The sequence below is a fragment of the Python bivittatus genome, unplaced genomic scaffold (genome assembly GCF_059951505.1).
Source record: "Python bivittatus isolate LINGU-HERP-01145 unplaced genomic scaffold, Pbiv_v1 ctg000220_np1212, whole genome shotgun sequence".
Lineage (NCBI taxonomy): Eukaryota > Metazoa > Chordata > Lepidosauria > Squamata > Pythonidae > Python > Python bivittatus.
This window is the reverse complement of record NW_028277048.1, coordinates 811,778-883,866: the sequence shown is the minus strand read 5'-3', so window position 1 is coordinate 883,866 and position 72,089 is coordinate 811,778. Positions and strand designations below refer to the sequence as shown.

Sequence of the window (72,089 nt, the reverse complement as noted above, 5' to 3'; positions counted from 1 at the left end):
TGGGTGAATCTTTGGGTGAAAGAAGCAAGTTTTAGAGGCCTCAGATGAATGGGATTGCCTTAATAAAACTGAAACATAAAGGAATGTGCTTGAAGCTGACATGAACTAGGCTGATTGTAAACCCTTTATCACAAACATCCCCATAGCAATGTAAGGGAGGATGCCTTCTTCCTGGCAGTTGGCACCTTGAACAATTTGTTTCTCCCCCTCCAACACTATTGCTTTCCTTATAGGTAGCAGTTGTAGAGAACGGCCAAGAACAGTGTGAGAAGGCAGGGAGAAGTGAGGGCCTCAAACGAACCATGTTTGCTAGGGGAGAGCGCTGTGCACCATGGGGCAGCCTTGGGGGGGTGGCAGGAGGGAGGATGGGCAGAAGGCACACTCACACCAGAGTGGAGAGGGACGGCAGGAGGGAGGATGGGCAGAAGGCACACTCGCACCAGAGTGAAGAGGGACGGCAGGAGGGAGGAAAGACTGCAGGCAAGAGGCACGTTCGCTCCAGAGTGAAGAGAAACGGCAGGGGGCGGCTGTCGGGTCAAGTGGGGATTGGAATGTGTATTGCGCTGATTGGATTCGGAAAGTGGAATGTCTGCGGTTTTGCGGTTAATTAGCGGCGCTCCGGGGCGGTAAAAAAGGTGAGATTGTGAGCCAAGCCCTCGTAGGAGGGGGAGGACAGATAGGGGGTATAAAAACCTGTCAGACCTTGCTTCGGGGTTCCTCCATTGCTGCGGGAGGGACCCACCTTTGCAAACGTGCCCAATAAAAATTTCTGTCTACTGGACAACCGAACCCGTGTCTGTCGTTTTCTGACAACAGGGACAGAAAGTAACTTGAGAAGTATTGCTCATTAAAATATGCCTGCATCATCATATGAATATGATGTGCTCTTTTCCCTCCCCCTTTCTTGTAGAACTGCACAAATGTCAGGGCATCCGTTTTGCCCACAGGGGAGCATCTCCCACTAACCTTTGGTGGGGTCCCCCTCCAGTACGTACTGCCTAATAAACACTGCAGTGAAGCCTTGATTATTTTGCCTTTGTGTCCTGCGTTTTGATTCCACACTCGCATTGTTATTATTGGTGGCCAGGAATTATACAAACTGTGAACACAGCCAATTTTTGGGATGTGATTGGATAATGAAATTAGCCTGCTGCACTGAATAAAGGGTCAGCCTCTACATAAGGGCAGCTTCACTGAGTTATATTAGTGACTATTGAGGAGTTTGCTGGTTGGCATGGCCCTCTGGTCTACACAATGAGAGCAAGCCACAGCCACTCCAAGGTCCTTCTCTCATTGAATGGTCAAACTGGTTCCTGTGTCTACAAGGAGGGAGGCCAACTAGTCGGGAGACGGTTAGAAGTGCTCCAGGTTATTCAGCTGAACGCAGCAATGAGTTCATTTCTTAATTTATGCTATGTGGTGATAATGGCATAGAAGCAGCATTTTCTTATCACTATTGTGTTTGTGCAACGTTATTCATTCAGCCTTTTTCAAATGGTTCAGTGTAGTGGATTTCCAGAGTAGCTATAGGCCTTATGGCACTGGGAGTCCTCGACAGACTCCTGTGATTTTGTTCATAAAGCATTTTTACTGAGGCAATTATTCCTGCAGGACCAGAAGCACTGTGGTAGGGTCAACTGCCCCAGGGCCTTTGGGCAGTCCTCATTATGACCCAGAGGAACTGTTGGGCCTCGGCACAGGCTGAGGTGCCAGTGGAGTCTCTACTGCCATCGTGAATGCTGCCATGGCAGCTGATGCTCCTTTCCTGCTCCTCCTCTTTCTCCTCAAAGAGATTGCCTTTATTTTAAGACATAATTTGAAAAAGACACTGTGGAATCCTGATTTGGATGATGTGGCTGATTTGAAGTTATGCTTGCAAAATCCACATCCCTCAAGCACTTTCCAGAGCCAAGGGCTGTAAGGAAATCATCAGTAAAAACAACCTGGACTGGGTGCCCTGTTGCATTTCCTTCAGATTGAAAGGGGTCAATTTCACCATCATATTTTTAAAATCTGTGAATAGTGGAACACGGTTGCTAGTTGAGAAAAAGAGACATTCCTCCTAGCCAGCCTCTGAGCTTTGAATTGCACAATGATAATAAGGGGCTCCATCTCAGAATATATTGGGAAGGTTCTATAGGAAGAATTCCTTGCAACGTTGACTGCTTCCAAACATGAAAGCTAATGCCAGCTCTCTCTTTCCACTTTTCCACAGTGATTGGCATATTTGGGAGGGATTGGGGAAATTCATATTGAATGGCATCAGACATAAGCAAGTTGAAATAGATACCAGTGAGGAAATAAAGTTGGGTGGATACTTCAGGAGACACCCTATGTTCCCAGGGATGTACAACAGGATGACAGAATTATTGGTGTGAAAGTGAAAAGGGAGACATATAAAATAAGGGTTTTGCAGATGATCTTGTCTTGATATTGAAAAACTCCCTGGAAGGAATAGATATATTAATGCAGAAATTAAAAGAATTCGGCAAGCTTGCTAGATTTAAAGTGAGTAAGGAAAAAACAAAAATGTTGTTACTAAGATTTGAAACAGACGATACACATATAAATATGGACATATGAGAGAAAATGTAGGGAACTGGTGTTAAAATCACATTGTGTTATAATTTAAGAGAGAACTTTTATAAAATGATGTACTGATGGTACATGACATCAGCTAAATTGTTTAAAATATTAAGGAATATCAAACCAGTGCTGGAAATGTGAAAAGGAAGAAAGGACTTTTTATCATGCATGGTGGACTTGTGAAAATGCAAAAAAAAAAAAAAAAAGGGTACAAATCTGTTGCATTATAACACCCCATCACATGCTAGGCATTTCTGTTAGTGCAGACTAGTAAAATCAGTTGTACGCTAACAAGGAAGCTAGCATGGAAAAGTACCAGCAACAACCTGGGGAAAAGCCTCAAATTTCAGGAGGCAAGCCCCCGCAGCTTGTCACGTGCTCAATCAAAGCACATGATCCCTTGTGTTTCATGTATTACCATATATGGTTATGGGCTTGTATTAGGTAGTGTGACGTATATATGCTTAACCCAGCCCTCTGATGTACTCAATAAAAGAGGTTTCCAGACTTCGGTCTGGGCGCTTTCACCCCCCTCGAAGGAGAATCAGTTTGGTGTCTTCTTTCCCCTCACTCGTGGGAGGCCCGCCATAACTGCGTGAATGTTACAACTGGTGACCCCGACGTGATCCCCAATAACTGGGTAATCGTCCGTCGCCCTCCACCTGAGACCTCCGATACTCACGCCCGGGAAAGGGCTCGATGCGTCCCAGCCGCCTGCCGGCTCTCTCGTACGTATCGGAGGCGGGTTGTCCAAGCCCCAGGTTGCATACCTCCACGAACTTGGAAACCTTCTGAAGGCCCCTTCTCCCTCCGCCTGAGACCTCCGGTGCTTACGCCCGAGAACGGGCTCAACGCATCCCGGCCGCCTGCCGGCCCCCTCGTAAGTATGGGAGGTGGGTTGTCCAAGTCCCAGATTGCGCACCTCCACGAACTTGGAAACCTTCTCAAGGCCTCTAACATTATTCTTTCTAATCGAGGCACCCCATTGCCTCCAATTAAGCAAAAAAGGCTAGCTGAACTGCTAAAATATGTCTGGCTCAAATGTCCGGTCTATTCTGAGACTGGGTCAACAAAAGTTACATTATGGAGAAAGATTTTGAAGTATTTAAATGAGCCACCAAAAGCTCCACAGCAAATTATTGTCTCCTGCCGTATTCTTTTAGAAGCTCTGGAAGTTTACGATGAGGAGCCGAGGATGGCTGCTGCTGAAATCACAGCGCCTTCTCTTTACGAGGGCCATTCACCATCGGCCCCCCCTCTCCCTCTAACATCAAAAGGAAAGGGATGAGGAATTTAGGGCCATTTGCCATCGGCCCCCCCTCTCCCTCTAACAACAAAGGGAAGGGATGAGGGACTACGCGCCATGATAGAGGCTCATGCTAGAGGGGAATTAGATTTGGAGGATATGCAAGCTTGTGCTGTCTTCCCTGTCTCATATATTCCCGATCCCAACAACCCCAATAACCCTCCTACCCAAGTGTTTGCTCCTTTGTCTTATAAAGTTGTAAAGGATATTAAAACTGCTGTAACTACTTATGGCTTACAATCTCGCTATTCTATGGGCTTGTTTTTAACACTTGCAAATTCTTCTGACATGATGATTTCTGATTGGCAAATGCTGTGTAATATGATTTTAACTCCTGCTCAGTATGTTGTGTGGTGGTCAGAATATCAAAAACAAATTGCCCTTATTGTGCAGGATGGTTTCCCTGCAAATGTAACCAATGATCACTTGCTGGGACAAGGAATTTTTACAACTGCTGCCGCTCAAATCAACTCTCCAAGGGCTTCATTTCCCTTGGTTTTACAAGCAGCTGTATCTGCATTGTGGAAAGTTGATGATTCCTCAGCCACCCCCACACAATCCTTTTCAAAAATCATGCAGGGATTTACTGAAAATTATTCCGAATTTCTTAACCGTCTCCAATTAGCCATTGAGCGTCAGATTGACAATGAGGACGCTCGTAATGAATTGTTATTAAAACTAGCCTATGAAAATGCAAATGCTGATTGTCTGGGTCTCTGTGTATTACAAAGAACCTCTCGTGCCTCAGTGCTCGGTTGGAAGTGATTTGTGTGTTTCCCCAATTATTTCCACGCTGTTGACCAGGGCTGTGTGTCTGTCTGCTCCAGCCGCACCTATCTGGAAATCCAGGTAGAAAGCAAAGGGGGCTGACAAGATCCGCGTGCCTCAACAGGCTGTGAGTGTGTGTGTGAGTGACCATAGGCTGAACCTGGGAGCAGCGTCTGTAACATACCCATTAGACTTGGCCACTTTGGAAACAGATCTGCGAGAAGCAAGGAAAGCTGTTGGAAATGTTGGAGAGGAAAGTAAAGTAAAGACTGTGGGGGAGGTGCGAATAATAAGAGATAGGTGGAAAAGAAGTGGGGGAGACAGCAGGAATAGGAATTTGTGGAGTAATCAGGGGCAGAGAGTAGGGAATGGAGAGGAGCGTGTGCAAGTGTGGCGAAAGCTGAAAGAAAACATGGAGAGATGGGATGGGGCTCCTACTAGAAGCTTGTAGGAGCGGGTGAAGCAGTTATAGAGAAGTCAGGGAGGAAAGCATGGATCAGAAGAGGAAGATGTAGGGAAAGTTAAGGAGAAAGAGCAGTTTTTTTGCTGCTCCAGGAGGAACTGAAGCTGGAAGGGGAGGATATGTGAATTGGAATCCCGAATGGCTTAAAAACCTAGCAGAACTAAGAACAGATATAGCTAAAGCCTTAGAACAAACTGATGCTGTTTCCAAAGAATCCAAAATTACATTAAACCAGGAGGAGCCCTGGGACCACGATGGAAGGGACCACATACAGTCCTTGATGTAATTTCACCCCATCTAGTGTACCTGGACACAAACAGATGGTGGCACGGTTCCCAAGTTAAGCCTGTGTAACTTGTGTAAATAGGCTAGGTTATTTTTCTTTTCTACTCCCTTTTTTGTTCCCCCCCCTTTCTTTGTTTTCCTTTGCTTTTTGTTTGTTTGTTTGTTTTTGTCCCCCCACCCTTTTGATTTTATCCACAGGATCCAAGCATGACGATCTACAGTACATCCAAATTCTCCTGTTGGGACAAAGCCTAGAAGCTCTGCAGCACAGTTCTAACAACAATTTTTTTTGTAGAACTGGCACAAACAGCTATGAACAGCTCAGCTTTTGCGTAGGGTGACTTTTGGCAGTGGGAGGAATCACATCTACCTGTTTCTTTGGAATACCTCCACCCTAGAGACATTAAGAGATGTTACTGCTTTAAAGAATTTCACTAATGACTTGTGGGAGGGAATGTTTTTTCACTTTGGATCTTCTCCAGAACCTGAACCATGGACAAACTAGAGGAGAATGACCCTGAATCTTTCAGGTGTAACCAATGAAGAAGTGACTGATATCAGTCCTCCAAAACCGTGTAGCTATTGACTATCTACTATTAAGAGCAGGACAGGGCTGCAAATCCTTTCAATGTTTTTGTTGTTTTAACCTTGTAGGGCATTATTTTGATACACAATTTTATATATTTTATATATGCTTCACATAATGTATAACCATACCTGTAACAGTGCACTCTATTTTATTTCTAAAGGGTTAACTTGCTTTTGCTTTGTAAAGAGCACTGGTTTCTTCCTCCCCCCCCCTTATCTCTTTGCTGAATGCCCGATTGTCTTCGAATAAGCAATTAGCCGAGTACAAGCTCAATGTTGTATCAAGCTTTTCGCAACAGTTGTGAGGCCCTGCATTCCAGAGAGAGATAAGAAAAATCTTGTATGCCATTCTCTTGGTAACCAGAAGAAAAAGTTACATTTAAGTTCACCTTCCTAAGAACCACCTTTCACTTGTTCAGACCGTCCCCAAAATCCCTTGTATGAGGGGATGTACTATCTGATGATAGATTTAAATGTCTATAAAGCCTCTGATGTTTGTGTTGTGAGGTGTGATTCCATCAACATTTTTTGTTAATGTGTTGATTGGGGTCACCCAGCTGTGTCTTGATCAAACTACATTTGCTATTCATCAGAAGTCCTACATTGAGACAAAACTAGCCAAGCTTAAAAATTCTAGCCTCTCACATTTCCCAAGATCCAGAGGGATGGAGCTGGTCATGGCTCACATCTTGGTTACCAGACTTTGGATCCTGGGGAAGGAAAATTGTTCAGACCTTGTTGTTTGTATTATTTGTTTTTATATTAATTTTCTCAATCTTTCAATGTGTTAAAATTGTTTTCTGGAAATATTGTATTTCCATGTCAACTGGACAGCAAACCTATTGGCAAGAATACCTAAAAAAACCTGTAATGCTCTGAGTGGGTGATGAGTGAACCCCATTTTGTGGCATCTCCTGTTTAACTCGATGCCAAGGGGAGGAATATGTGAAACTTGGTGGCTTCCGTCCCTCTAGCTAGTGCCTGGCAGCCTGGTTGGGAAGGACGTGGGTAAGTGTGTGTGTGTGGCCTTGAAGGAAGAGTGCTGCTTCTATGCTGACCATTCTGGAATTGTTCAAGAATCCATGACCAAACTGAGAGAGGGCCTGAATGCTCGCAGGCGAGAGTGCGAAGACCAACAAGGATGGTTTGAGGGATGGTTTAATCTCTCCCCGTGGCTCACAACCTTGGTTAGCACTCTCGCTGGACTGTGATTATAGCATGTACAGTTGGTCCTTGTGTCCTTAATAGGCTTATAAGGTTTTTTCAGGACAGACTGGGTACCATGGAAGCACAGGTCAACATGGTCTGCACTCATAAATACCTGCCTCTCCCAACCACGGAACCAGTGGCACCTGAACAGCTTTTTTGCAAACCTCAACTCACCTTTATCAGTGATGAGGAGGAAGCTGCTCTTTAAAATAATAAAAACAGAGGAGATGTTGCATTATAACACCCCATCACATGCTAGGCATTTCTGTTAGTGCAGACTAGTAAAATCAGTTGTATGCTAACAAGGTAGCATGGAAAAGTACCAGCAACAACCTGGGGAAAAGCCTCAAATTTCAGGAGGCAAGCCCCCGCAGCTTGTCACGTGCTCAATCAAAGCACATGATCCCTTGTGTTTCATGTATTACCATATATGGTTATGGGCTTGTATTAGGTAGTGTGACGTATATATGCTTAACCCAGCCCTCTGATGTACTCAATAAAAGAGGTTTCCAGACTTCGGTCTGGGCGCTTTCACCCCCCTCGAAGGAGAATCAGTTTGGTGTCTTCTTTCCCCTCACTCGTGGGAGGCCCGCCGTAATTGCATGAATGTTACACAAATCCACACAAAAAGATATTGCAAACTAACATTATGATTATTATTCCTACTGAGTTTTATGGACAAGAAATTAGAAAAGAAATATGGGAAGTTAATATTTTATATGATAACTACAGCAAGACTATTGCATACAAAAAGTTGGAAAAGCAACAAAATAGCTACAGAGGAAGATTTGATTAGAAGATTAACTGAATTAACTGAACTTGTGGAAATGATGAAGCTGACCACTTTGGTCAGAGAATAAATGACAAAGGCCTTCTTGAAAGATTGGAAACTACATGGACTTTTTGCTGAAAGAAGAAAAAATTGAATTTATGACTTTGGGATTTGGGGATTAAAAAGGGACAAAGAGGTTGGGGAAAGATTAAGCAGGAATTGACCGCCTGGTGATTCTCTTTCGGATATATTTCTTCTAGATAGATCATTAGCAGCATTTAAAAAAATGTTTTGTTTCAATTAGCAATTTCTTTAGGGCCTCTCAGGACAATGGTATGGCCAGAAAAGGTACACTGAAACTGGGCATGGCAACCACATTCTATGATGGTTAATCCAGGGTTGTATTTCAGCATATGTAAATCAGCAGCAGCCTTTACAGGAAATTGCTTCTAAACTAATCTGCCTCCCTGTAATTTAAATCCATTTCTTGGTGTCGGGCACTTTGGAATGTGAGAGAACAGGCCTTGACCTTCTATGGCATATCCTCCCTTGGGCTGTTTTCTGAAGGCTGAGTGTACCCAGTTCCTTCAGTCTCTCTTCATAGCACCTAGAATCAGGGGAGTCAGGTAGCACCTTTTCAAATTAACACATTTTATTAAAAGGCATAAGTTGTATCTCACAAAAGCTTATGCTTTTTAATAAAATTTGTTACTCTGAAAAGGTTCTACCAGACTCATTCAGATTTTTGTCTTCCATAACCTAGCATGGCTGACTAAAATATTTTCATATGACCCAGTTTCTAATCTCCTGCCCCTCTCTGAACACACTCCGTTTTCTCTGAATCTTTTTTTTTAAATTATGTCTTTATTATAAAATGCTATGTACAGGCTACATTAAGTACAATAAATAATATAGAAAATTAAGATCTACAAACATAAATCTGACAAGGACATATGTAAGAAAAAGAGAAAAAAGAAAGAAGGAAGAAGAAAAAAAAAAGAAAGGAAAAACAAAAAAGAAAAAAACCATTTGAAATATGGTTTCCGACTATCAAACATTGTAAATATACCAGTAATTATATTACTTTTAATCTCTTATCTTTGTTTTAGCTATTTTACTATTATTTCTATTTAAACAATTCTTTAATATACAAGACCAGTAATCAATACGTCATTTTTTTCCACTAACATCAGATAATCAAGAAATGGTTGCCATATCTTCTTAAAGTCTGCTATATTTTTATCTTTCATCAAATCCATTAATTTGGTCATTTGTGCTAAATCCGTTATTTTAACTGTCCATTCTTCTATCGTTGGTATCCTTTCCTCCTTCCAATATTTTGCATACAGTAATCTTGCCGCCGTGATCATATACAGTAATAACTGTCCGTGTCTCTTCTCTAACTCTTCATCTATCACTCCCAATAAGAATAATTCTGGCTTTTTTGTTATAGTCATTTTTAAGATATTTTGCAAAGTCTTATGTATCTGGTTCCAGAAAGTCTTGGCTTTTTTGCAGGTCCATCAAATATGGTAAACTGTTCCTACCTCTTGCAGAGATTTCCAGCATTTATTTGTTACATTTTAAAACATTTTTGACAGTTTATCCGGGGTTAGATACCATCAGTACATCATTTTGTAAAAGTTTTCTTTCAATTTATAACTCAATGTAAATTTTAGATCCTTTGACCACACCTTTTCCCATTGCTCTATCGTTATATTATATCCAATATTCTTTGCCCACATAGTCATGCAGTCTTTAATTTGTTCGTCTTCCTGTTTTATTTGTAATAGCATTTTATATATTTTCGTAATAAGATGATAATTGTTCATACATAATTGCTTTTCAAAACATGTTGTTTCATTTACAATCTTATAATTCTTTTGGTCTAATTTAAATCATTCCTTTAATTGTATGTACGTAAACCCATGACATATGAACCCTTCTGCTTCTAATTTCTCTCTTGATTTCATTGCGAATTTATCCATTTTCTCTGAATCTTCTAACTGTGGTTAGTTAGTTAGTTAGTTAATTAGTTAGTGTGACAGATCACCAACAACTATCAGGACTGAAACAAGACGGTGAAGCTGAAAAATATCCTGGAAGAAGATAACAGGAAACCACTTCTTTAACTGCGGAGAAAACTGTGCTGTTGTGTCCATGTAGTCTTCAGGAATCAAGTTCAACTCGAGGGGATTTTTACATTTATCACTACTGAGAGGAAGCAGAGAGGGAGATGCGGTCTCTTCCCTCGGTCTAGAAAATCTTACCAAATGAGGGGTCTTACTGACTACGTGTTATGAGGCCTATTGGGTTGAATTTTTTTGTTTTGCTACTGGCTTTCAAGAAAGTGAATGCAGTTCTGAGAGACAGCATATTACTTCTTTATCTCAGCAATTTCCTCTTCAAAAGCTGTCTTCCTACAGAGGCAACCTTGGCACAAAGGCCTGAGAGAAAGGCATTTGTCAGAAAAGCGCTCAGGCTAGACTGCTGCCCCTCCACCTGCTGGTGGAAGCCCTGATGGACGGTGCACCATACTTGGACAGAAGAGAAGTGGAGACCTTCACTGCTGAGAATGAAGGCGGTGGACCTCTCAGTGGGCTGGAGGGCAGAAGATGGGGTTCTTCTTGCTCCATTGCTTCTAATTCACTTCTAAAAAACCACAAGCAAACTTAGATCTCTTGCACTTCAGCCGATTAGGCTGGAGAAAGCATTTCTTGAAAGTTACTTGAGAGCAATCTTACTTTTACATCAGCATTTCTACCTCTGTCCCCACCTTACTTCTTCCCTCCCTTACTCCAGAACAGCCTGCCATCATTCTCTGGTAGTCATTGCAGGAACTGAGGCTGAGTCAGCCAAGGAAGGAGACCCAAAACAAAAAGAAACCACCAAGGCTGTGTGCCCCTCTCAGCCTTTGGGGTTTTTTTCCTACTGCTGAGCTGAAAATCTACTCACCTGGCAAAGATAGTGGTGCGAAATGTGCTGATCACTAGCTTGCTTCTGTTGCATCTGTTTCAGTTGCAAGAGAGAGTCAATTTCAGTCCACTTTCCACCAAGGTAAATGGGTGGCAAAACTTAACAAAATTCATAGATCTTGAAGGTTTTGGAATGAGGGGAAAACACTTTTACACCAGTACAGTTCCATGTGTCTATGTCACTCAAGGGCTGAGAACCAGAAGACTATGTCATTGGGACATGGCAAAAAAGGGGATGTTACCAAGGTATATTTGCATCCTAGTTAGGCACAAGGGGGGAAAGGCCTGTAGACCAACCAGCAATAGATACCAAAATTGAAAACTAAAATCATGATCCTCTTACCACATAGAGGACAGTTAAAATCTCTGCTTGAGTGCAAAATACAGGTGGGGAAATGTGAGTCATTTTGTCTCACCATATCACTTTTTGGATGGGGAAAAAAAGACCCCTGCTTGCTAAGCTGTCCCAAAGCCCAGGGGCACCATAGCAACTTAGATGGTTCATCAGCAGCGGCAGGATGAGACCCCAGGCACCAGGCATTGGCAGGAGTTCCCACTTATGGGCAAAATACTTCTTTTCAAGCATCTCAAATCAAACAGAAGTTTGCAATTTGAGAATATGGGCTGTTGAATAACAGGAAGAAAACTGGGTCATCTGCCCATGAATGGTGTAGGCAGGTTACCTTTTCTCTCTCAAGACTTTTGGATTTTGGTGATTGCATGCCATGTACAGTGGGGCAAAAAAGTATTTAGTCAGCCACCAATTGTGCAAGTTCTCCCACTTAAAAAGATGAGAGAGGCCTGTAATTTTCATCATAGGTATACCTCAACTATGAGAGACAAAATGAGGGAAAAAGATCCAGAAAATCACATTGTCTGATTTTTAAAGAATTTATTTGCAAATCATGGTGGAAAATAAGTATTTGGTCACCTACAAACAAGCAAGATGTCTGGCTCTCACAGACCTGTAACTACTTCTTTAAGAGGCTCCTCTGTCCTCCACTTGTTACCTGTAGTAATGGCACCTGTTTGACCTTGTTATCAGTATAAAAGACACCTGTCCACAACCTCAAACAGTCATACTCCAAACTCCACTATGCCCAAGACCAAAGAGCTGTTGAAGGACAACAGAAACAAAATTGTAGACCTGCACCAGGCTCGGAAGGCTGAATCTGCAATAGGCAAGCAGCTTGGTGTGAAGAAATCAACTGTGGGAGCAATAATTAGAAAATGGAAGACATACAAGACCACTGATAATCTCCCTCGATCTGGGGCTCCACGCAAGATCTCACCCTGTGGGGTCAAAATGATCACAAGAACGGTGAGCAAAAATCCCAGAACTACATGGGGGGACCTAGTGAATGACTGCAGAGAGCTGGGACCAAAGTAACAAAGGCTACCATCAGTAACACACTATGCCACCAGGGACTCAAATCCTGCAGTGCCAGACGTGTCCCCCTGCTTAAGCCAGTACATGTCTGGGCCCATCTGAAGTTTGCTAGAGCGCATTTGGATGATCCAGAAGAGGATTGGGAGAATGCCATATGGTCAGATGAAACCAAAGTAGAACGTTTTGGTCTAAACTCAACTTGTCGTGTTTGGAGGAGAGAGAATGCTGAGTTGCATCCAAAGAACACCATACCTACTGTGAAGCATGGGGGTAGAAACATCATGCTTTGGGGCTGTTTTTCTGCAAAGGGACCAGGACAACTGATCCATGTAAAGGAAAGAATGAATGGGGCCATGTATCGTGAGATTTTGAGTGAACACCTCCTTCCAACAGCAAGGGCATTGAAGATGAAACGTGGCTGGGTCTTTCAGCATGACAATGATCCCAAACACACCGCCCGAGCAACGAAGGAGTGGCTTCGTAAGAAGCATTTCAAGGTCCTGGAGTGGCCTAGCCAGTCTCCAGATCTCAACCCCATGGAAAACCTTTGGAAGGAGTTGAAAGTCCATGTTGCCCAGTGACAGCCCCAAAACATCACTGCTCTAGAGGAGATCTGCATGGAGGAATGGGCCAAAATACCAGCAACAGTGTGTGAAAACCCTGTGAAGACTTACAGAAAACGTTTGACCTCTGTCATTGCCAACAAAGGATATCTAACAAAGTATTGAGATGAACTTTTGATATTGACCAAATACTTATTTTCCACCATGATTTGCAAATAAATTCTTTAAAAATCAGACAATGTGATTTTCTGGATTTTTCCCCCCATTTTGTCTCTCATAGTTGAGGTATACCTATGATGAAAATTACAGGCCTCTCTCATCTTTTTAAGTGGGAGAAATTGCACAATTGGTGGCTGACTAAATACTTTTTTGCCCCACTGTATGTTGACATACATTTTTTTTTTTAAAGAACATTCATTACATTTTAACTTGCGGATAAGGATTCTTATGTTTTGCTATAAAGAAAGCAAGCCCCCAAGGAATCACACTTTTTTTGAATAGTTGGGGAAATGTGCTGTTCCCATTAATAGGAATTAAAAGAAATAATTGGAAAAAGGGACCAAGGAGTTTTAAAAGGTAAATGCTACACGGTTTACGGTTTGATTATCTTTGAAACTGCCTGCTGCCAACGGAAAAATCTGCCTGCTCAGTAAGTTCTGGGAGGGGGTTCCATGTCCAAGAGCTCCGTCTCCAGGGACTGCGTGGCAGCCCTTGCATGGAACAGCTTGCCCTCACATAGAAAAACGAGCTCCTCTTCTTCTTCCACAAAGAAGGAAGGACTTGGCTCTGGGTGACAGCAATCGGGATGTTAAATGGTGGTATCTGCCCTTGTTGGTTAGTGTTATTATAATGTATATTGTTTACTATCATTGTATTGTTTTTAATCCTTTGGTTTTTCTCTATACACTGCTCTCAGCCGTTGGTAGTGGAGCAGCACAGAATTGTTGGAATGGAATGAAGGAGAGAACTGAGGAGTCTGAGGACAACCTTCACGTATGTGTGGGTAATTTTAGCACCAGAGAATTGTTTCCAAATTATCCTTTTTTTCCTGTAACGGATACCCTTCATTTATGCACTTTTTGTAGAAGATTCAGACAAAGTGCAAAGTGACTTCATTACACCCTTCCAACTCATTTTACTCTTATCTTCCCCTGGGTTTAATTAAAACACCACACATGCAATGCCTGCACACCCAGGCTAGGCAGCCGAAGTACACTTTCAGGTATTTCTTTAATTTCTTTATCACTCAATGTTTTGCAAAAAATCTAATCAGGATTCAGTGCATCCTGCCTACTGCCTATAGCTGAAGTGATGTGGTGGAGGACAGCAGCTGGGTTAACAAGGCTCCCAGAACTGCAAAATTCTGTTAAGTTCATCAATATAACAGAGCCCCTAGGACCAAATGGGTTCCTATCAATTATTCTGGGAGATGGGCAAAACTAATGTGAGAAGTAGTGGACTATGCTTCATTGGAAGTGGGCAAGCAGGGTCTGGACAGCCATCTGCTGGACACACAATTTTGTGTGAATTCCTGCAGTAGCTAGGGGCTGGAGTCAATGATCCAAGTGGCTCCTTTCAACCCCATGAAGCAGGCTGGGGAAATTAAGTCCTTTGTTCTCTAGCTTCTGGGACATGTGATAGTGATTCTTGAGGGTTTTTTTTTAGATTTTTTAAATCCGATGTTCATTCTTTTTATAAATAACTCAAGGTGGCGAACTTACCTAATACTCCTTCCTCTTCCTATTTTCCCCACAACCACCACCCTGTGAGGGGAGTTGGGCTGAGAGAGACTGGCCCAAAGTCACCCAGCCGGCTTTCATGCCTAAGGCAGGATTAGAACTCAGAGTTTCCTGGTTTTTAGCCTGGTGCCTTAACTGCTAGACCAAACTGGCTCTTCTTGAGTTTGTTTTGTTAAGCATACATATTTTCTGTCTTTGTAAGCACATACAGTATACACCCTATAGCCCTAAGCTGCTTGACTCGCATGCATAAGCTGGCTGAAAATAGCTTTCTGGATTTCAACCCCTTCCTCTGCTGTGGTCATGGTGATGATGTGGTCTTCTGTCCACACCACACTTACTGCAGGCCCCAATTGGTGGAATACCCCAGCTTCTTTACCCCTCCGACCTGTGCCAAGAAGTCATTATCAATCACGTTCGTTTCCATGGGCAGGAATTTGCTTTATTAATACATCTTTTATATGAGCCCCCTCTCCACTGACTCCTCCTTGGACTGGACACCTTCCCATTAGGTGTGCCCACCAGTAAAAAAAAGAGAATGAAAAGAGAACACCAGAATTTTCCCATTCTTCTGTGACATGGGCTACAAGGTAAAGCTGGCAAGAGCTCCTGTCAATTTCCCCGGTTTGAAAAGTGAAATGAAAAGGCCCACTCTTCCACCGCTCCATAAATGAGGAGGTCTGCTTGTTTTAAAGCCCCCCTTTCACCATCTCACTGGGGGACTGTTAAAAAAATCAACAGCAAAACAGCTTTCACTGTTATCTCTTCTCAGCGTTTGGCTCTTTTCCTATCCAAACTCATAATTAACCGCTGGTGTCACTCGTCATAATCTTTTCTGAAAAAGGCAGGTGACCCTGCAGCCCAGGAGAAAATGGGTGGCTGGAGGGGAGAGAGAAGGTTCCTGCCACAGCACAAGAAGCCAAGCGGAATGGAGGCATTTGCCTGCAACGAAATAAAGCACAGCGGCAGGGAACCAGAGAGGCCACTTGTGCTGGCGTAAGACGAAAAACATCAGCATCCCCGTCAGAATGAAACAAGACAAGAACAATCATTTCCAGAAATTTTAGTGTTCACACTAGAATAATTCAGATATGAAGATAAAGGATTTCAGTGGACATCTTTTTTGTATTTTCCTATGGAAAGAAACAGAAATTCAAGATTATATATTATTCCATGACTTTTTGTGGAATATTTCTAGAAAAATCGTTCTTAGCACTACAGAATCAATGCTTTCCCACTGTAAGTCAGTAATGGAACAGAAATTGACTTTCTACACTGTGATTTTTGTTCCTTTTTAGTGTGTCTATCTCCCCATTTTTATGTACATTTTGTTTTAGAGAAGTTTGCCTGTCCCATCTATTTCCTTTTTTTCTGTTATGATCAGAATGGGTCTTGCTGTTTTTTAAAAAAGCAAACTGCTTTCCCACAATTTTTCTATCCTTTGTATGTTTTAATTTTTTAAACTCACTACAATCAAGAGATTCCTGGAGAGTTACCATCTCAACAATAAAACCACAACAGTATAAACAATTTTGCATTACTTAAATAATAATTGGCTAAAATAACAGATCAATTAAAAAGTAATAAAAATAATCACCTACCTTCCTTTAAAGATCTTTTAAAATTAACTTTGCTGTGATATAACTTTTTCTTTGCCCTCTTTTTAAATATTTCAGCATTAATTGCACTAACTACAGTTTTCTTTCACTCACTCACTTTTTCTCTTAGGGCTGATCTACACAACCAGGGTGCACCAGCATAAGCCTCCACCTGTCATCAGTCCACTGGGAAGACAAGTGGCTAGGCCGCAAGAGCAGGGCTTTATGGCTCGGGCTGTTCAGACCGTGCTGCGCTCTTGCTGCACTTCATTACACCGTCAGCAAAGGCGTCCATTCCAAATATTCTGTGTGCTGGGGCAGAAGTGCTCCCACCCCTCTGGTCACTGGTTGCTGTCTTCATGGACTTTTCATCCCGGGGTGCTGGACTGGGGATAGGGTAGACTTTCTTATTTTAACAGGTTCACTGATAGACCAGTGAAAGGCTGAGTTTTTCACCAGTCCATTTTTTTTCCCGGTAAACCATGTAAAATAGACAAGAATTCTGCCAGCTTCCTGATTAGTCAGAGTGGTAGGAATAATGGTAAAACTGTGGCATTTTCTATCTTTTTTTTTTTTTTACTGGTCTACCAGTCAGTGCATCAGATGGGAAAGTGTCTAATAGGAGCTGGAGTCAAAGAGAGAAGTCTGGTTTCTTTCCAGACTGTATCTATCAATGGACACTGTATGTCCTCAAAAGTCCTGTCCATGGAGAGAAAAGCAATTGGTGTTTGCTTTCCTGGCATGGATGATAAGAGTAAAGAAGCAGGGGAATCTTCCAATGAGGGCTGTGGTAAGCACAGTCCAGACAGAATTCCAGGCTATCATCATGATCAAAGTGGAAGTATAGGTAGAAACCAGGGAAGTGATTTCTTTATTTCTACCTGATTTATGCATGGGTGACAAACTGCTTGAAGCTGCAGCATGGAACTGCCCTTCCCGGTCCTGATCAGAATAATGTAACGCGTTACATAATCAAGAGTACAAGCTTTAAGAAGGAACAACAACAACTATAGAATTGCAGGAAAGAAATTTTGTAATGCTTAAAACAATGTTTTGTTTTAAAAAGTAGATATACTCTGATCAACAGTTTGCAACTATATTAGAGAAGAAAAAGGGAGGAGGAATTTTAACTTTCCCTCCACCTGTGACTATGTCCCATCTATAGGTATAGACAAAACAGGATGTAGCCACCCCAAAATTCTGACAGTGTCTAAAGTCTAATGATATCTGCTTGCAGCTTGCATCAGAGAAGCAATGATGTCTGTAAAACAGACTGCAGAATAAATGTTGAGTATGTAGCAGACCCAGCCTAGAACACTGCAAACTTTTAAGAGCTCTGAAATATGGCTGGAATGTACAAAATGGCCATATTTCAGTTTGATCTCTCCAGCCCTTTTGCCAAAGGAGCTGCAATCACACTGGGAGTGAGACGATGCCACTTCATCACTCCAAAAGAAGTTTTCAACAGCAACTGTGGATTGGACCATAATCTGGACAAAGAAGTCAATCAGCAAGACAAAAAATTGTAAAAGCATCCCTACATCATCCTTACCTTCACTGCAAGGAGCATTATATTCAACAACAGCGTTGTCATCTGAATAAAAAAAGAATTGGCAGTGATGTCTTATATTCCATTCTATGCCACTTCCCAGATAAAAGCACGCAAGATAATTTACAAGATAATAATGCAACCATAAAATTAAAATAAATAGTATAATTTACAAGAACAAACATCTTTTCCTAAAAGCAAAACACATTACCTCCCATATCACATGGATGGAAAAGTTTACCCAGGTTCTTTGGGGCTAAAAGGAGGAGAGTAATGTAACTACATAGAAATGGGGAGCAACTAGAGAGATACTTACCTGGATGATAATAGTCATAAACTTTAACTATTGCAGGTTTAAGATCTGTTACTTTAACTTCTTGTTCCACATAGAAATTGTAGTTTTGAACTGTATTATCCAACTGAAGAAAGAGAAAGGTAGAGAAAGGTTTTGCTTTGATGCCAGGTCTTAGGTCCACAGATAGTAGTCCTAGTATTAATTCCACCTTTTCCTTATTGCCCAGAAGATGAATTGTCATCTGGAACGAATGCCCACATCACCTTGGCTCCCTCCAAACCCAGCTCCATGTTAAACAGAGGTCTTACCTGATCAAGATAGATACTGATCTTGTCTGGGTCAAATTCTACTTTCTTTACATGGGCTGTACCTTCCAGCTATCAGAATACAGAACAGTAAAGCACAGTCAGGGAACAGTTTGACTGAGATACAGGTCATATGAGCCATGAACTAATTGTGCTGAATATAGATCTATGCAAAACACAACGTGAGATTATATGTGACATATAGGTTAAAGGATATTCATATTAACAATGGGGATGGCCAGTCCATAGCCTGTGGGTTGCATTCTGCTCTAATTCCTCATAGGTCCCACCTTTCTTTCTAGCTAGTTAGACTTGAATCTTTGTCACTGGATGAGCTGCCTTTTTAAAAATGCTGGAATGCCAAGAGGTCTCTACATGTTTTCACAGGTCTGTGAGATGCAGTGAGTAGCAATTGCCATTGGAAGCTTTTTAGAGGTTTTGATACCGTTTTTGGTTTAAGCAATACATATGCAGTACATGCAATTTACATCTTCTGACCTGACAAGTATCTCTCCATCCCACAGTATTTTAAAGAATAGGTGTAGATCCTAATACAAGCAGTCCTTGTTTAATACCACTCATTCATCGACTGTTTGAATTTTGACAGTGCTGAACAAGTAGTAGTTACAACTGGGCCTTGTACTTATGGCTGTTGCAGCATCCCCGTGGTCATGTGTTCACGATTTGTGATGTTCCCTGCCAGCTTCCCACAAGCAAAGCCAATGCGGAAACCAGCAGGAAGTTGGAATTTATGATCACGTGAGGTCCTCACTTAATGACCTGCATGATTGCCATTTAAGGATGGCAACTGGGACTGCTCTGTCACTGCTTAGCAGTGTGGTCATGTGGTTTTTCAACTTACAACCACATCACTTAACGATGGTGTTTCCAGTCCCAATTAGCACTGTTAAATGAGGATTACCTGTAGTAAAATTTGTGGTAAGTATTCCTCGTTAAAAGAGGTTATAGTGTCCTCTAATATCCTCTAATTGTTCTCATATCATCAGGGCAAGCCAACAAGATTCTGAAAGCTGGCAATAACAGCAGTTTGTTGAATTCCATAGTAGCAAGCGTATAATGTTTTATTTATTTATTTATTTTCAAATTTGTATGCCGCCCATCTCCCCCAATGGGTGACTCTGGGCGGCTCACAATAATAAAAAAGAAAAAACACAGGACTCTCCAGACCATAATCTATAAATAGTTAAAAAACATATATAAAAATGGCCTAAAAACCACCTATAATTTGGCCCTAAAAAACCTGTAAGATGCTGGGGGGGGGACAACCCCTCACCCCACCAGCCATCTCCACAGGTGCGGGTCCCCCTCTGGCCCCCAGGCCTTCTGGCAGAGCCAGGATTTGATCTCTTTCCTGAAGGCCACGAGGGAGGGGGCACACTGCACCTCAGGCGGCAAGATGTTCCTTCCATAGGGCGGGCGCTACAGCAGAAAAGGTTCTCTGCCTAGACCCCACCTATCGAAATTCCTTGATGGGTGGGGTCTGGAACCTGCCCCTTCTGCTGGACCGAGTGGGGCGGGCTGAGATGACTGGGGTCATCTTAATATATATAAGGGTAATTGTTACCACAAATGCTAAAAATGTTTCTTAACATACCTGAGGAACAGCAGAAGATGAAAGTTAAAACTTTCTCACCTTTTTCAGAGACTTCTTCACAGGAATAAATCCTGATACTAAATTCACTTCTATTAGGGCCATATTGCTTGTCTCTCGTTGGCCTATGTAGCTACACAAAGAAACAAGAGAATTCTCAGTCAAAACCGCAATGCTGAAAATTCTGGAAAATATGAATCCAGCTGAAAAAAGGCATATGACAGTGGCCTTTCTCTGGGTTCAAGAGACTCACAGACTCCTTTTCTCCAATGATGATTCTCTGAGCCTGCAAAGTGTGAAGCAATTTTTGTTTTTCAAGGTGCTAGCAGTTCTGCTGTGCTTTGGCTGCTCACTATCTTAGATTACCCCAAATACAAAGTTTTCCCTGAGCATTACTCAGCATTTTGGACTAACTGAAAGAAGATGAGCAACCAAGGCAGAAGGAGTTAAGTTATCATGGCAGCTAGCCACACATCTTGCTGGCCTGTCTAACATGTTTCCTAATGAAGAAGGGCACTTCTGAATGAGAATGTGGTGCAGTATTCAGCTCTGCTACAGTTCAAAGTGCTGGCCAGTTATCTGGTTTACCTGAATGGGATGAGTTATATAGTGGTAAATAAAAGGAAACTTTCTGCTGGGGAAGATAATAATTTACTGGGAGCAGAAGTTCATTCATTTGTTCGCCACTGAATCTACCAAGCACTCCCAGCAGTTTATAACCATAAGTAACAATGTTAGCAGGAAAAGCAAGTGGCTCTCATTAGGTGTGGGAACTGCTAATGAAGTTATCCTGAGCTGAAGAATCCACCATACCTCACTTTTAGCTGGATGCCAAAATACTTCCTGGACGCGAAGTTGCATTCTTTTGGGAATGTTTCCACATTCAAAGTAAAAATATTTGTCTTCTGTGGTAGGTGGTTATATCGAAGGATAGTCTAATTGGAAGAAAAGATTAGTTGCTGTATTCCAATTTGCGTTGTAATGTGGGGCAACAATGTTGACCAAATACAATCAACGTATGAATAAAATGGCGTTTACTAATCCTGCTGCCCTCAAAGCAAATTGCATAAAACCCCAATGTTAAAAACCAATCGAGAGGAAGGGGTGTCCATTAAATCAAAATTTATATAATATACATAAATTGCATGTAATTTAATAATTTATGTAATTTAAGAAAACGTATGCAGGTTTTACAGAACTCACACATAATTTATATAAATTATGTAAATATATGAATACTGTCTGGACAGCTTAAGAAACAATAGATTTTGTCTGTGAAGTCTGAGCTCACATTTCAGTCACCTGAAGCCTGCTGAATGGGGGTGTGTAAAATCAAGATCTTACTATGGGCATTTTCTAAAGGTGAAATATGTTCATGGGGATGTGGAGTGTACATATTCTGAAATCATGGAGGTTAATTTATCTAACTCTTTTTGTCACTGCCCCTGCTAACAAGTTCACATGAACCTTTATCTGCCAATGCTGAGATATAGCATACAGTAATAAGGACAGCCAATGCATTACAGTAGATATTAGCTGGGGAAGTTTGTGGTTGTAGGGCAAGACCACACATGTGGATTTTATTTAGTTGGTATTCCTCAAATTCAAGGTATCGCCCTCTGAGTATTAAATGCTGCTCTCAGTGGGTAAAAGGCCAAAATCACACAAGCTTTTATTATTGACCCCTCTAGGCTCACCTGCACATAAGCACAGCCATGCCCTGATAGCTCCACCTCGTACTGGCCAGGGATCTCTGGGAGGGAGGCCTGCTGCAGCACCAGCCGGTTCTTCTTGTTCACATGGAATTCATGCTGGAAGCCTTTGCTGGATTTCACCACCACCTTTAGGTTTTCTATCTCAATGTATGTCAAGGCTGCATACCTGGCTAAACCTTGTAGGGCAACTACAGTGTCCTGGAAGAAAATAATAATCTTGTTAATAATAAAGTTTTTAAGTGCATTCCACTTTGAAGCCATTAGGCTTCATGCCTCTGTAGTCTTATGGTTTAGTTTTTGAATTTCAGCATATTTTTCCCCCCATCACTAAGGTTTCAAAAAGGTATTAACAAATAAAATAATGGCAGGTCAGAAAACCTTCATGTGTCAGGATCTACGCAAACCAGAACCTTCAATTGTTTTTATTTTGCTTTTATTGCTAACCATACTTTTGCTTTTATTGCTAACCCTAGACCAATAGTGAAATACTGGGAATGTTATTCTAACCGTTTGCTTGACCTGCCATAAAAGGGGGGAAGAGGAGGCCAGGTGCCGTTATCTCTATCTTGAAACAGACATCCAAGGCCAGGAGGTGTGAGAACCGGGGCAAGGCGCAAAGAGCTGCAAGCGGGAATAGAAACCTAGAAGGGGGGGGAAGTTGGGCTTAAAAGGACAAGGCTTTGCTATGTAGAATTAGACTCAACAAACTATGACGCTGTATGCTTCTCCTGAATAAAGAAATCTCTGATGGAACTTTTGGTCTCCAGAGGGTTTACTGAATTTTGGGATTGAGTGTGCAGACTCTGACATTTTGTTGAGTCTCCTCCACTTTACGAGGGATTTACTGGGGAACCAACCACCGTGGAGAAATCCCTCGAAAAACCGACCGCGGCTGCGGAAATGGAGGAGGAGTGCCCCGTGGCCGGGGCCGTAGGTGGATCTGAGGGGGAGGAATCCCTAACCGGTACCTACCCTACTCTCCCACCGCCACGGAAACCTGACTGGTGCAAAACTAAGTTGTGGAGCATGGAAGAGCTGACTGGGGAGATGTCATTCCTAGACATGGCCCCTGATAAGCGCTGGGCCCTGACGACAGGGAGAACCGAATCCACACGGAGGGGGACCCTAGAAGATTGTGTGCAGATCCTGCAATCGGAAAACACCTTGATAAAGAGGGAGCTGATGAGGATGAGCGAACTCGTCCGTCGTTCAGGTCTGTACCAGAGCCCGGGCACAGAGGGGGAGGGCGAAGAAGAAAGGCTGGAGGAATCGCTAATAGCCCCACCAACCACGCCTGCAACCCCCGCAGCCCCGGGTCCTCCGGCTGGCCCAGCTCCGCCACCTGCGCCCGCCCCGATGATACCCCGGAGGGTTGCCCCAATCCAAGCCCAGCAAGATGCCCTTTTAAAGCGCTGGGGGTTAACCGAAAAATTTAGCGGGGACCCAAATGAAGTACCCAATTTCATGGCTCAAATCACCATATGCATGGAGCAGACGGGGCATCTTTTTGCCTCCGACCGGGAGCGCGCACTCTACATCTGCAGAGTGTTCACCGGCAAAGCGGGGGAGTGGCTGATCCAGCTCCGAGCAGCACAAGCGCCAGAACTAAACTACCTGGGTGGGTTCCTAACTGCTCTTCGCAGGAGATTTGAGGACGCAGGACTAGTCACCCAAGCCCGGGCGCAACTAAGCACGATGCGGCAGGGAACCCGTAGCCTCGGCGAGTACGTCCTGGAGTTTCGCGGCGTTGCGGGGCTGCTTCCGGATTGGCCAGAGCAGTTCAAAATTGACTGCTTCCAGCAAGGAATGGGTCGTGACCTCTGGAAGTTAGCGTTCGCCTGGGGAGACCCAAATTCCCTAGATGGATGGATCCAGCACGCGGGTAATGTCGAAGCCCAGTGGAAAAGAATAGACCCGGACTTCGGTAGGAGACCCAGCGCCCTGGCGGCGACGTCCCGAAGACAACCATCGAGAGGAGGAGACGAGAGATTTCCTAGAGGGGTCAATCGTGTTTGCTTCCACTGCGGGGAGCCCGGTCATTTGGCGCCTTCCTGTCCTAAACTGCCACCCAGACGGGCGGGGGAGGCGAAAAAGCTTGCTGGAGCAGCACAAAAGCCCGGCACGAAAGGGAAAAAAGGAACCGCAGCGGCAGGTACGGAATCGCCGTTCCCAGACCTCATCATTTACAAAAATGGATTGGTTGGAAAAGAACAAGAGGCAAGCGTCGAGCCCGACAAACCTGCTCACAAACCCAAGGCTGAACCGGAGGAGGAGGAGGACGACTCCGATGACGATGAGTCGGTGAATGTTACCACCCTTAAAGTGACTATTTCAGCGCTCAGAACAGAATACAAAGCCACGCTAACTGCGCTAATGGATACCGGCTGCTCACGCTGTTTGATCAGTCCCATACTGGTTAACACGTTGGAGCTAAGGGTGAAGAAAATAAGGACTCCCATAGTGTTCACCCAGCTGGATGGGTCAAAAGCAGGGGGAGGGGCTGTGCTGTATCGCACGGAGCCTTTTGAGCTACAAGTAGGGACCCACCGAGAGACTCTTAAATGTTTAGTGGCTCCTTTAGGAAATTACGCCCTAATCCTTGGAGCAAACTGGGTGAAAAGGTGGGATCCCCGAGTTTTTTGGAAGACGGGGCAACTGCAATTTGCAGATGGAATTTATTTGGGACCTGAGCAGCCAGGAAAAATAAAAACTGCAACGGCGGCAACAGCTAGCAGCATGGGCAAATCACTAGATTTGGACCCAGAGTCCCTTAAAAGCATTCCTGAGCCCTACAGGGATTTACAGGCTGTATTCAGCAAAAAAGAAGCAGATACACTGCCTCCCCACAGAGACAATGACTGTGCTATAGAGATTCAGCCAGGAGCTAAATTCCCAAAAAAGAAAACTTATTCAATGACCCAGAAAAAGCTTGCCGCTCTGAGGGAATGTATAGACACCAATCTGGCAAGGAGATTTATACAGCCAGCTAAATCACACACGGCAGCACCCGTTTTATTTCGGGAAAAAAAAGATGGAAGCTTGAGGCTTTGTACGGACTATAGGGGTCTCAATGCAATTTGCAAAGAGAATAAGTATCCCCTCCCTTTGATGAAGGACCTGCTTGCTCAACTGTCAAAGAGGAAAATATTTACTAAATTGGACTTAAGGGAGGCATATTTCAGAGTAAGAATTCGCGAAGGAGACGAGCATTTAACAGCATTTTCGACGCCTTTTGGCTGCTATGAGTACAAGGTCCTCCCATTCGGTCTTTCGGGAGCGCCCGGGGTGTTTATGCAACTAATTAATGAAGTGCTCCAAAATATGTGGGGCCTTTCCCAATTGAGAAGGTTATAAATCCTGTGGCATTTAAACTATCGTTCCCAAAACATTATAGAAATATTCATCCTGTTTTCCATGCGAATTTACTAAAAGCATTCAAGCAATCTGAGACTTGGCATCCAGAAACAACTCCACCAACACCCATCATGATTGAGGGACAAAGCCATTTCGAAGTAAAAGACATTTTGGACTCTAGAAAATATAAAGGCAAACTCCAGTACTTGATTCAATGGAAACATTTCCCCAAAACCCATCACGAATGGGTGGACAGTATTAATGTTAAAGCCCCTAAACTACTTGCTTGCTTTCACTCAAAATACCCTGACAAACCTAAGTAACCATATTAATGATCATTGTAATATCTCGATCTTCTTTTCCAGATTTTCTTCCGAATGTAGGAACATTCGTTCCGTTGGAGGGCGGCATGTTAGGATCTACGCAAACCAGAACCTTCAATTGTTTTTATTTTCCTTTTATTGCTAACCATACTTTTGCTTTTATTGCTAACCATAGACCAATAGTGAAATACTGGGAATGTTATTCTAACCGTTTGCTTGACCTGCCATAAAAGGGGGGAAGAGGAGGCCAGGTGCCGTTATCTCTATCTTGAAACAGACATCCAAGGCCAGGAGGTGTGAGAACCGGGGCAAGGCGCAAAGAGCTGCAAGCGGGAATAGAAACCTAGAAGGGGGGGGAAGTTGGGCTTAAAAGGACAAGGCTTTGCTATGTAGAATTAGACTCAACAAACTATGATGCTGTATGCTTCTCCTGAATAAAGAAATCTCTGATGGAACTTTTGGTCTCCAGAGGGTTTACTGAATTTTGGGATTGAGTGTGCAGACTCTGACACCATGCTTATGTTAAGTCCTCTGTCCATCTTCCCTGTGGAGCAGTAGCTCTTGCTCATACTTTGTCCTTCCCTCCCACGCCCCAAGCACAAGGTGGGTTCCCTGGAAGGTGAATTTCATTCTTGGCTTTAGTCCCTTGGTATCCTGGGAGGGACTTCATTCCCTCTCATGGCTGATCTGCACCACCAGATTGCCTTGTTGCAAGTATGAGCCAGCAACCATTTTGGAGGGAAGGAATGGACAACACTGCCCTGTACTGTGCTCAACCCCACAGATGTGTCCTCCAGGTGCATTTTCCTGCTCCACTTTCAAAGTAGGCTTTTCCTATTTCTGTTCCCTAATGCTGCTCTCTGTTTTGCCTGCTGCGCTTTACCTCGTTCTAGGCTAATTCCTGTCCTTTGACTGGCTTCTTCTCAGAGGCAGGAAACTCCCCTAACCACATTTTCTCTGCTTTTCCTGAATAAACGCTGCTGCAGCTTCTTCTAAAGCAGCGTCTTTCTTACCAGCATAGTGAATGTTTATTCTTTTGAGTGACTATTTACATCAAACTTCTCTCAACATTCTTTGAGTTTTTATATTCTATTCCCATGCACTTAATTATTATTTTTTATATTTTTATTAGAATTTTTTGATACAGTAAAAATATGCAAAACAAACAAAAAAGAAAGAAAAAGGAATGAAATGAAAACATATAGTTATGCCTTCTGCGCTTCTTTCTATCAGCTAATTGTCATCTTATTTTTTTCCCCATCCTCTTTGGCCCTTTTTAATCCCCAAATCCAGAAATCATCAATTCAGTCTTTTCTTCTTTCAACAAAAGTTCATACATCTTTCCAGTCCTTCATCAAGACTGGTCAGCTTGGCCATTTCTGCAAGTTCAGTTAATTTTATAACTCTTCTACTGTAGGTATTTCATTGCTTTTCCATTTTTTTGCATATGATCATCTTGCTCCCCCCAAGCACTTAATTATTGATGAAAACACATATGCTCCATTTCTTCTTACCCATCAAATGAATACTTGCTTAGGTATATAAATGAATGTAAGATTTGCATGACTCCTTCCCACAAGCATAACTGACCTGAAGCAGTCTGATGCTGGACTATGCTGTGTCCTCATTAGGAAACCTCTTTTTCCAGAGTACTGGCTGCAGCTTTTCCCTATAACATGTATATCAATATACAGGTAGTCCTTCGGTTATGACTACTGTGAACTGTTCAGAGACCATTCAAAGGCCGTCCCCTCATTCGGCACCGAATGAGGGGGACTTACAACAAGTCCTTGGAGTTGTGGCCACTGCAGCGTCCCCATGGTCACTGATGATTGAGATTTGGGTGCTTGATAACTGGGTCACAATTACGATGGTAGTAGCAAAGCAAAGTCAATGGGGAAACTGGCAGCTCACAAGTCGTTCCTGCTCCTGCCGCTTTTCGCCCACCTGCACTCCCTAATGCCCACTCACCTGCCTGTAGCTCTTACCCGCCTGTGTGTTTGCCTGGCACCCCTGCCTCTTTCCACATCATGGTCACATGAGGTCCTTATTTAATGACCTGCATAGTCCTGGGGTTATGATAGCAACCAGGACTGCTGTTGCTAAGCAATGCAGTCACATGACATTGCGCTTTATGATTGCATCACTTAGTGACAGAAATTCCTGTCCCAATTGCCTGAGGACTACCTGTACATGACATGTTCTGTGGCTCTGAATCTATGACTCAGTTTTACATGAAGCATCTTGCTGTATGACTTACAGAAATACAAGACTTTTAATTATTTTCTACTTTAATATGATAAATTGAACAGATTTACAATTCTGTTTTGAAATCTCCTTCCCTTAGGGCATTTCCTACTATAAAAGTTGCCTGAAGAGTTTTGTCACAAACTCTGCCTCTGTTAGCCATAGCTATCACTCTCCCCCATCTGCTGAACTGAAGTGCTATCCACCCATTCTTGGATTAGCAGAAAGCTATACTACCATGAAATGTGTTGTCCCCATTGCTAATCCCTCTTTGCATCTATTGCCTCTGTTCTCAGTGACAAAGTAGTGGGTAACAAAGCCTAACAGATTTTGCACAGATTGAGTTTGTCCTTGGAATGATGGTGGAATACTTTGACACTGGTATGGCTAAGGATGACTTGAGGCTGCCTCCAGTGGCTAGTGATGAGATGAAGGCAATATTATGGGGATCCAGCAGGAAATACTGGTGAGATACACATGGGGAAAGTTCTTACTGGGTCAATGATCCACTGGCAGAATTGTTATTTTTGATTCATCACCCATCCTAACACCAACATATGCTTTACTCCAATAGTTCCCTTCCCACAACTTTACCTGCGTGGAATAAAAGCCTCCATATGGATTTTGTAGTTTGACAAGGATCCGCACTATCTTGGAGGCATGCTTAATATCATCTGTGGATATCTCTGGTTTAGACAGGTAAGCCAAGAGAAAGTAGGCAAGGATTTCAGTCTGCGAGACTGATGTTTCTAAAAAAGAGAAAGAAACCTTAGAAGCTAAACTTCCATATATATTGAATAACAAGCCACTCTGAGAGCTTAGCTAAACTCCTGTAGGCAAGCCTTTTGTGTTAGCGAGTATTTTACATTGTAAATTTGTATCTCTTTAAAATTAATTAATTAATTATGGGAGGTCTAAGCAGCTTGTTGTTCAGGAGCTGCCTTTTCTCTTACCCCCTTGGCACCTTCATAGAAAGTCACTGATTAGAACATAGCATTTGGATTCAAATTCCTCTCAATTATTTACTTCCTGGATGTCTGTGGGCAAGTTTCATATTACAGGTAGTCCTCACTTAATGACCACTCATTTAATGATGGTTTGAAGTTATAATGGCCTCATAAAAAAGTGCTTTATGACCTGTACTTGCACTTATGACCATCACAAACTGTCACACTACCCCCATGATCATCTGATCGTGATTTGCTACCTTTTTTACAACGTTCATTAAGCAAATCACATGGTTGTTAAGCTAATTCTGGCAAAAAAGTCAATTGGGAAAGCTGGATTTGGTTAATGACCACATGATTCACTTAATGATCACGATTTGCTTAATGACTGCAGTGATTTGCTTAATGACATCATAAAAATGGTTGTAAAATGGGGTCTGGTCATGTGGTGACTTGCTTAACGACCATCCTGCTCAACGACCAATTTTCTGGTCCCTATTGTGGTTGTTAAGTGAGGATTACCTGTACTGCCAAAATGGGAATTGTAATGATGCTCTTTATAGGGCTGTTAGGAAAATAAACAAGGGGGAGCCTGTCAGTAAACTCCATAATGAAAAATAGTAACTTAATGATAGGATAGCAAAAAGCCCACCGAGTAGTTATTAGCAAACATTAACAAGTTTAGGCTGCCAACCCAGCTCATCCTAACGGACATATTCTCTGAAGCACTCTTTTGCTCCTAGAATGTTTAGCCTTTTCCTTTCAAAAGTATAACCTTTGTTTTAGTGCAAGAATATAACTCAGGAGGCATGGACAAAATGGGACATTAATAGGAAGCCATAGCACATGAGTCTATTTAAAAAAGAAAATTTTTGAGAGGGAGGCTTCATGAATTTTAAGGGGAGAAATGTATGCTGTATGCTTAAGGCATCCATTTGCTTCCTAAGTTTCCCAGCCTCCCAAATAAAAAAGCCAACATTTTTGGGCCCATCCATTCTGGAGACTGAACAAGCTCTGACACCAGCTATAAGCCTGGAGAGACCTTTCAGAACAGAAACATTACTTTCCCCACCCCCACCCCCAAATTCTCAGAAAGAAGTTTATGGGAGAAAAATGCTCCCACAGATATGATGGACAAAAGAATGGCCTTTCATTGGAACAGGACAAACGTTTCACTGAACTATCTCAACAGAATAATCTGGAGTCATTCTTTAAAAAAAACGATGCATACCTCATAAAAATGAAATGAGTTCACCTAAAGGCATCTAGTAAGGTGTGTCTGAGAATTCATGAAGTTCACAGAAGAGCAGCTGCCCAAACAGAACATTCTTAATCAGAACTGTCCCTACCTGTTTTGAGAACTTCCTCCTCTAAGTCTCTGAGGAGCTGTTGCCGGGTCTCTGTGTCCCCAGCCAACGTGAAGACATAAGCCAGCAAAGCCTTTGGGTAGGTACTGTTCACAGAGCTCAGGCTCCTCTTCAGGCAGAGTAAGGCGTCATCTACCATGCTCCCCTATAATCCCAAAATACCCAGTAAGGTTTCAAGCAGGAGCATAACCTATAAGGATATCCTATCCTCTGTGATCTACCCAGAGCTACCGTAATTGGGCAGAAAACCTGTCCAGTCAGGACTTGGGTTCTTACCCCATCCCTGAGGTTGGCTGTTCTTCTGTAATACCCCCAAAAGTTCCTAAATGGTTTCTTGCAACCCCTCTCCCTTACATTTGCTGGCTTTGGTACCACAGGCTGGTTCCCTGACTGGAAAACCTAGATTAGTTACTTCTGGAGGCAGAAGCTGCATCAGGACCATCCAGAAAGTCTCAGGAAGGCCCCGGGGATGGCCCAGAGCTGTGCATGAAAGTTAAAGCCGCCAAAGGGAGGACTTACATTCTTCTCTAGCTGCAGCTCCAGCAAAGAGGCAGTGACATAAGCTGTCAGAGAAAGGTGATCATCCACACCGCCCTGTGGACAAAGAGAAGAAGCCAGGGAGGAAGTCACAAGGGCCCTTTTCCTCACATTGATACCTTGATTCCCATGACTCTGCCCAGTCCTCTTTGCTAGACGGGTGTCTCTTATGCTACGGTCCCAGATCACGCCATTCCCACCTTCAGGGCATTATTGAAGAGCCTTCCCACACTTTCAAAGCAGCCGCTGGGAAGTTGGTGCTTCCCCAACCAGTGCACGGCATCCTGGATATGCTTTTCATCCACATAGATGTAGGGCTTTGCCTGGCCGTAAGCCTTGGCCACAAACGCGGTCAGCCTGAGCAGCAGAAAAGAAAAGAAGAGGAAAATACAGAAGGAGAAGCACCTTCAGCTTCTCCACGCTCACTCGCTCGTGACCTTGCAGCTGCTGTCCCGTCAGCTGAGGGTCATGGGAAATAGCCAGAGAGCTCCTGAAAGGTGGACCCAGCAAGCATCCTCCTAATAACGTTCTGGTGGTGGTGGTGGTAGGGACAGACATCTCTCTACTTCAGACCGAGGGAGGCGTAAAAGCCCTGCTAGCAACTCAAAAGGTAACTCTCCCTCTCCTTTTGGTGAATTTAGTGGAGGGAACGTTCTGAGAAAAATGGCCGTTCCACTCGAGTCCCTTACCAAGTGTTCCCCTCTTTGTCACTCTTTCCAAAGGCACTGTAGGAGCCATCATCATGTTTATAAAGCAGCTGCCGCTGGTATCCTGCAGAACAAAGGGGAAAGAGTGCTCTCAGTTCTATCCTGTGGCGCTCTTCAATTTAACCCAACAAGCATCATGTTCAGACATAAAAAAAACTTCCAAGATGTAAAAATGCAGAAAGCATTTAACGTTCACTAAAAATGACTAAAGGTGGCTGGTATAAGGATGGATGGCCCTGGGATGGCAGGCAAGGTCCCAGCCTAATCCAGCCCTGGATGCCACCTGGTTCTTGCAAAGCCTTGCCTCGCTCAGAAGACCTTCCAAATAAGAAAGCGATAGAAAAAGGCCCGACTCACCACTCTTCATGTGCGCTATTGCCTTATTCTTTATCTCTGGAGTCGCCTGGTTGGTTTTTTCCAAGTACTGGAGTACAACGATGTTGGGAACAAACTTGACCATGTTCTGCTCACCACAGCCAAAGGGCATCTGAAGCAGATGGTCTATATTTTCTAGTGCAGCTCCCATGATATCTCCTGAATGTTAACAAAATAGAGGGAGGAAATATGACAGATATTCCTCCAAATCCAGAAAGCCGCCTTCTTCCTCCTAGGATCTGAAACACAACATCCGGGAAAGTTCTTGCAAACTAAACCAAAGACGAATTGGCCAGGCAGCCATGGGGACACTACACAAAGCCATGGAGCAGCTGCTCAGATGCTGTTCCTCAGTGGGTCAGCCCCACTGCAGATGCTTGACTAGGGATGTTTTTAAAGCAAGTCTTTGCTCAATGGCCAAGACTGCCCAACTTCTATACGCCTAAGAGCCCAAGGCACCGTGCTGCATTTCTGCTTCAATAGCCCTCCTTTCAAATGTTCAGCGAAACGTGCGGAGGTCAAGCGCTAAGCCTGCCACCATGAGTCTGTTCCCTCTCTGCCAAAGAAGACATCTTTCCTCACCGATGACAGATACGGTGGCCCGCCCAGAATCCTGCACAACCGCTTCTGGCATTGTTAGGCCAACGTCCTCAGATGCTGGATCTCCTGGAGGGGTTATATGTGTGAATAAAAACCTGGAATTAAGATAGCTACAAAAACAATCCAGTTGTGGTAACCTTTATTGCACACGTTTTTGCAACTGCCCAGAAGATTCCTTATCTATCAAACAAGTGCTCGTGCAGGGCATAATCAACTCATTTTTCCATTGGGGACCTGAGTGTGATAGGTAGCGCCTAAGGCTGCCCTGCATAAAGACTGAAGCAGGAACCTCCTAGCTGAAGAACACACTCTGCCTTTTCACCTGCCACTCCTTCCATCTCTTCTGTAGCAGGTGGACACATCGCTGCGTCGCCTTCTTATAGCAGAGCTACTTCGCAGAGAACGGGCAACCGGAAAAACATGCTGATCTGTGACCTCTGGGGACCCATCACAAGCCCAGCAATGCTGAGCAAGAGCCCCAGCCCAGCCATACCTGAAGAGCACAGGAATGTGTTCTGGGTCTCTTCTTCAAGGACACCTTCTGGCTGTAGGAGAAAAAAGGAGTTATGGGTTATTTGGCGGTGGGATTTGGAGGACTTTCTCAATGGCAAGACTTTGACTGAGCCCACTTTCTTTGGCTGAAGAAGAGCAGCCATCCATCTGGCCTTGGCCTTGGCAACACAAAGGCTCTGCAAAATTCAGCAGCCATTGACGCTGAAAGAAAATATCCCAGCATCAGCCCCTTCTGGAATGTTGGTTAGTGCCAACTGATATCCGCCCTGACCTTGACGAGTAATGATTTTATCACTGTGTCTGACCGGCCACGCGTGGGAGTGACAGAGATCTTGTTGCCACACAACTCTTGGGTCTCCTCGGCCTCACTGCTCACTGAGATGTTCACGTGCCCTACGAGAAGGCAAAAGTGATGGAGAGCAGCTAGTTACAGACTTTCAGCCACCACTTGACTGTGAATAAAAATGCCCGCTCTTCCCTTTTTGCCCAAAACCCATTCCACAAGCCCTCCCACCACAAATGGATGCTGCGGATGCGATGCCAAGGCGACCTCTGTATCTCTTCACAGATGGAGCTGGATGCAGATCTGAGTGCGGAGGGGTCGAATGATTAGTGATATGGGCTACATTCATGACTCTGTCCTCAACCTGGAGCCCACCAGCTTTAACAGATGTTTCGAAGGGACAATATCTTGGTTGGAAAGAAAACCCATCCCCGCACCTGTCTTCCAAAGCTCCAGTGTCGCTTCTGCTGAGTGCTTTTGTTGACAGGCATCTGGAAAACTAAAGGGATGCTCTTGGAAGATTCAACATTCAGACCTCCCCACTCCCTTATCCCTCTGCCTCAGCCTCAGTCTTACCCAGCTGCATGGCTGTCACGTTCCAGGAGAAGACTTTGGCCTCCTCAGCACACAGGCAGGTGGTGAACTGGCAGTCTGGACATGGCTTCACCTCCACCTCCTGAGACTCCAGCAAGGTCGTTCTCACCTGGATGAGAATAAGAAGGAAGCGACCCAAGATGGGCCAGGCAGCTGGGCTTAGGCAAAGGGCAACTACTGAGGGGAAGGCACACTATGAGCTCATGGAAGGATCTATGCTGACCACCAATGCCTGTGCCTGGGGCCACCTGAGCTTACACATGCAGGATGGGATAATATGGAGCAATGCCCAATAGAACTTCATGATCATGAAGGAGACTGCTTTTTGCCAGCTCAGATTGGCAGGAACCCTCTGGAGAATTTTGCCTTGCAAACGCCTGAAAGTACCTCATGCATTTCTTCTGCCCATGGTTGGTGGGGAAGAAACGTGGGCCACTAGGAGTCTATCATCTGTCAGGTACAGGAAGGAATACACAGCTTCTGTCTGCAATCTTGGTCTCCATTTCTAACTTGTCTAAAGCACATCGTGAATTTCCTCCTCCTCCTTTTCTTCTCTAATGATAAAGATTCTGAACTGTCCTAAATGGGGTCTCACCTGGATACAGTCCTTGAGGAAGTTAAAGACGATGACCTTTATCTGGAAAGTCTCTCCACGGATTACAGAATATGGCAGCGTCAGATCAAGAAAGAAGGGCTGGAAAACCCTGATGGTGGTTAATTGGGAGAGTCCAAAGCCTATGTCCGCCAAACAGAATGCATTTGCATTCCACTCTGTGATTGTGTCTGGAACAGTGACTGAGTGAACTGCTTTCCCTTCCTCACTGCAAAACAGGAAGAGAGTTGATGCTTCAGTGACCAGATCAAAGCAAAGCAAAGGTTGTGCTGGCAAAACCAGCTGTTGGCCAATTGAATCAGTATATAAGAGCAGTTAGTCAGAGGGGCATGCAAAGAGCATGGTTTACACTGTCCCTAATTTTTTAAAAATAATTTAAATAAAATATAAAATTACTTATATTATTACAGATCGTCCTCGCTATCTGACCGTTCGTTCAGCGACCGTTCGAAGTTATGACAGCGCTGAACGAAGGGACTTACGACCTGACTCGAAGTTACAGTGAACTGGGCCTTTGGCAATCAGTTCACCTTTACGACTGGTTGCCAAGAGCCCCACGATCATGTAATTGCCATTTGCAATCTTCCGTTCCACCTACTGGGAAAGTAGCCAGCAGGGAAGGTTGCAAACCAACTGCTGCCTGCTAAGAGGACTCCCTCTCATTTCTGAGGGCTGCCTGATTTTGGCAGGGAGCATTTTCAGGCAGCCTTGAAAACCTTCGTGATGAAATCCTGCTTTAGTTTCAGCACAAAGGTTTTTCAGGCAGCCCCCAAAGCACGGGGCTTTGGGAGCTGCCTGAAAAAGCTTCATGCTGAAAATCCAAGCAAGACTTTCAGCTATGGAGGATGGGGGAAGGAGCAAGTGGGGGAGGGAGTGAGGGGGTGCATGGGGGTGCGTAGATCAGGTGTGGAGTGGTACCCAACCCACACCCCCGTGCACCTGACCCTCCCACACATCCCCATGAGCCCACTTGCTCCCTCCCCTACCTGGCAGTGCCTAGGGCTTGCAACTTCCTGCTGGCTTCCCCACTGGCTTGATTGTGGGAAGCCAGAAAGAAGTTGCTTCACCTAATGACCAGGACATTTACTTAACAACAGCAACCAGGATTGCGGTCGCTAAGTGATGCGGTCATGTGATGTTTCACCTAATGACCACATCACTTAGCGACCAATTGTGGTCAGACAGCGAGGACTACCTGTACCAATAGAAGAGAATATGTGTAGCTCAGGGTTGAACTGTGGAGTCCTTAGGGTTCTCTGAGCTTAGTTGTTTTCTTACAAATGAAACATTTGCAAGAAAACAACCAAGCTTAGAGAATCCCAAGGACTCCAGAGGACTACCTGTATTGTTAATATGCACAAAAAAGAAAGAAAAAGGAAACAAACAGTTATTATATTCCATACAGAGGATATAATTCTTTCCAATTTTTAAATAGATCATTAAACTTTGACCAATGAAAGATCATTTTAAATAGATTATTAAGCTTTGACCTGATGAAAGACCATTTTTATCTGTGTTTCTGCTGCACTGAAGTAGTACCATTTCATAAATGAAAAGTAACCACAGCTCTATAATCCAAATCTGGGGTGACTCTTTCTAATATTAAATAATTATTGTCCTTGCTATTCACAATAAAGACATAATTCTATATAACGATAAATTCCAATTTTTTTTTTGAAATTCCAAACGTTGTTTTTTTGCCCTAGCTTTGTCTCTTGATAATTGATTCTGGGTTTTTTTTCTTTTTAAACTAACAGGTTCTGCTCTAAGTCTGGCAGACATTGATGAAGGAATTATAATAGGACTAGGGCTAAATATGGAGTGAAGCCTCAACTATGATGAAAAGTTATAGGATTCCCATAATGAAAGACCCTTGAAATGTTGGCTCCTTCCACAGTTCTGGGCCTATGATCTTATGTGAGCCCACCAGTGAGCCTGAGTGATTTGTTATTCATTGTTGTGGTTTTATCCCCCGGCATGGCCATTTCTATTTTATTTTAAATTGTTTACAATACATTACTAGTTTTAACCTTTGTAAGCCACCCAGAATCTTGTACAAATGGGTGGCTGAAGAAATCAAAATCATAAATAAATGCTATAATTATGACCATGATGGATTTTTTTACATGATCACCCACATTCCATAGGGAAATTAAGGTCAGAAAACACTATTAACAAATCAGGGTAATCTCTCCCCTGCCCCCATCTTCATATAGTAACTATAGGTAGTTAAAGAAAAAACTGGGGCTAGTCCTTGCATTGAAATGGTCTTAATCTCGTATGAATCTGTTTAAAATGTTAGAAGTATTACCATAGGATATCATATATCACTCCTAAAGCAATATTCATTTAAATTACAATTTATCTTTCCCCATAGGGTCTGTGGAATTTTAAACCACCTTTTTAGATCAACTTTCATCTGTGATAAAAATCTAATAAATTTATTGTCAGAACTGAGGAAAGTTTCCATGGAATAATTATTCCCCAATATTGAAATATTTATACAACAATTAAATGGGGTTTTATTTCTTGCCAATTACACATTTCTATAGAGACATTTGAACTTATGGGAAACAGATTGTACTTTTTCCAATTAAAGGATTAACTTAATAAATTTTGGAACTATTAGATAGTATAAATACATTTCGGTATAGAAGATGCATAATTATGTAAATAAAGTCTCATATGCCATCAGAATGAAGTTTATGCCATTATATCTGAAATACCATCACTTTGTTGAAAAAGGCAGGCTGATGCCAATGGTTCCAATACCAAATAAGGTAAGTAAGCAAGGCAAGTAAGAGGAGATAAATTGGTGGTTTAGGGTTCCTCAGGACATCTTAACAGATGAAGACTTGCAGAAATCCTGGGGCAACCGGTAGGATACTGATAATTATCTAGCTGATAAAAACTAAGGAAATCCATATTTTGGGATAACTCGTTTCAAGCATTTCTACTTCCCTTTTCATTAATTGGGAAGTTCTGAGCATACAAGTTAAAATACATAATAATAATCCAATATTGCCAGATGTTTTATAAAACCACATATGCAAATAACCAAAGGGAAACTGGGAGACCATGAGTTCTAGTTCTGGCTGAGGCATGAAGCTAACTGGGTGACCTTGGGCCAATCCCTCTCAGCCATAGGAAGGAGGCAGAAAAATCTTGCCTGGAAAACTGCAGGGACTAGTCCAGGCAGTCGCCAGAAGTCAAAAAGGACTGAAAGGAAAAAAAAAAAGCAGTCTATATGCTAATGGAGCGGTCAATATTTTGTACCCACTTTTAAGAAAGAAATTGGATGACTGCTTGAACAATGGGAAGGGTCTTCACCAGGCTTCAGAATCACAGTTATATGCTTCTTTAAAAGAGGCAAGGAGAAGATTTAAGAAGGCTGCCTTATACACTTCCAGTAGAAATGAAGCCAAAATAACAACAATGTATTTCTTGTACTATCCGGGTTAGGTATTGTTCCTGTTTTAATGGATTTAATAGGACTGATTATTTCTTGGAGAGATCAAGACAGACAACCTGGTTGTTCATTATCTAAATATGTAAAAATTAACTGCTGATCAGACAAACCTCTGATCAGCCTCTAAAGAGAAATTAGAGATTTGTTCAGAAATATACACTGAATATATATTGAGTAAATATAAGCATCCAGATACAGGTGTCCAGACAGCAATATGTTTGAAAGCGTTTGGCCCTCTGCAGGATATGGAGGATCTGATTTCTTTCACTGCAGCCAGTAACAGCTAAAGCAGAAGACTTCATCCTCTGAAATGACATTTTGTCCCAGCAGACTTTGACTTACTCAACAGGGATCAGATTCCAAATCCATGTGTCTGGAAAGTATGTTCTAGGTTTGGCTTCCTCTTTCTTCTTGGAGGCCAAATCAAGAGCCTGCGGCATAGGTTTGGCTTCCTCTTTCTTCTTGGAGGCCAAATCAAGAGCCTGCGGCTTACTATCGCTTAATGATTCAGCTACAGGGAAGTCTTTTTTAAGGTGAATCACATATCCTGTAAGTAGATGCAAAATGTAAGTCTTAGCTTGCGGGGAGGTGGGGGAGAGGCAATGACAAGAGGGTAAGTACTGACAATCTGTCAACCGCAAATTTAATGCTTTCCCAGAGGTAAAATGGGTACGCATTTAACTGCCTGAAGCTGTATCTTTTTTCGCATAATGGACTGAAACTATTCAAAACTTTTCCAGGTGTGTCCACATCATGGGGGAGGAGGACCTCTTCATGTACCTGCCCAGCTATCTAAACCAGGACTCTCTCTTTTCTCAGGAGTCAAGACTCATAGCCCACTAGATTGTTAATGGCCTTGGTTGCACACGTGGTTGGAATATTTTTTAAAGTTATTATTAGTATAATTATTAGTTATCCCGCCTTTTTATATATAACTCAAGGTGGCAAACATACCTAATACTCCTTCCTCCTCCTATTTTCTCTGCAACAACCACCCTGTGAGGCAAGTGGGCTGAGAGAGAGCGACTGGCCCAAAGCCACCCAGCCAGCTTTCATGCCTAAGGCGGGACTAGAACTCACAGTCTCCTTGATTCTAGGCCAGCACCTTCACCACTATATCACACTGGCTCAGGCTATACTTTGTCAAAACAGCCCTTCATTTTTATTACTTATATATGCATTTTCAAAAACCAAATATTGCATCAAAATTCCTTTGTTGCATTTTCCCAGGTTTGGCTCCTTGTTTTGTGCTGCAGCTACTATTAAAGTCCCAGTAACACAGTATTTATAACAGTATATAGCTTTTTGTGTTTAAATCTGAACAGCTGCATAGTCCTAATAAAAAACACATTGGGTGGCTTTGAAAATGGCAAGGAACCTCACTTGTTTGCTTTCTGATAAATGGAGGCTTTGTAATAAGCAAGGTCATCATGGCAGCTATTTTTGGAATAGGCAATCTGTCTTTAACCACCCATGGCAGTCATTTTGTGAGAGTATCCACCATATACTTTCAAAATCCAAATACTGGCACCATCCCCCAAATATTGCTTAATCTTGGTCTGATGCTTCAGCCAAATCACCTATACTTTAACAGCATTGCCTATTTTTAGCTATTAGTGCAGCTGTGGCTGGGATTGGTCAACTCCCTTTCCACTGTGCTATCCTTAAAAACACTTCAGCAGAAAAATTACCACGTGATAGCTGTGATTCTCACCGTACAGTGTGAGTCCTACGCTGTTGACCCTTCTCTCAAAATGGTGCAGCTCACAGGACACTGGCTTCTTAACTCTGGTGTTGGTGAAAAGTTTCATACCCACCTCCTGTAGACATTAAGAAAAAAACAGAAAAATGAAGGGTAGTTTGAAAATGAGATACAACAGAAGGCAACCTTTGGGAAGCAAAAATATTTACATATCTGGCAGGGAATCATCACAAAGTGCTCTCAACTCCACTCCATACAGTAACCTTCTGAAGTCCATCTACATCGTTGTTAGAAGGCTATCCACATTAAGCCAGCTGTCAGGTACATAACCAGCACTGTGTACTCTTTTCCTTCCATCCCATCCCATCCTCTACAGCTGTTTCAACATCTTTGTATAATAAACAAGTGCATGAAAAAAACATTTTGGCAAACTGAACTTATAAAAAAAAATTATGACTATTCTTTAATGCAACTAAAGATATTTATTTGGGAATAAACAACTTTCTACCAATTTTGTGGTAGAAAAGGATAATATTTGCTACTGCCTCTATCACTGGTAGCTATCTGAATAACCTTTTTTGGAGACTCCTAGGCTGTGAAATCTTGGACTTCAGCCCGAGGTCCAGGTCTACCTGCACCATTGTAAGAGGTGACTTCAGATTACTTCACTGTAAAAATGCAGATAAACCACAATGTGTAAACACTTTCCACTTTGAGTTATAAGAGGCTCATCACATATAAGCCAACATATGGGAAGACTTACACAATAAATTACATGAAGCTCCATTTGCAGAACCTGTTATGGTAAGCTGTTTTTTTGCCTTCCTTTTCTCATTTTAGAGCCACCATATTTGAATGATTTCAGAATTAACACTCCATTGCTACAATCTATTCTTGTGGTCCCTATTCAATGAATACATCCAAATATCTATGCACACAAAGCCTTTCCCCACTTGCATCTAACCACAGCACTTACATGCTTGGCAACCTCACCACAAAGTCATCTTCATCTTGCCCATAGCACAAATCAGAAGCAGCTTCTAGCGTTACAATAGCACTTTCTTCCTTAAACAGGCAACAAACTGCATCAGTTTTACCATGAGCACCATTTGAGACACTCCATCGATCATTCTTTTGGCATCCCAGTCAGATGGCCCCTAGGATCAGTCCAGCACTTCATGGCCCTTTTAGGCTGGTACAGACTATCCCCCTTCCCTCTGCTTCACCACATAAGTTAAGAATAGCCTGACAGCTGAATGTGCTGTGAAGTAGCTGGCTCATTCAATTCCCCTTCTTTGTGTCTGTCAGTTTTGTTGTTACTTTTGAGCTCAGGTGAGAGAGAGCTAAGTGGCAAATTGCCCAGGGAGCAGGTGCTGTGTTGGGGGTGGCTGTGCTGTGAAGCCAGAAGGACTCTGCTGCTGCACTGTGCAACCCCTCCATGCACATCTGTCAATTCTTTGAGTCAGCTCATCCTCTTCTTCCATGTCTCCCAGCCCAACAGCTGATCCTCAGGCAGGGAGAGGAGATGGGCAAATAGGGTAAGCCTCAGATCTTCAATCCTATGTATTAAGAGACCAAAGGGACTGAAGGCCTGACATGTGACTCCTCTCATCCTGATTCCCAGGCTGGGAGAGTTGACAGACGATGGGAAGGCAAGTTCCAACAGACTTCTAAACCCACAGGTCCAAACCATCACTGACAGCAGCAGTTCTGTACTTGGTGGAAGGTTTCCTGCTGGCTGGTGATATTCAAGTGAAGAGCACAACTTTCCCTGCAAGACAAATGAGGACACTGTCCTCCAGCTGTAAGCCAGGGCAGAGCAATTGTGATGGGCAATGGGGATAGCCATATCTATAAGCCAGTTGGCTTTTCTGCTGGTTCATAGGTGAGTAGAGAGCACTAACTGAGCCACGGGGAAGAGTCCATAGATGAGATTGGAGGAATTTCATAGAAACATAGAGCTGTCAATGGCCACTTCTGGGAAGTTTCCATTATATGGTTTATGCTGATGAGCAGGGGAACTTTTTTTTCCTAAATACTGAATTGCCTTTCCATAACCCCCACAACCTAATTTTTCTACAGTTTCATCTTCTTTTTAAACATGATCTTGTGATTTACTTCACAATTAAGAATCATTAATGTGTCCTACCCAAGGAACTCCAGTCAATGCCGTAACAGAGCAGAACAGGTTTTGGAGGAAGCTTTTTTCAGTGCAGATGTCACTCACCTTGAACAGACTATAAACATCAGCCTGACTTTGAAACCAGGGAGCTATCAAATACCGCTTTTGCCTTTTACTCTCTGAAGGAAGACAAGGATAGGGCTCAAAATCTTCCAAATGATAGTGAAATCCTCTTGGAGTCATGGCTTCAAGGTAAGGGTAAGCAGAGTCATATACCTGTAAGCAAAGAGTATTGGCACAAGCTAAGCAAACCAGAACAAAGTTGTCACCGTTAGCAGTGTTCTTGAAACATAACCACAATATGCACAGAAATCTATCCCTTGCTAACATCAGCAAGTGATTCAGAATTAAATGGCAATCTCATCAAAGCTTCAAAGCAGGACTACCCACCCATAAATCTGCTTCCACATCGAAGAATCCCTAGATATCTGATCAAGAACCTGTAGAACTTAGGAAAAATGCTGTACACTGTTCCAGCCACACAACTCAGCTACTTTGAAATTTATGTCTTCATTTTAGAAATTAAGATCCTAACCTTTACAGCAGTAAAGATATTTCAAAATGCACCAACCATATGTGCAAAGACATGTTGAAAAGTGCAACAATACTATCACTTTCCTTGTGATCTTTATCAGCAGAGCTGCCTCTAGTTATGAAAATCAGTTATCTCAAGCTGCTTACAATTTCATTTACTTTAGTTTGCACACATAGCCTGGTTTTTACTGCTTGTGCATTCATGGGGAAAGGAACAGATGAAGAATTCACTGACCACAGCAGTGGGGAGGGCAGTATTTCCTTACCGAATCTGGTGTCAGAGTTTGGTTCGTCTGCAAGAGAACGCTCTTGTCTGCAGCACGGACAGAGCACAAAGCACCAGGGGCAGCTTCTATGTGCAGATTGACCTTTGACCCTGGAAGCTCTTCCTGTTCAGAGAAGCCCAATGTCACCTATGGATGGGGATATAAGAGATATGTTTTCACAAGGAAACCTGCAAAAATGATGAACAATTTACGACACCAGAGAAAGAGAATTTGTGTTATTCATTTTTTTTCTTTATTTAAGTGTGACCTGACTAAAGCAGTTATTTCACTGGGTGCAAAGGAGGGACCTATGATGTGCTTAGTGGTGGGTAATCCCACAGATGAAACTCCAGAGAAACAAAACAGTCACCACCCTTTTTGTTTTTCAAACAAGGTAAGGAAAGCACACTGACCCTGGTGACTGAAATCTTTTCCAATTCTTTAATACTGTAAGAGCTGCTTTGGATCATGTGACTGGGGTCTGAGAGCAGAGCAGTCAGCAGCATTCCAAGCTGGTGCCCAATTGTTTCTCCCAGATTGGTGCCCAACTGAAGGAATCTGGTGTGTTTTTTTTTTTCACAGCTCACAAACAGATCCAGCCCATTTTCAAATTCCACCTTTCTTTGGTGGAAGAATTCTACCAAATTCCATCTTCTCCCACCACACTAATTCTGTCCTATTCTGTCCTGCTCGGGAAGTCAGATAGTCAGACAGAGCCCTGAGCCCCTTTACGTTATTTCTTTAATTATGTTATTATTCATTATAATAAGTATTATAATTATTATTATAATTATTATAATTATTCAACATTAAGTTGGGTTGGAAAGAATAAAAGGGAAAGTGAATTTGAGAAGTATTTCCCCTCCTCTTTAGCAAGTCAGAAAAGTCTGTTGAAAATGGTTAGTTTGGCCTGGTATATGCTTAGCTGGAGAAGTGAGAAATAATCAGTTCAGTCTGCCAATTTACAGTGGGGCAAAAAAGTATTTAGTCAGCCACCAATTGTGCAAGTTCTCCCACTTAAAAAGATGAGAGAGGCCTGTAATTTTCATCATAGGTATACCTCAACTATGAGAAACAAAATGGGGAAAAAAATCCAGAAAATCACATTGTCTGATTTTTAAAGAATTTATTTGCAAATCATGGTGGAAAATAAGTATTTGGTCACCTACAAACAAGCAAGATGTCTGGCTCTCACAGACCTGTAACTACTTCTTTAAGAGGCTCCTCTGTCCTCCACTCGTTACCTGTAGTAATGGCACCTGTTTGACCTTGTTATCAGTATAAAAGACACCTGTCCACAACCTCAAACAGTCACACTCCAAACTCCACTATGGCCAAGGTCAAAGAGCTGTTGAAGGACACCAGAAACAAAATTGTAGACCTGCACCAGGCTGGGAAGACTGAATCTGCAATAGGCAAGCAGCTTGGTGTGAAGAAATCAACTGTGGGAGCAATAATTAGAAAATGGAAGACATACAAGACCACTGATAATCTCCCTCGATCTGGGGCTCCATGCAAGATCTCACCCCGTGGGGTCAAAATGATCACAAGAACGGTGAGCAAAAATCCCAGAACTACATGGGGGGACCTAGTGAATGACCTGCAGAGAGCTGGGACCAAAGTAACAAAGGCTACCATCAGTAACACACTACGCCGCCAGGGACTCAAATCCTGCAGTGCCAGATGTGTCCCCCTACTTAAGCCAGTACATGTCTGGGCCTGTCTGAAGTTTGCTAGAAAGCATTTGGATGATCCAGAAGAGGATTGGGAGAATGCCATATGGTCAGATGAAACCTAAGTAGAACGTTTTGGTCTAAACTCAACTTGTCGTGTTTGGAGGAGAGAGAATGCTGAGTTGCATCCAAAGAACACCATACCTACTGTGAAGCATGGGGGTGGAAACATCATGCTTTGGGGCTGTTTTTCTGCAAAGGGACCAGGACAACTGATCCATGTAAAGGAAAGAATGAATGGGGCCATGTATCGTGAGATTTTGAGTGAACACTTCCTTCCATCAGCAAGGGCATTGAAGATGAAACGTGGCTGGGTCTTTCAGCATGACAATGATCCCAAACACACTGCCCGGGCAATGAAGGAGTGGCTTCGTAAGAAGCATTTCAAGGTCCTGGAGTGGCCTAGCCAGTCTCCAGATCTCAACCCCATGGAAAACCTTTGGAGGGAGTTGAAAGTCCGTGTTGCCCAGTGACAGCCCCAAAACATCACTGCTCTAGAGGAGATCTGCATGGAGGAATGAGCCAAAATACCAGCAACAGTGTGTGAAAACCTTGTGAAGACTTACAGAAAACGTTTAACCTCTGTCATTGCCAACAAAGATTTATAAGAAAGTATTGAGATGAACTTCTGATATTGACCAAATACTTATTTTCCACCATGATTTGCAAATAAATTCTTTAAAAATCAGACAATGTGATTTTCTGGATTTTTTTCCCCATTTTGTCTCTCATAGTTGAGGTATACCTATGATGGAAATTACAGGCCTCTCTCATCTTTTTAAGTGGGAGAACTTGCACAATTGGTGGCTGACTAAATACTTTTTTGCCCCACTGTACATATCCCTCCATTATGCCTTTTTAAGGCCCCTCCTTTACCAGGCTCAGGCATTTTCCAACTGGTACCCCTTGTGTTCTTTTTTGTCTTCCATGGAAATAGTAAAGAGCTGCTTGGAGAAGGAACAAACTATGGGAAAAAGCAGCAGGGGCAGCCCGTGCATACCACCATGAAGCTGGTCAGGCAGCAGAAACGGAGGGGAGGCGGGATGGTTTTGATAACTCTCCACTTTTCTCTCCACCACATGTTGTAGCTAAGATGTGGAGAAGATGCAATTACATACACGCAGACCCATTATGCTACACTCTTTTGGAGCAAGCAATGTTATGCACTGTGCAGAAATGGGGTAAGAAATACAGTGGTAAGCCAAAGAAGTTACTGCATAAGAAAAAAACCCACTATTTCACACAAATAGTGTGTGCTGTATCTTCCCACACCTTTCTATCCTTGAAGCCATCCTGGTTCTACTATGTCCATATACCACTTCCTATATGCAGTCTACTGGAATGCACGCAATATATATCCTGTATTTTCATTTCATTATTTGTTAACAAACTCATAACATACTGAGCAGCAATAGCATACCACTATGACACTAGTATGAAAAGCTAGTATCTCTCCATCCCTTTGATGGTTCCAAAGCTGTTTGGAAAGTAATCAGAAAGACTTTTTTGACTGACTGATTGCATGCCATCAAATTGGTGCTAATTTTAGCGACTCCATAGATAAACGTCTCTGGAATTATCTATCCCCACCCTTGCCCTTATGATCTTCTAATGGTGTACTCATCACTGCTGTTACCAAATTCATCCACCGTGCTGTTGGTCATCCTCTTTCCTTTCCTCTTTCCCAGTATTATAGACTTCTCAAAGTAAATGGGACTTCACATAAAATAGCCAAAATAGCCTGGTCATTTCAGTCTCAAGTGAGGATTCTGGGTTGATTTGTTCTATGATCCATTTGCTTGTTTTCTTGGCTATCCATAGTATTCTCAAGAGTTCTTGCTACACAAGAACAAAACATGAAAAAATACACCAAAATCTTGATTCCCAACCTTATGGAACTATTAAACCTTCTCTACCTACTTCCAAATTAACAACTGCATATACCAACAAGTCACAGAACATCTATGGGATCCCCATCTCAGGGTGCATAGCAGAAGCAGTCATGCCACACCTAGAAAGCACTGGTCTTCCCAAAATCAAACCCAAAACATGGAACAGATATGTCCGACAACACATAATTGGTATTATTCTGTTACTGACTGCATTGTCAAATACTGATTTTGAAAGCAATGCTTTTCTCTTTTGTTTTTTTTGTATCTTAAATAGTAGATAACAATCTTCTGACTGAAAGTATCCATTCCAATTCACTGATGCCTGTCAATATGTAGCTGATTCATTTAATCCTCCACTGTGTTGAGGTTTGCCATTGTTCAGGCTTCTTATGTTTCATGTACACACTTGTAATTCTATCTCTGCAGCTTTAGATTTTTTTCTTGCATGGCACCATCAGCAACAAGACATCCCAAAGGCTTTAATCTTGCTGCATTATAACCACCACTAGTACTCCAAAAGATCCTCAGCCCTTCCTCAGTACCATGTTGAGGGCCATCCAACCTGAAGGATCCATCATCTGGCACTCTATACTGTCAGCCAAATGGTTTTCTTGGTAAAGTACAGGAAAGTACATTTCCTTCTCCCCCACAGTATGAAATGATGTGTTTCCCATTCTCACTAAAGTGATCACCTACCTCCAGCATCTTCCCATATTGCTGCTGCCCAATACAAGTTCTTGTTTGCTTTAGCTGGGCAGCTGGGATGACCTTCATGCTGTGGGGTGACCCTGCTGGGGTTATATACTCTTAGGCACACTGATGTTCTTTGCTCATGCCTCCCAGGAACACCCCCTCTTCTTGCCATGATGAGGCACAGAGCAGGACGTGAGGGGGCAGGAAACATTAGGTAGAGTTAAATATAAGTTTTAAGGTGATTTTATGAGGATCTTATAACAAATGAATTTTTAGAGGTGTACACTATTATTCCTTTTATGCACCTCAATTTATTATTACACAGGGCTCTTGGGTTTTTAAAAAAATGAAAATCAGTTCAACCAGAGATGTATCTGAAAAATGACTGCATATGTGAGTAGCAATGACTGTATCATATCAACTTCAGCTTATCTAGTTCCAGACATTGATTTGCAAAGTACATGGTTGCTCTCTCTCCCATGTGCTGTTTGCTGTCCTAAGAAATCTACACTAACCTTATGCTTGAAGCACTTGTTTATTTTGAACGTATCAACGTCAGCTGCCACCTCGCCGTCAGTGAAGACTGTAAACAGCAGAAGCCTGGCAGTGGGTGCCAGGTCAGAACTGGTGGTGAGGGTGAGGGAGAAGGTGCCTTTGAGTGCTGGGTCAGGGCAAAGAAAGGGTGAGAGGGAGAGGATTTAAGTCCATACAATGGGTAAATAATTTCTGCTAAATAGAAATAAAGCTGATATAGTACAGCAAGCACAGGGAATGTTCTGCCCCTGAGACTTCTTCCAAGTCTCAAGACTAGGGTGGAACCATTCTTCCTTTCTTACGCCACAATGAAATAATCAATTTCTTCTGTCTGTAGTCTCTTTCTTCATGGCTAGTTTACTCTAGGTTCCTCCTTATGGACAGAAAAAGGGACTGCTCCTTTCTACATATACAGAAGAATGCAGTGATCTGACAGTGAAGAAGGAAGTTGGGGCTCTTCCAAATGGCCAAATTAAAGTACTATCCATAAGTTCTTGAACTGGCAGGAAAATATAATGGCATAAATTGTGCTGCCCCATTATTGATCCTATTTTGCCTTTATCATGTCTTCTGTTCCCTCTTTACTGTGGGTGAATAAATGGGATGGGATAGGATGGATTTCCCCAGCCTCTTTTCCCTTCCCACCAAGTGTTACCTGTTAATGGGAAAAACAACAAGCAACCACTCTACTTAATGGAAGGGCAGGGTTGGGCAAATGGAGACTGATGCTTTGAATACTGGATTTAGGTACCTGTCCAGCTGCCTGATTATTAAATGACAAATGCTAAGGGGGTGCCTGAAATGAAATGGAAGGGAACTCTCTTAATGCTCCTCACAATCCATCTTCCACACCTGTTACCTGTTGGGCTATTTCCGAACATGAGTCTAGTGCTTTTCTGAAAGAACAGGGTTATGCTGAATGCTGTGTGACCATGTCACTCTTTGTTTCCCCATAGATTTTCCCTCACTTACTCTCTTCCAGGCCAACTGGTACTCGTTGCTGTCCACTGGAGACAATATTTCCTTCTGATACAACCTGCAGAGAAAAAGTGGCCAAGTTCATGGATCACACTAAGCTATCGCTTACTAAAAATACCACAGGGGCTTATTTAGCACATATTAAGCCATAATGGATATATATCAGGCTTCACTGGCATCCTTGCTTCCTTCAACAAAATGATGCTGCAAGCTCTGCCTTTTGTACATGCATACAATGTCATGATGCATGTATAAAAGGTGTGAGGCTTACATGAAGGCAATGCAACTCTGTGTTCATCGTTCTGCCCCTCCCTTGTCCTCCTCTGTGGATGCTGCTGACAGGCTTGTTACCAGAGGAACAGAATTCTGCAGAAAACTAGACATTCCAAAAGAATGTAGGAAAGTAAAATCTAGACTTGTAAACTTTGCATTAGAAGGTTTATAGCTTAACAGGGATGTAAACTTTTGGGGGATTTAGACTGGAAGGAAGATATAAATAAGGCAACAGATCTTTCTTCTGATAAACTTGTTGATGTAGTCAACAAGAGTCAAAGGGATTCTTTACCTTTAGTTGACAATATATATGTTCTACTCTCACACCCTGTTGCACTTTTCACAAATGGTTATGCTCACCAAGTAATAGAAATCTACGTGGTCGGCCTCGGGGCCCAGCTCCTTCCGGTCAAGGATATAATCCACCAGTACTTCCTGATCCTTTCCACAGGGCAGTTCTCCCTCCACATGCTGAATCTCAAGAAAACTGTTACTCTCTGAGTAGAAGGGCTTCAGCCAGACAAAAGCGTCATTAAATACCATACTGACATCATCTTGAGTTGCATTTAAGAGGGAATACCTACCCTGTAAAAAAAAAAGAAAAAAGCATAGTATAGGTCAGGAACAGCTAAAGAGTCAAAAACTAGTCTATGGCTCCATGTAGTACTTCCTAGAGTAAAAATGTATCCTGGATCCAAACATGCAGAGATTTTCTGCATGTAAAATGAGAACTTCTTCCACTGTGTACAGCTTCTCTTCCTCCCCTGGTGCTCCTGGCATCTAAGAGTGATTCCAGAAGCTGTAGCTGTGTGTGTGTTGGAGGGAGGGAGGGAGGGAGGGAGAGGAGAGAACTACTACTTACCCGTAAAGCAACTGGACTGTTTTTCCATTTTTTTGTGTCCAAGGTGAAATGAACTTCCCCATTTTCATCAGTGATGTATGAAATATGAGTTTCCACATTATCAACATCAAGAGTAAGGTACACAGTCTGATTCTTTAAGGGTACATCATTGACAGCACATTTCATCTACAGGAATAAAATGCCCTATTATTGTTCTAATGATAGTTAAGAAATTGTATGGAATTCATGGAGCATCGTTCTAGGATCTCTATAGATGTAAAGAAAATACTAGATTATTAAAAGATACCATGTTCAGGTTATAAAGCAGATTTAAATCCTGTCTTTTAAGAGTTTACAATCAATTTCTGGCCAAAACAGTATCTCTACTACTATGAGTCCATACCATTAAACCAATCTGCATTCTAGGTAGAAAATAACATGCCAACAGCACCAATCTCTTTCATTTTGGAAAAAAATGTATTTAATAAATTCCACTTAAAAGCAGCAAAAATTATGAAAAATAACATATCTAAAAACAAATACCCTTAAAACAGAAATTTGTTGTAACCCAATCTTGAATATACCTAAAAGTTAGCCCTGAAATATTATTGGAAATGCCTTTTCTTCCCCAGCCCCTCACATCTGAAATGGCAGCCTGTGGGGCACTGAAAACACTGTTCTCCTGTGGCATACGGAGCAAGTTTACAAGGATGTTATCCAAAGAAAGTTGTATTTGACTAACCTTTCCAGTATATGGAAATCCATGCTTGAAGAATGGATTGAGGTTGAGGAACGTTATTTGAACTGCTCTGGTGACCACTGAGATAAAGCTATTTCCTAAGATTTTCACTCCTGCAGAGACAGATTACATTCTGGCTCATTAACAGCCTTGGAAAAGAGCATTAGAAAAAGAAAAAAAAACAGAGCAGATATCTAACTGCACCTTCGACATTTCATTTCCCATTGATCTGGTCTCACCGGCTATTTATTCCCTCAGCTTCAGCCAGGGCCTTTCCCACGGCTGAGTTTACGCGCTCACTCCCCATCCTTCAGCCGGCAAAAAATTAAGAAGGAGGGAAACTTTCTGCTCCGGCTGCCCTCCGCCCTGGTTCACCATTGAGATTGGTCATCTGTGCAAGGCGCGCCGTGTGAACTGATTGGAGGATTCCTCCAGCTCTGCTCTCTTCATTACTGGCTGGCGGGAAATGACCCACCAATCATAGTGGTGTTGCGGGGGGAGGGCGGGGCGTGAAGCAAGCTACTTCGCTTCTTTTTATTTGGGCATCTACAGTGTTATCAGTTTGCTGAGAACAGAAAGTGAGAGAGGTGTCTTTCCTTCAGGACGTCAGACGCTGCTCATATTAACCCTGTTTGTAATACTGGCTTGCATAAATTAGAGCAAGACTCCCCCCTTTTCTGGTACAGTTGAAAGCAGGACTGCGGAGTCATATCAGTCTGCAAGGAGCTCACCCCGCCACTTTCGCCGGGCGGAGGAAGGAACTTCGTGCAGGCGCCGTGCCTTCTAATCACTTGCGGAGGGCAGAGAAGGCCGGCTGGGGGCCCGGCTGCATTCGGAGGGCGTGCTTTCCCAGGCCGCAAAAGATCTGGAACTGAAGCACCTAACCTAAGGAGCAGCGATGGACTAGGCATGGTATCCCTTGAGCAGCAAGAAGGCGTCCCGCCGGAGAGGTGGGGATCCAATCACGAGATGGGTGGCATATAAATTTAATAATGAATCCATAAACAAACTACATGTTGCTTATACCTCTGCTTCCATAAGGGGTTTGTTGTTTAAATGAAAGCTGGAGATTCTGGTTCATTGGTGGGGAAAAGGAAAAAAGGAACCAGAGAGCACCTTTTTGGAACGCCTAGCAAAATCGGGAGATGAACCAAACCACGTGGGGCGCCAGAGTTGGATTACTTTGCTTAGGGCGCCAAAATGTCTAGAGTCGGCCCTGGTGGAGGCGGATGTGTCTCCTGGCCGGTGCCTGTGGTGGTGACATTTCCTTTGCATCAATTATGGGCCTGTACTGTAGTATCTCTGAATATGCACAGGTTATTTGGAAGAGTACAAAGTGGCTTAAAAGAACACAATCCAATGTTGGAAAATACGTTTTTTAAAATACGTTTTAGAACAAATGAGAATATTGAGTTAAATTAATGTGTCCAGATATAACCTTGAATTTCCCATTTCTTTCCTTGTACCTGTTCCTTCCTCTTCCAATTCTGCAGAAAGCTCAATAGTACTGGCGTAACCTTTTTGAAGTAGTTTAATATCTGTTGTGTTAATAGTAAATGAAGCATATCCAGTCTTGTCCGTCTGGGGATAAAGAAGAAAATCTATATTAACAAAAATTCTTTAGGTATTGCATTCAAACAAGAGAGCTTTCTGTCACATGGTATCGTTGTTGCGATGACTTCAGGAGCTCTTCCTCTGATTGGAAGCTCTTCTTAGTATTGCTTTTTTTTCAGTATTCAGTGACTTTCTTTTGCTCATGGAAGCAAAGCTTTTTATTTCTTTTATAGGACAAAATTGACACATGTCAAACACAGTGATGATGGTTCTGCTCAAATCCATGGAGATATACATTTAAAATGAATCTCATAAACTGGATGGCACTCAAGGACCATCGAAAGGTTAACTGACTTCTATGAGCAGAATTTTGAAGATGGACAGCTGCCTAGTTCTGGTCTGATTTTTTAGGGATAATGCCATACCATTGTGTTTCCATATTATTCTATTTTTAAAAATTCCTCCTGAGCAGCTCCTTTACATAGTATTTTTACAGCATGCTTAAATTTATATCTGTTTGTAAAGTGTGCTTTTTAATGCATTTTGCTTTCAAAATATGGCTTTAGATACATATTTGATGTGTTTGAACTGCACTGCAGCATCTGGAGAAGTGCAAAATCTGCTGGACTTTATGCATTAGTCAAAAAGAACCTGTCATTTAGGCATCTACAAAGTCAGAATTCTTCCCACCCATTCTCAGACATTCTTACAGAACACTTCTATTTGAAGTATTGGTGATGGGAAAAGGAAATCTCCCTAGGATCACTCCCCAAGTAGTGATCAAAATGGACTGGTATACTGTATGTGAGTATTTGTGTGGGTGTATGTAGTGGTGTTGTACCTTCTGCTTCATATGGCCTCAGGCATTGTTGGCTTATAAAAGGTATTACTCAGCACACTCCTTCCTGCACAAGTATGCTAATCCTTCGTTTTTCCTGCATCCTTGTCCACCAAATTGTTTCTTTGATGGTGCTGAATGCAGGAGGAATCACCTGGTGTCCTGCTTTCCATCTCTATTCTGCTACTGCTATTTAGATTTTGGTGTATTGGTTAGAAACTGGGAGACTGTAAGTTCCAGTCCTGCCTTTGGCCTGAAGCCAGCTGGGTGACCTTGGGCTAGTCACTCTCTCTCAGTCCTAGGAAGAAGGCAAGTGCAAACCACTTTCGAAATCTTCCAAGAAAACTGCAGAAACTTGTCTAGACAGGAGTCAACATTGACTTGAAGACACCAAAAAAAAAAAAAAAAATAGATAAAAGGGTTAAAACTGAAATAACCTTTGGGACTGTCTATGCTAATTACCCACAGTGTTGTTTCCAGTGGTTCTGGAAAGCTCTGTCCTCTGATACAACTGTACAGATAGTCCTCGATTTACGACAACAATTGGGACCAGAATTTCTGTCACTAAGCTATGCGGTCATAAAGCATGACCACATCATTTAATGATGGCAGTCCCTGCAGGCCCGGTTGCCGTTGTTAACTGAATCCCATGGTTGTTAGGTGAGGCAACTTCCTGCCGGCTTCCCACAACCAAAGTCAGTGGGGAAGCCAGCAGAAAGTTGCAAGTCCCCAAGTGGCTGCTGCTGGGTGGGGGAGGAAGTGAGGGGGTGTGGGGGAAGGTCGGGGAGACTGCCCGAGGGTTCATAGAGGTGCACAAGAGGCACCGCACTGGTTGGGGAAGGTGTGTGGGGGTGCACAAGAGGCGCCAAGGGGTCGCCGTGCAGGTTGGGGAGGGTGTCTGTGGGGGTGCGCGAGTGGCTGGTGTGGTACAAGTGCAGAAGGGCTGGAGAGGGTGCAAGGGTGTGGGAGACTTACCCCAGTAACTTGCAAACGTCCCTGCTGGCTTCCGCATTGACTTTCTGAGGAAGCCAGCAGGGAAGGTTGCAAATGGCGATCATGTAATCACAGGGTGCTTGACAACCAGTTGTAAGTGCAAACAGGTAGCCAAGTGCCCAGATCATGATCACATGACCGTGGGGGTGTTGGGATGGTCAGAACTCCAAGAACTGGTCATAACCACCATTTGTTCCGCACTGTTGTAACTTTGAATGTTGCTGAATGAATGGTCATAGGTTGAGGACTACCTGTACATGTAATGTAAATTGTTGCTTGTTGTCCTATATATATTCTAGAAATAAATGGTTGACCAAAGACTGTATATAGTATTAATAGTTCTTTTATATTTCCACTGAACTATTGGGGAAATAATCTGCATTTCAATTTTAGACCATAAACAGAAAAAAAAATCTGTCTTCAGTATGTGGTGAAAATCTCAAAGAAGCCTCAGCCTTTCCACATTTTCCTCTGTTGTTTTTATTGCAGCCTTGAGGACTGCTTGAAAATCCATCAAGGACTACAGACTGATAATGAAAGATAAGAGACAATTGCATTTCCTTCCTTCTTTCCTTGCATCCTTACCTAGATCTTAAGTTTGGAATGCTAATTTAAGGGTGGGGTTGGGGGGAGGCACCAAAATGTTCACAGACACCTTTCTTGGTCCCTGCTGTCCTCCCTGCTCCTCTTGACTTCTTTACATAATTAATATATGGGATATTTAAACATTTCACATTTTTTCCCATTTGATTAAAAATGGCTGTAGTAAGCAAGCAAAAGGTATGGAGGATTATGTACTGTGTTAAATCAGTGCACCATTGCACAATGTGCCTCTAGCAACTTCACTTTCAGTTTTATCCTGGGGTGTCTCATTCTCACCTGATTTGTGTAATTAAGCTTAATGTCAAACATTCTTGTACTCTCACTTTCATAGAAATAATATGATTGGGTTCGAGTCAAATTGAGATGGACAGTCCCATGAACAGGCTTCCCATATGTGTATCTGTGAAATAATTGAGAAGATCAATATTAATGATAATAAAGACAAATTAAAAAAGACGAGCAGAATAGAATACAGATAGTCCTTGCCTAATGAGGGTAATTGGGACTGGAATTTCCATTGCTTAGTGATGCGGTTGTAAAGTACAACATCACATGACCACGCCATTTACTGATGGCAGTTCTGGCAGTCCCCAGTTGCCACTGTTAAGCAAGGAGCATGGAAGGGTCCTTAAGCAAGGACCTCACATGACCGCGACTTCCAACTTCCTGCTGGCTTTGCTTGTCAACTTCCATTGACTTTGCTTGTGGGAAGCTGGCAGGGGAGGTTGCAAATCGCAGCCACGTGACTGTGGGATGCTGTGACATCGTAATTGCAAGCCAGGCATCAAGCACTGAGATTAGATCACATGACGGCGAGGATGCTGCACCAGCTGTAAGTACGAGGACCAGTCACAACACTCGTTCAGCACCGTCATAAGTTTGAACAGTCACTGAACTAGTCATTAAATGAGGACCATCTGTATGGGAACAAAAGTGGCTTATTGAGCTACAGAAGGAAAATAATTATTTTGCAGAAGATCTGTTAGAGTGGGGTGAATAATCTGAGGTACTAGGACTGCTTGTGGCCATCCACACCTTGATTGTGGCTTCCAGAACCCCCCAAAACTTGTCACTGTTGGTAATTTTTAATAAGGTATAAGGGAATACAGTGGAACCTCGGTTCACGAACTTAATTCGTTCCGCGACTCTGGTCGCAACCCGAATTGGTCGCGACCCGAAGCAAATTTTCCCATAAGGTTCAATGTAATTACCGTTAATCCGTTCTGGCATGGAGGACAGGGAGGTGGCTATTGCTTGGAGGGAGAGTCCCCCTCCCTACAACCACGTGTCAGGGGCGAAAAATGGCCGCGGACCACGTGTCGGGTGGAAAAATGGCCGCGGACCACGTGTCGGGCGGGAAAATGGCCACGGACACGTGTCACGGGCGGGAAAATGGCCGCGAACTGTGTCACGGGAGGGAAAATGGCCGCGGGTCCTGTTCGTTACCCGAGGCAGAGTTTGCGAACCGAAGCAAAATTTTGCGGCCGGAGCTGGTCGTTACCCGAAAAGTTCGTGAACAGAAGCGTTTGTAACCCGAGGTTCCACTATATATGAAATGCAAAAAGAACAAATTATGTTGATTATATTAAAATTTAAACTTATTTACATTTAATTTCGTCCTGAGTGTTTTAATACATTCCTGTATCCTGCTTAGTGGGATACAGGCAAAAGTTGGCTTGCGTAGTAATAACTTGATTTGAAATCCTAGGTTGCATAGAACAGCGATAAAACTGGGCTATGATTGCCCTTGTAGCATACTACCAAAATGTGTCAAAACTGACCAGTGCTGCCCTTGCTGTTAGTATGAAATGCTTCATGAGATATACTCGCAACTAAGGCTGGCAGCCGACTCTACTCCTCTATCTTACTAAAAGTGTGTTATGAAAGCCTTAATTGACCAAAGCAGTGATAGCTAGAGGTGGTTGCTATCTGTGGGCACCTGTGAAGATGACTGAGGTTTATGGAAGATTTCAGCTTGGAATGTAAGAGGATTAAATGGTAAGAACATGAATTAAGAAATGATTGGAAGATGTTGAGAAGGAGAACTTTGATCTCTCTTCCCGAGAAACTGGCACTCTGGGATCATGAGCATCTGCAAGCAAACTGATGACTTGCATGTGATCATGAGATGACTGGAATCCCACTCTTATATTTTGCAACTTGACATCTTAGGCAAATACAGTACCTAAACTCATAATAGTTGCATCATAATGCCATGACATATGTTTTGCGTCTTGCCCCACCCCTACCTCACTGCCAATGGGAGCCCATGTCTGGTCACTGTTTGAGTAATGAGCAACAATTGCTGTAGGTGATATATTAAGATCTAGCAGGAAATGGTGGAGGCCCTTTTGGGTCCACTTACTGTCAGCCAGTTTTTTGGTATGAGAGGTAGGGTCCTGTTATTTTGGGAAGGGACTCTTACGATTGTCCATAATGATACTGTCTTGCCTTCCAGGCTCTTAGACCAAGAAGGACTTCAGGATTTAGAAGATCTATATATCCTTTGTGGGATTGCCATTCAGTAAAGTAAAGTAAGGAATAGATTTATAGTCTTGAGGTCCTTCAACACTCTCTAGAAAGCCTCAGGAGAGCCTTTCATTATTCATTATTATAAATAAGATGTATCCATGCCTGAAAAGAAGACCTGTCTTCAGTGAGTTACATTGAAAAATTACACTGAAAATCCTAAGTCATGTTTACAGTGGTGTATACAGCTTTGCATGGCTTAGGTCCAATTTACTTATAGGACTGCCTACTCTTGTGCAAACGACTTTGTACTTCTAGGTTTTCTCAGATCCCACCACAAATTTGTTTGAAATTAACAATCATCATGATTTTATTACAATCATTAATTTCTGATTAAATAAGTTATTTTTACTCAACTTATAAACAGTATAATTTAGATTAACATGGTCATCAACTGGTGCAGAATGTGGGGGCATGCACAATTTTGAGCACTCCAAAGTTCATCCATGCAGTACCACTGTTGTGCAATCTACACTGGTTTCCAACATGCTTCCAGGTGCAGTTAAAGATGCTGTTTATCACCTTTAAAGCCATATATGGCACTGGGTCAGGTTACTTGTGGGACAGTCTATCTCTGAGGGTTTGTGAACATTCCACCAGATCAGATCACCCATCAGAGGGTGGGCATGCTCCAAGTCCCCCCTATCAGACAGTGGCCTCTTGCAGGACCTAGAAGGCATGCCTTCTCAGTCACAGCACCTGCTTAATGGAATGGCCTTGGATGGCCCCCATCTTCTTGACCTTCCATAAAGCTATTTAAACTTGGCTTTCCTCCCAAGCATTAGGGCCAAGATGTTAGGGGAGCCCAATATACATGTACTTGTCTTTATGGAATTGCTATGTGGTGCTGGGATTGTTTCCTGAATTGGATTATTTTAATTGATTTGATTGTGGATGAGAGGATCGACCTGGTATGCATTACTAAAACCTGGCTGGGTGCAGGGTGTGTGTATGGGTGTGTCCCCTGGAGGCTGTGCGGGCCTGGATGGGGAAGAACTCGCTGCAACTCAACCCAAGCAAGATGGAGCAGCTCTGGGTTTTTGGCCCTCCTGGATTCGGAGAGTTGTAATCTGTGATTGTTGACAGTATACCACTTCCCTGAACAGAGCTGGTGCACAATTTCTGGATTCATGGCTCTTGCTCAAGGAGCAGGTGGCAGCTGTGGCTAGGGGGCTTTTGCAGAAATCCAACTTACGCACCAATTGTGCCCATTCCTGGACTGGGAGGCCTTGTTCAGGGTCACTCATGTCTTAGTCACTTCCCAACTGGATTATTGCAACACAGTCTACATGGGGCTGTGCTGGAAGACCACCCGGAAGTTTCAAGTGGTCCAGAATGCATCAGTGTGCACAGTTCTCTGTGTCTCATGGCTTGCCTGTTATACCGCTGCTGTGCAAGCTGCACTGGCTCCCAGTTTCTTTCCAGGTGCAGTTCACGGTGCTGGTTATCACTTTTAAAGTCCTGAATAGCACGGGGCCAGGTTATCTGCAGGACTGCCTCTTGCTGAGGGTTTCTGCCCATCTTACCAGGTTATATAGGGGTGGACATGCTACAAGTCCCTTTTTCTTAAATGCTGTCACTTGTAGGACAGTGGCTAGACCTAGGAAGTATGCCTTTTCCATAGTGGTTCCAGCCCTTAGGGAACAGCCTCTGCCCAAGACCCAGAGGACCCTATCTTCTTAGCTTTCCAGAAGGCCATGAAAACCTGGCTGTTCCCCGAAAGGTTCGGCTAGGATGGGAATTAAGCCCTGCAGTATGTAGTTGGGATGGTAGTGTTGTGTGCGATGTTGGGAGTATGATTTTTTTTTTAATATTGTGTGGGATTGCTATTCTATCTCTTGTTCTTATTGGCTATTGTTGAGAGCCACCCAGGGTTATTGCACATAAGATGGATGGCCATATAAATCCTTTAAATAAATCAAAGAAATAGGTTGTGGGTTTTCTATATTGTTTTTGTATGGACTATTCGCCACCCAGAGTTAAGTATTTAATATATGGGCTATACATTTTCTATATAAGTAAATAAATACATTTGAAAAATCTGGGAGGTCCTAGTGGCTACATGGCTAAGTCCAGTGTTCTGATAGAAAATATAGCATGCAAAATTCTTCATGCCTCCCAGGTACATTGCTGAGCACAGGAGAAATGGTTCTTGGTGGGAGCCCCTATAATAATAATAACGTTGCAAGAATAGGAAGAACTCATAAGCCACTGTCTCTATAGCGGGTCTCTTATTACAGAACAAACTGCTATTGCAGTTGAACTCCCCCTTCTTAATTTAGTTTAGAAGGGGATTCAAAGCATACTTATTGACTCAACATTTAATGCTACAGTTTTGTTTGGTGTGTTATGCTTTTAATTCTTTTAAAGGAAGCTATTGTAAAGTGCCCAGACCAATTTAAAGAGTAGATGGCATGTGTATCCCCTAAACAAGTGATCAAATTAAGAGAATGTTCTTGAGGATACTACAAAAGTTTACTAACCTGCCAAGCACTTTGATAGGAATTTCATCATCTGAAGTGGTAACAAGTTGTGTATGTTCAAATAACACTTCAAATTTAGGTAGCACTGTCATTAAAAAAAAAAAGTGAGATAAGAGCAAATTTGTACCACAATATCTGAGAGATTGAAAAGGCTTAAAAACTGTGGGCTACATAGAAGGGTTGGCAGGTGAGCCATATTAAATTGTCTGTGGTGTTGTTATACTAAATGCAGCTACTTCTCCATCCCCAGTTTGGGTGGTGGCTTTACAAAAGGGGGCAGGAATTCACCTGTGCCTGTATCAGTTTCCCAGTCCAAAATTCACTGCACTGCACTTCAAGCTGCTATTGCCTCTGTGCTTCCTGATATAGTTTCAGTTAACAACCACTCATTCAAAGACCATGCAAAGTTGTGATGGTGCTGAACAAGTGGTACGACTGGTTCTTGAAGTTCCAGCCGTTGCAGCACCCCTGCGGTTCCCTAATCACAATTTGGGCTCTTGGCAACCAGCTCACACTTATGATGGTTGCAGTGTCCCATGGTCACATGATTGCCATTTGTGACCTTCCCTGCTGGCTTCCCACAAGCAAAGTCAATGGGGAAGTTGGCAAGAAAGGTCACAAGTTGCTCCCATAAGTTGCTCCTGTCACTTTTTCTCATGAGGAGCCCAGAGTTCTCGTACACCGTAGTACATGCTTGCCTGCAGCACCCCCTGCCTGCACTCTGTAGCACATGCATGTATGCCTGGCCACACTTGTGCAGCGCTGCAGTACTCCCTCCCCCACCCAGCTGCACTTGCGTGGTGCTGCAGCACTCCCTCCCCTGCCTGCCTGCACTTTTGCGGCGCTGCAGCACCCTCCCCCACCTGGCCACACTTCATAGCACTCACCCACCTGCTGGCCTGCTTGTGAGCTACCTTGGACTTGCGACTTCCCCATTGACTTTGCTTGTTGGAAGCCAGCAGGAAGTTGCAAGTTGCAGTCATGTGAGGTCCTTGCTTAATGAGCATGATCCTCACTTAACAATGGCAATGGGGACTGCTGTGATTGCTATCGCTAAGTGATGCGGTCACATGACATCACGCTTTACAACCACATCGCTTAGTGACCGAAATTCTGGTCCCAATTACTGTTGTTAAGCAAGAACTACCTGTAAATGCATGGCACTCTGCAGAACCAAATGGGAAGGTAGATAGGAATTATATTGGGAGAAGTTGCACAGTGCAGAGAGAAGGTTAATCTACTTCTACTATATCACAGCCCAAACCAGGTTGTCAATTAGTGACTACAAATCTCCCATTCTCTGATTTTGAAAGACGTGTGTTTAGTTAAGTCACAACCATATCAAGCTGTATCAGTATAAGTAACATGTTACTAGATGCAGAAAGAACTTTTCAGCTCCCTAGTTTTAATTTTAACCAGTATTATTTAAAAATTACTTATTTAATGTCATATTAGGGCTGTCTTAGTAATATTGGCTGCACCCATATAGTTTTCTGGGATTTTTCTTCCATGACTGATATACTATGCCCACAGCTCAGTTCTTCTTCCTAACTACTTCTGGCTGTTTATTTATGTGAGAAATTTGTAACCTGCCCACTCAGAGAGTGAATTATGATAGCAAGAATAAACCCTGTATAATAAACAAGACCCAAATCCAACCAATCAGACTATCTCTTTTGGATTGTTCCAGAAAAATTGGTACACAAAGGAGGCACTAATTTAATTGCTATACCGTAAATATCACAATGCCCATCAAAGGACAATCTACAGTTATTTGGATTGTTTTTCCCTTACTTAATAAATGTTCTGTGGAAAGAAAAACATGGAAGAAGGAATCAGAAGATCTGGAAGACGTACCAGTTGCTGACATTGTTACCTGGATGCCTATTCTCCCATTCATTAAACTTATTCTCCCATTCATTAAATATGATAGCAGTCCTTTGATACATGAAGGGGTGTAACAGGGGAGAGGGAATAGATTTATTGTCCCTAGCACCTGAGGGTAAGAACAACCAGTGGGTGGAAACTTTACAGTGAGAGATCCAAACTCACTGGGGAAATTTCCTGATTGTGAGAGCTATTAAGCAATGGAACAGCCTGCCTCCTGGAGTCATGGGTGCTCCATCACTGGACGTTTTCAGACGAAGATTGGGCAGCATTTGTCCTGGATGGTCTGAGGATTCCTGCACTGGGCAGTGGGTTGGACTAGAAAAACCTCCAAGGTCCCTTCCAACCCTCTGATTGTATGATTCTATGAAACTCTGGGAATACAATTAAAGCAACTGCATAACAAAAGCTTTACTTAGGAGCCCTAGAATTAACCTTTTCCAGGTAGGCTCCATTCCCTGACCTACACACACACTGCATATATGAGACAGATGTTCCACTGAACACGTTTAGCCAGGAAGGCAGACAGTCCCACTGTACATTCCTTACCCCCATCTGGAACATCTGAAGATAGCTACACTGAGTATTTTATGGGTAGGCTAAGTTGATTTGAGATTTTCTTAATTCCACCTCTCTCTTTTTTATCTTACCATATTCCTCCACAGTGAATTTTTTTTCGTTTCTATTCTCCTCCTTTCCTATCTTAATGATGTATGTACCCAGGGCTGCTTCAGGGGCCAGAGGGAAAGACAGATCCACAATGCCATGAACAGGCTTCACATCCACCCACTGGGCAATTCGGTTCTTGTCAGGATCCTGCACACAGGAAGATTGAGGGAAGAATAGTCATGTACCCTTGCTTGACTGCAGTCACCATCAGAGAATCAGATGTATGAAGTTTGTAGTGTTATATATGAGGCAGTGTGATGAAGAAGACAGTTTGGACACGAATCTCAGGAGAGTGTTACCTGTTAGGAAAGAACCATTGGGCTCTTCCATGTTATAATGGCTACTTTTTCTGAGACCAAAAGACAGGCCTAGTGGAAATATTTTATAATTTATTTAATAAATTATAAATATTCCAGTAGACAGGCCTATGTCTAGTGGAAATATTTTATAAATGAGACCAAAATAACACTATATTTGGATTTAGAGACTAGACAACAAACAAGGAATAAGTAAAATCTCTGAGCAGGCCCATTCACACATAGAAGAACTGGGGACAAACCAAGACAGGTGACAGGACTTTTTCTAATTCCCTACAGCAGACTTTCAAGAATATTACTGGATACCAAGTGGGTCTGAGGACCAAATCAGAGAAGCCTTAGAACCATAAAAGATGAAGTAGATACATTTAACTCTGTTTCTTCTTGACATGGTTCTGAAAAAAATTATCCTTCTCAAAGTCCACTAAGACTTCCCTTGAAAAGGAAATGCAAATCTTTTGGAGAGCATTTGGGTCATGATTGTGGTAGGAAGAAAGAGATAAACACTCTTGTTCCACACTCCATAATTCTGAGATTGCTCAGACATCCTTTCTGCTACCTAAATAAATTAAACATATCCCTTATAGGCTAATTGCCCACTTCACTTCATGTCTACTTTGGCCAAGTACAAGTTGGATCTGAAAAGACAGTTGCTGTTCTTAGTACGGAGCAGCAGATCATTAGGAGAATGCAAATGACCTTTTTATTTCATTTGTCAGATGTCCATACAACCATTTGTGAAGGGGGTCACTGCTATGGGTCATTTATTGAGTACAATTATGTCTAGTGGAAATATTTTATAAATGAAAATATTCCTAAATATGTTTTACATTATATAAACACATCTGTCTTTTAATTTAGGCCAAATGCAAACCCATTTCACAGAAATGGCTCATAGAAGGAACTCTTGAGATTAAAAATATCCTTATTAATTTTTTCTAGCATATCCCCAGTACTAGTTTCTAGAATTACAATCGCTATCACATTTTTTAAAAATGTACAGAGTTACTGATGTCCTGTGAGATTTCTCAGCAGCATCCTGTGCTTTAGGTGGGCTTCCTGAAAGAAGTGCTGCATAACCTGGAGGTTCTTCTGGACTTAAGACTGCTGATGGATCAGCAGTGGAGGTTCTGCCAGGATAGCCTTTGGGCAGCTGGCAGAAGATGTGGAAATCAGCCCTGAGTTAACTTTTTGCTTAGACTGCTATAATTTTATGTGAAACTACCCTTGAACATAACTTACAAGCTGCAAAGGGCACAGAATGCGGCTGCATACTGGTGCTAAATAGTGCTGTGGCTATATTTCTTATGGGAGCTATACTGGTTGCCAGTATGCTTCAAGACTCAGTTCAAGATGCCACGGTAACCTACTGTATAAAGCCCTCAATGGTTTAAGCCCTTATAACTTTCAGAACTGCCTTCTTCAAGTAGAATGAACTTCTACGTGGCCCAGCAGGGAGATGATACTCTAGATACCTCCACTATGAGAATACACAGGGCTGGGACCCAGAGGATGATACTCTCAGTGCTGTCCCACTCAATCTGGAATAGTTTATTCCCTGAGGTCAGGTGCGCATGGCCCTTTTGTCCTTTAAGAAACTGGTGACGGCAGTCCTCTTGCATATTGGAAAGGAAGCTGTTAATTAGGACAGCGGCAGATATTGTTTTTACAGATGTTCTTGTGTATATTTTGTATACTACTTAGACATGTATGAGTAGGTAGCTCACAGATGTTTGAAACAAGCAAACTAGCAAACAATAAACAAATGGTCTTGAATGATGGAGGTAAATATCAACCTGACCAGATACTCACCTCTAACTTTATCAAAGGGATCTGCAAATGATGAAAGAGAAAGAAATCAGCGTCATGAGGAACAGGACTGTCTCCATTCCTCCCTGCCCTAAGTAGTCTGCAAATGCACCGCTCTGTCCTGCAGCTGTTGCCACCCCCACCTTTGAACTTAGCAGAGGCAAAGGCTGATAATTGTAGAATAGTAGTTCTGAAAGTGGGATGGGGGAATTATATTACTATTGCTAGAGTGATAAGAAGATGAAGAGACTGTTGCCCACTGATTCTCTTTCACACTTTGGGTCTTATCTGGGACAACTCAATAAAAAACTTGTCATTCTTTCCATCTTCTACAGTGACAGGAGGGTTCAAATCAAGTTGTGAAATTCTGTATTCCATCTCTTGAGCCAGGGGTTTCCAGGACCAGAAACTGGAAAGCGCACCTCTGATTTATATCCAGAATGGAGAATTCCATAACCTTTTGGTTTTCCAGTCATAGTGTCATAATGATGAGAAAATTGTCCATCGTAGGATATAGGATCAGAAACCTCTTAAGTTATTTGCTAAGCAAATTGATGAACCCTGAGCCACAATAATCCGGTTTATAATGTCTGTTGTCTACTTTCCTGACATTTCCTCACAGCCTCTTCTGTCTTTGGGGCCCAGTTTTTCTGTACTTCCTCTTCTTTGACAATGGTTTTCATCATCAACTATTTTCCCAGGATGTTGTGATTCAGTCTTTACAGCCTCTACTTCCTATTGATCATTTCCTTGGCCCTCATTTTGAATGGCCAACATTTCAATCATCCTTTGTAGCTTCCTCTTGAACAGCAACTTAGAGTTAGGAGATGATAAAGGGGACCATTTACTCAAGATCCTTCCTCCATGGGTTTGATCCACATGACCCATTTGACCCAGAGAGGGTTCAGGCCGCTGACCATTTTTTGAGGGTAGGAATTAAAAACATCTTTCTCTTCCCACTCTCATTGGGAAGGCAACCTCTGCTCATTCTTTTCTGCTACACATCAGAAGTAGGGTTTTCTGCATCTCGGACGAATGTTAGACCCAACAACAAACTAAAGTGCTCTGCCCCCTTTGACTCATTGGCCTTCCTCCTCTTTTACTTCAGCCACCTGCATGTACACAGTCACTTTCTTTTATCAGCTCTTCCCCTAATATTTCTAAATTCCCTGACTTGTTTCTCCCTTGCAGATTCCTTCCTTCCTTCCTTCCTCCCTCGACTTCCTATTTCTCAACCCAGTGCTTACTGACCCTCCTTAAAAAAAAAAAAAGAAGACCTGTATTTAGGCTTCTTCCACTGCAGTGCTTTGTTCTTGTTTCTCATGAGCCCTACTTTGTGAGGGATCTTTTTCTTAAATTGACTAAGCTGGGTAAGCAAAGATTTCTTAGTTGGCCTTGCAAGCAGTTGGCATATATGAACGATTCCAACAGACACCAGCCCAGCTTAAGCAATAGAGCCAGCAGCATCTTCGCCAGCCCAGGAATCTTCAAGCCATGGGGCTTTCATTCTTTTCCTCCTCTAATGGATTTTTTAAAGTATGAAAAAGGATGGAAGAAGTGGCTTAAAAATACAGGAGGGATACACAAATTGGAGATGACATCACATCTGCTTTTAAATGACTGTGCTTGAGAAAGAATGCTTGCACAAAAACAATGATTCTTAGAAACTGTACAGCCAATTTAAAATGAAATGGAAGTATGAAAAAACTAAATATGTTTTTGTTCTACTACATATTTCTACATGGTCAACTTCCATATTTAAAAAAAAAAACAATGTGCACAGTAAGGAGACCTTCCAAGTCTGACTGTTGATATTTGCTGGGGATGAATTCATATTTTGGTTAAAAAAGGAAAGTAATACTCACAGCATCTTCAATGGCTTTAAATTTTTCATCAAGCCTCACAATGCGAAACTTTACTGAAAAACACATATTTATTTATTGCTTTTCTGATTCCCATTGCTTCCTCCCCCATTGCTCTGCCTTTTCCCACAGATTTCCTCACTTTGTCTTTTAAAGGTAGGCTACCACATCTGGGCTGTAAAACTCTGGACAACCTCCTGCATTTTGCAAATAGTCGTATTATCGCTCATGTTGTATTTTAAAACTAAAATTGGAGTATTGTATCTTGTTTGATTGGTCAAACAATTCTTCCATGTGTTGGACCTCATTATTTCCCAGAAATGGGGTCAACCATTCTTTCTGCATGCTAGATATTCTGTAGGCTGGTATCTTCATCATATATGTCACAAATTTAGGAAAGCAGTTGTTTTATTGGAATTGCTTAAGAAGGTTGCTGAGGAACTAGCTTCCCCCAAAGTTGGGTGAAGAACAAATGAATATATTTCAAAATAAATCATTAATTATTTGGACATGCAAATAAATACAAATAGAGGTCTGAATTATAGATACAAAAGCATTCACAATGAATTTTGAATAACAGACTTTAAAGTGATTAAGTTAGATAAAGATGTTGAAACAGAATACATGATGCAAAATGAAAGTAAGTGTGAAAATGAAAAACATGAGGGTGAACATCTGTAGAAATTATATAATTGTGTGAATGTGTTCATTTAATAGATAAAAGCATAAACACTGAATTTTGGGGTGCTAGATGCCTAGGTTCAAATTATATGTACGTGTTGTTAAAATGTTAATAAATCAAGTCACTTTACATACAGAATGAATATATGGGATTGAGCTGTAGTGAAAATGTTAGAATTTAAAACAATATTTGTTTTAATATAGCATGTTAATGAAGAGTACATTTTAGAATACTGAATTTGTGGAATTGTTCAAGATTGTTGAAGAAAGCTTTGAAGCTTATATTGTAGATATATTACTCACTATATTTAGTAAAACAAAAAAGGACTTATATTTATGGTTTTTGGCACTCCAATATGATATCCTTGCATCTTCTGGATATTCACAATTCCCCTTCTTGTATTCCCAAGCTCAAGCACTGGAGATGTTTAAGAGTACTTATACTACCCTTAACATTGAACTTATATTTTTCTTGGGGGGAGGGTTAAGTAGTGAATGGTGCAGGGGGCACCAATTTTGGCCTTTAAAATTTTGTCCCACATTCAATTTTATCTCACAAAAATTGGGTGCAGAAATTTTCACTCTGCCCACTCTAGTAATATCACATAATCACTGGCCATTCCCAGTTTGGCTCTAAGGCAAGATGGAAAGCCAAAAAATATCCATATCTGATCTAATTTTGCTTTTATTCAAAAGTTTACCTCTTGAAATGCTTGATTTGATTTTCCAGTAATACTGTGAGTCATTCAGCTAATTAATTTATACTATGTTTGTAATTGGTGGGGGCAGGGAATATTCTTTTTAGATAATTGTGTTAATCCACTTGTGAAGTAGGCCAGTCCTGCTACATTAAAGGAGCCTCTTCATTCAGCTGAAAAGGACTCTGTACTTCAAAGTCAAAACCTCTCCACATGGCACTTCTAAATATTATGTGGTACATAATAAAGAATTCAAAAGGTGGGATAGTAGGTGAAGCCCGCCCTCCCCATATCTGCTTATGCTTACCTTCTTCTCCAGATTTGTAAAAGGGTTTGTCTAATTCCATCAGGGTCCTTGTATGAGCATTCTTGACTAGAACTTTATTTTGGCCTTTGAATATTACACTTTTGTCATGTTGGATGAGGACGTGAACATGGGCCACCTCTTCTTCCTTCATAGCATGTAGAATAAAAATTGAACCAGTTTTGGTAAAAGAACTGAGAACAAAGCAGTATTTGCAGGTGGGCTTCACTCTGCTAAACCCTCCCCTCTTCTCCAGGAACCGGGTCATTCTGACAATACTCTCTATCAATTATCCCTCCTTACACACACATCTACACATCATCAGCTTCTCCTCAAATCCATACTGGTGTCCCCATTTATCCTTTTTCTTTCATCTGTTTTCTTTCTTAATGCTGCTCTCTTCATCTTCCTTCAAGACTTTTGAAAAAAAAATTTCTTTGTTCACCCCCTTATACCTCTCCTTAGTTCTTCCAGTGTCAGGTATCTCAGAGTCAGGGAATGGTTAGGAGAAGATAGACTTACGTAGTCAAAGCCGAAATCCGTGTTCCTGGGAACAAACTTTGGGACCTAGAAAAAGATGGATATGTAGGAAGGAATGAACAGAGGTGAGATGGGGAGAAAAGCTAAACTGGCACAAAGCTTCTTAAAGTGAATAGTCATATTACACTGCAGGTTATAAGTTGGGAATTGATGTTGGACTATTGCTTGATATTTGGACTTGACATGCATACTGTAATGTTGATGGCAGCTATAGCTGCTTCCCCCAGCCATGATTTCTTTTTATAGTTCTGATCTCCAAATGAATAGAAAGGCACGATCCTTCTCACATGCACTATTGCCAAGCCAGATCTCCCAAAAGCTGTACCTATGCGTTCAATCTTTTTTCCATCAAAAACTCTTATACTTGTCACTTTTGAAGATCATCCTGTTGGATGTGACTTGGTGTTCAAGCTGTTGAGATCATTTTGAGTTGTGATTTTGCCCTTTAATTACCTTAGCTTACTATCATCTGTGAATAAGCATTCCTTTCATTCCAACTTTTAGATTCCAAATTATTGTAGATCATGTATAAAATGATTGAATAGCAAAGGGCCATCAATAGAGATTTGAAAAAAACTCTAGCTTTTCCATGACAGACTCTGTGAGATCCTTTCCTGATATCAAGATGTACTATATCTACAACATTCCCTTGGTCTACCAAATTAGTCTCTATCTTAAAAAGATATAAGGTCATTATAACACAATTGATGTTATACTTGACATCATGCTTGTTATAATATTGTTTTCTCAGTGATGCTGCTTGATATTTTTTTTAGCATGGTCATTAAGGCTAACTAGTTTCTAGTTTCCTTGGGCCTCTTCCTTTCCCCTTTTTTATACTGGGATTGACTTCACCAGTTCTCTAGGAGTTTTCAACAAAATTAAGGTTAGCTCTTCTTACTGGGTTGCATACAACTTGAAAACAGACCTGGAAACTGGCGCACTCAAAGGTCCCTGGTGGGTTCACATCTTTCTCCAACAGAGTATGGTTCTGCATCTTCATCTCTAATGTTACTGACAAATGGACAAAATTTGAGAGGGAATCTAGAAATATACAAAACTTTTCTGTACTGGGATGATGAATGAATGCTGGGAAGATGATCAAGTAGTGTCTGGAAGAGAAAGAGAAGAGTAAAGCAGTCATTCCTGTTCTATAGTGAATAAGCCACAAAGACACACAAAAATTGCTTTCTAAGGCAAGGATAGTGAGCCAGCAGTTTACAGACCACATCAACATAAGCCTGGGATTGTAGTAGCCTTACATCCATTTTTTGATACAGAAAGGCATTCCCCAACTTGGTGGCTTGGTTCCCATCATTGTCATCTAGAATAGCTACTGACTATGTCAATAAGGATGAGGGAATTGTAGTCAACTTCTGTTACAGAAAATGCTTGTTACCTGCTTCCTATCCAGAAATGAAATCTCTCATAGGCTCCTGCAAGGTGGAATGCTTAGTTATCAAGAACCAATGTCAACTTTTTAAATAGGGACTGATCTGTTTCAAGCTAAATATGTTGGTCATCGCTGCTTTAGAGGCATTAATTATCTCTCCATCACAGGGCAAATTTCTAAAGGATGTTTGTTGACAATAAATATGTTGGTTTAGCAGTATTCCATTTACTGTGTTTCTATGAGGAACCATGACATCAGGCAGACAAACTAAATTCTGGCATATTATAACTGTTAATTGTAATTTGTTTAAGATTGAGTCATTCGAAAGCACAGATCCTTAAAATGCATAGAGACCTTTTCCCTTTGCCGCAAAGCAAGCCAGTTCTAATGAAGAAGCAGCATCAAAGCAACTATCCAAATGGGCTGAGGTGAGGAAGTTGTTTTGCGATATCATGCAATTGCCAAGGAGCAACAAAATCTGTTTCAGAACATAGACCAGAGTCTTGGAGTATGGAGAACAGAATTATGTGGGTGCTGGTCAAGGAGTCTGCAAATAACATTTCAGATAACTGGAACCCTAGCACAGTTGGCCTGGGTTAATCAAATAAAGACATTCTCTGAATATAACTAATATTTTGGGGCATAAAACCTGATTTCTGACACTATTTAGATGTTTAACAATAATATCACCTTGGAAACATGAGACTTCTCAGAGCTCACCTTGTCTGACAGCAGGCAAGGCTAACATGAAAGTCTCTGACCCAAGAAGAGGCAAATGTCTTCATCAGGATCAGAAATGGTTCTGCCCCATTTCTTATATATTCTGTATTTTTTTGAATTTAAACTGTAGAACAGTTGCTGTGATTTAAAGTCAAGAGTGATTTAAAGTTAAGGAAAAAAAAGCTAACGTTTAATATGGTAATACCATCTTCTTGAAATCTACTCTGCATGCTGTAGTCTAGGTGTCTCCATATCAGAAGCCAGATATGAATCTTGCAATGACTTTAGATTGGTCTAGATAACCCATGATAATTTTTGCAAATTTATCCTGTTATTTCCTCCCTGGCTCATTGAGGTTAACTTTCAGCAAAAACCACTTGCTAAAGCTCCCCATAAATGTCCAGGATGCACTAGATTTGGGGCTTTCATTTCTATTCAGCCATTGCTCTGCTACTGGAAGATAAATGTGGAATGTAATTGTAGCTTACTTTCCTCATTATGGTAAAACAACAAATACTGAATTGTACAAGTGTGCCAAGAATTTGTTGATATTCAACTGTCTAAAATGTCACTGTATTTGTCAAAATCCCACTTGATTAAAATGATATTTCTAAAGCAGTCTACAGCTATATCAATTGTGCTTTTCCAAGTGTGCAGGTTCCCCAAATTACAGTAATGGAAGAAGCATGGGGAAAACTTAGAACGACAGCTTGATAATACTTTTATGTTGATGCTCCATAAACAATGAGAAGGAAAAGTAAACCTCTAGTGAGGAAACATTTGAATACTCTGCCAGATGTCCCTCCCTGCATTGATATCCCATTTAAAGTCTTCCCAGCAAAGGTAAAATAAATAAAAATCTTACGGATCTGAAATGGCCGAAGCTGTGAGTATCAGTAGAGTGAGAGCCCTGAGAAAGATGGCTGCACCCATAGCTTGAATGATAAGTGGCAGAGGTTAGATCCACACTCCAAAAACTAAGACTGGTGCAGAGTTTTAAATGTTCTCTGTGCACCTCAGAACTGATCACCTATGATACACATGGACTTAATCATGTTTGGGTCAATGACATTCATATTTACTTTCCTTCAACTCAGTCAACACCAGATGTCCCTGAGGTCCTTCCTCTGAATAACAGTGTTCAGGAAAATAAAGCCCACACTATGGATCTTTGGAAGAAACAGCAGAAATCCTATGTAGTATAGCTAAGGAGAGCTTGTCTCAATAGGCATATTGGCTGGGGAATTCTGGGAGTTGAAGTCCAGACATCTTAAGGTTGCCAAGGTTGAGAAACACTGGTTTACAGTGATCAGAGGGCTCTGGAATAATTGCAGGAAATTTGGGAGGCTTGTGTTGAAGGGATATGTACTCGGTAACATTTTTGTGTTGTTTTTATCACACTTCAAGGGAATTGCCCATGTTTCCCTTTGGGGGAGATCTAAGACAAAATAGCCATATTGGGTTGCAGGAATATTCTTAACAAATAATTTATGAAGCAACGCAGGCTGCACTCTCTGCCTAAGTCCTACTTCCTCTCTATTAATCATATAGACTAGCACCATGTGAGCTCAAGATAGAGAAAAGTTGCTAATGCCCAAGCGAAATAATTTAGATACAGATCCAAGAACGTGGTGTTTTTTTCTATTTGGCTGATTTTATTTTCCTCAAATAAGTCTGCTCTGTTGGTTTATTTGAAGTGCACATTGCTGATACTATATTTTGTAATTTATGTTATTGTTACTGAGTCGGTTCAAAATAAGGAGTATGAGTGAAGTTTAGTCTTACATGGCAATCAGGTTTTATTCATTCAGTTGTTTAATCATTCATGCCTACATTAGTAGGCTGGATAGCTAGTCCAAATGAAGATGACAGGTTTGACAGAACAAGTTGCTGTGCTTGTGTTCTATGAATGCAGATGGAGTCTTCTTCTCTGTTGGGCTGGTTAGGTCACAAATACGGAGGCTGTTGCTGCCATTGTGCTGGCTCTTGGACTTCTGATTGTTTTCCTTTGGTGGACTGTGAATACTAGGAACTTAATGTAAGAGAAATCTTTGTTTTGAGAACACTGTCTCTCAGGAATGAGACATCTATGACATCTGGAACATATTTTATGACCAATTTGCTATCTTCCTCACAACACATCTTTGCCCATTCCTTGTAGCACCAGTTCGTCACAATAATCTGTAACAATATCT

The 72,089-nt window shown here is 42.2% G+C and overlaps 1 protein-coding gene across 2 annotated transcripts; it reads right to left on the bottom strand.

Moving 5' to 3' along the window:
* Positions 1 to 15,691: 15,691 nt before the first annotated feature.
* Positions 15,692 to 70,896, bottom strand: LOC103063139 (alpha-2-macroglobulin-like protein 1). 2 transcript variants are annotated; one of them, XM_088137568.1, is made up of 37 exons: positions 70,760 to 70,896; positions 68,710 to 68,893; positions 67,764 to 67,808; positions 67,245 to 67,389; positions 65,562 to 65,614; positions 63,700 to 63,720; positions 61,552 to 61,717; positions 59,015 to 59,099; positions 54,279 to 54,402; positions 51,481 to 51,595; positions 50,018 to 50,127; positions 49,297 to 49,461; positions 48,795 to 49,019; positions 48,156 to 48,219; positions 47,165 to 47,310; positions 42,332 to 42,478; positions 41,577 to 41,747; positions 39,362 to 39,467; positions 37,990 to 38,194; positions 34,161 to 34,386; positions 33,548 to 33,674; positions 32,960 to 33,081; positions 32,669 to 32,720; positions 32,158 to 32,241; positions 31,558 to 31,734; positions 31,183 to 31,264; positions 30,694 to 30,850; positions 30,476 to 30,550; positions 29,939 to 30,101; positions 28,237 to 28,391; positions 21,701 to 21,916; positions 20,817 to 20,938; positions 20,046 to 20,136; positions 18,395 to 18,463; positions 18,108 to 18,210; positions 17,795 to 17,836; positions 15,692 to 17,184 (listed from the first exon to the last, which is right to left on the bottom strand). In XM_088137568.1, exons 1-37 carry the CDS (start codon positions 70,825 to 70,827, stop codon positions 17,129 to 17,131), a joined length of 4,464 nt encoding a protein of 1,487 aa, XP_087993694.1. In that variant the 5' UTR covers positions 70,828 to 70,896; the 3' UTR covers positions 15,692 to 17,128. The 2 variants fall into 2 exon arrangements, with proteins under 2 accessions (XP_087993694.1, XP_087993695.1); XM_088137569.1 differs by having other exon boundaries at positions 15,692 to 15,777; positions 70,760 to 70,895.
* Between the last annotated feature and the right edge of the window lie 1,193 nt (positions 70,897 to 72,089).

What these genes read in the sequence shown, in the direction of transcription:
- LOC103063139 (XM_088137568.1), bottom strand. Translation starts at nt 70,827, where the DNA reads ATGGGTGCAGCCATCTTTCTCAGGGCTCTCACTCTACTGATACTCACA. An exon ending in GCTTCGGCCATTTCAGATCC is followed by an intron (nt 68,894 to 70,759) that starts GTAAGATTTTTA and finishes TTTCTCTTCCAG; the next exon opens with ACACTACTTGATCATCTTCC. An exon ending in GACAAAGAGGGGAACACTTG is followed by an intron (nt 30,851 to 31,182) that starts GTAAGGGACTCG and finishes TCTGCTGCTCAG; the next exon opens with GCTGACCGCGTTTGTGGCCA.